This window comes from Zophobas morio, unplaced genomic scaffold (genome assembly GCF_036711695.1).
Source record: "Zophobas morio isolate AGI-343-1 ecotype UQ-CSIRO unplaced genomic scaffold, CSIRO_AGI_Zmor_V1 ptg000031l, whole genome shotgun sequence".
In the NCBI taxonomy this organism is placed as follows: Eukaryota; Metazoa; Arthropoda; class Insecta; order Coleoptera; family Tenebrionidae; genus Zophobas; species Zophobas morio.
In genome coordinates, this window is record NW_026972136.1 from 6,855,499 (window position 1) to 6,907,900 (window position 52,402).

General features: G+C 31.8%; 5 protein-coding genes and 1 long non-coding RNA gene across 6 annotated transcripts; all 6 read right to left on the reverse strand.

Annotated features, from left to right (window-relative positions):
- Positions 1–262: 262 nt before the first annotated feature.
- Positions 263–816, reverse strand: LOC135139683 (uncharacterized). The gene is made up of 3 exons (XR_010282185.1): positions 772–816; positions 639–722; positions 263–590 (listed from the first exon to the last, which is right to left on the reverse strand). It is a non-coding gene; the product is annotated as an uncharacterized LOC135139683 (long non-coding RNA).
- Positions 817–2,219: 1,403 nt separating this feature from the next.
- Positions 2,220–4,133, reverse strand: LOC135139434 (uncharacterized). Its single transcript, XM_064069665.1, has 2 exons — positions 3,926–4,133; positions 2,220–3,877 (listed from the first exon to the last, which is right to left on the reverse strand). The coding sequence occupies exons 1-2, from the start codon at positions 4,071–4,073 to the stop codon at positions 2,772–2,774; spliced, it is 1,254 nt and encodes a 417-aa protein (XP_063925735.1). The 5' UTR covers positions 4,074–4,133; the 3' UTR covers positions 2,220–2,771.
- Positions 4,134–25,740: 21,607 nt separating this feature from the next.
- On the reverse strand, positions 25,741–27,038 carry LOC135139643 (uncharacterized). Its single transcript, XM_064069943.1, has 3 exons — positions 26,996–27,038; positions 26,899–26,946; positions 25,741–26,846 (listed from the first exon to the last, which is right to left on the reverse strand). The coding sequence occupies exons 1-3, from the start codon at positions 27,036–27,038 to the stop codon at positions 25,741–25,743; spliced, it is 1,197 nt and encodes a 398-aa protein (XP_063926013.1).
- A 3,808-nt stretch (positions 27,039–30,846) lies between these two features.
- Positions 30,847–32,332, reverse strand: LOC135139525 (uncharacterized). The gene is made up of 3 exons (XM_064069797.1): positions 32,273–32,332; positions 32,176–32,223; positions 30,847–32,123 (listed from the first exon to the last, which is right to left on the reverse strand). The coding sequence occupies exons 1-3, from the start codon at positions 32,313–32,315 to the stop codon at positions 30,991–30,993; spliced, it is 1,224 nt and encodes a 407-aa protein (XP_063925867.1). The 5' UTR covers positions 32,316–32,332; the 3' UTR covers positions 30,847–30,990.
- A 2,072-nt stretch (positions 32,333–34,404) lies between these two features.
- LOC135139644 (uncharacterized) lies at positions 34,405–35,691 on the reverse strand. The gene is made up of 2 exons (XM_064069944.1): positions 35,582–35,691; positions 34,405–35,531 (listed from the first exon to the last, which is right to left on the reverse strand). Exons 1-2 carry the CDS (start codon positions 35,688–35,690, stop codon positions 34,405–34,407), a joined length of 1,236 nt encoding a protein of 411 aa, XP_063926014.1. The 5' UTR covers position 35,691.
- A 6,057-nt stretch (positions 35,692–41,748) lies between these two features.
- LOC135139282 (uncharacterized) lies at positions 41,749–43,380 on the reverse strand. The gene is made up of 3 exons (XM_064069464.1): positions 43,116–43,380; positions 42,994–43,059; positions 41,749–42,931 (listed from the first exon to the last, which is right to left on the reverse strand). Exons 1-3 carry the CDS (start codon positions 43,168–43,170, stop codon positions 41,823–41,825), a joined length of 1,230 nt encoding a protein of 409 aa, XP_063925534.1. The 5' UTR covers positions 43,171–43,380; the 3' UTR covers positions 41,749–41,822.
- Between the last annotated feature and the right edge of the window lie 9,022 nt (positions 43,381–52,402).

Sequence of the window (52,402 nt, forward strand, 5' to 3'; positions counted from 1 at the left end):
CCATAAACATTCTATATTTTTGGAATCAGCAAATCGAGATCTACATCCCTGAATTTTTGCAGAATTTTTAGACAATTTTTTTTAGTGCAATTTTTCCAATACCCCCTTCTTCAAATTTCGACCAAATTTTGACATTTTCGAAACTTAACTAAATGCATTTTCTTGTAGATTTCGAGTTCTAGAACTCACTTCCGGCCTCGTTTCTTTGATAACTGCAACCATTTTCCCAGAATCTACACTCAAGGGAGTCAAAATCCCCGATATCTTCTCGGCTAATTCGTCCGAAATGAGTTGTGGATCAAACTGAATTCCCTTTTTTTTACCAATAGAAATAATTTCTTGTGGTGGAACTGGGTCTTTGAAATACTCTTCGTAACTTTGTTTCTTCACGTTCCAAGTTTTATCAGTAACTTCCGCTGGGATGTAAAATCCAATTCCTCTTTCATAAAAAAACCCGAAAGCATCTCCTGTTAGACCATCGTATAAAACGCTGACGTTGTTGCGGTAGTCTAAAAGGGCGACTTTTTCTTGTGTTTTGTGACGAGGAAAGTAGTAGCCGTGTTTGGCGTTAATTTGGTATAATAAGTAATCTGTTGAAAGTGTGCCATTAATTTATTATTTCGTTGTTGCATTTGTACCTGAATGCTGTTTTTCCTCCTCGCAGCTTTCGCTACTTCCATACTCCTCCCGTGAATCATCGGTTTCATCAAGTTGTCTTCTTCCTAAAACAAACAAATTGTTTCATTTGTGTAAAATAATAACTGTGCAAACCTTGTGTTAGCGAAGTTACAATAAGTAGAACGATCGGAGAAATAATCGCTCTTGTGTGAATAGTTACAAAATTTATATATTTTTATATTTTATTTATGTTCTGAAATATTCATTATTTATGTTCTACTATTTTTTATTATTATTTTTGGCCGATTGTTGCCAAATTTTGTATTTATGTTAGGAATATCATGTAGATGGTAGAACGCCAACCAAAATTTTTGTAATCATCCCCACCACTAATGCGATGACGTCACTTCAAAATTGTACATAGTTAATGGGTTTTAAATTGTATAAAGTAACACATGTATTTTATGACTCCGAACTGAGTTTTTACCCGAAACGTCCAGATTTTTGGAAAAAAAAATCAAAATTATGAAACAACATTTTGCAATTTAATTTTGAATCTGCTAAACCTAATGCTTTGAAATCTTGCAGATGTTTTAAGGTTATAACGAGCATAATACATTTTTACTCAAAATATATTTGGTTATCCCCTCCAAAAAATTGATGACGTCAGCTCAAAAGTTTGTCGAATAAATCCTATCTAAAAATACAAAATATGTATGATGAGTCTGTACTAGTAATTTATCATTCCATTCATATCTTTTAAATTTGCATATACAGGGTGACTCGAAAAAATTAATGAATGCATAAATTTATTTTATTGATTTACTCAGGAACTACAAAACCGACTGCTTTGAAATCTACTGCGAAAAAAAGACATAATAGGAATGCAGTCGTCACGTTTCCGACAGCGAGGGAAGTACTGTCTAAACTCTTTAGACCAATTTTTTCATCTCCTTTTTATTTTGTTTCCTTTTCTATGTTTATCTTGGTTTCCTCCATTTTCTTGCTATAAACGATTATTATTTGCCATCAATTGTTATTCAGCTGCATTACTTTCTTCATTAGTCCATTTTTATTTCCAATTTTTTCATTTCTTTTCGAATTTCCATTACTATTTTTCTTTTCCTTTGTCGCTCCTTGACATTCCCACACAAATAATAAATATGTAAAATTGGTTAGACAGAACAACATTTTTCATATCTCTTTGTTACTATGTTCAAATTTTGTCGTTTGTGTCTTTAAATTTTTATATTATTTTTTTGTGGTGTTCAACTTTGATTATGCTAGTCTTCTCATCCAAACACTCTTAAGATTCTTTATTTAACTAGTAGTACAACATGAAGCGGCACACCTGTCAGACTAAAACAAAATGCACAACAGAATCTGACAATTCAACTAGGATAAAAGACGCCGATGCAATTTTGCAATGCCTGAGAAAAAAGGGAATTGTATATTCGCATTACTACTTAGTTAGATAAGAAATGAGTGTTTGAATGAGAAAACTGTCAGTAAGTATTATAATGCTTAAAACAAAATTAGTGTTTCGCAAATAGAGATTCAGGATTTATTTATGAAACAACATAAAATAATAACATCGATAAACAATAAGATAGCGAAAACATAACAATAATCCCATAAGTATTGAGTTTTCACGGCTAAATTGGTTATGGTAGATCTCCCCTTTACAAACCCATGCTGGCGTGTGGAAATCATTCCTGATATGTGAAGGTAGATGAAACAAAACATGATAATATGTGTCTGTTTTTATCAACACGTTGACTATGTTAACAATGGCCCGAATCATCTAAAATTGAGGTACAATTATTTTGAATCAACTAAGTAAGTAAGTTTTTAGCGATCGATTTATATTTTAATATGAACTACAGATTCTACAGTTTTGGTTTCCTTACCTATTCTAGGTTTACACCATATTCATATTTTTGACTTTCCTAGTAATAGTATATTTTACAGCAATAACAATGTAATGAAGCTTGTTGTTAACATATAATTAGGAAACAAGTTTAATAGATGGAATATAACTTTATTAGAACGTGTTGGAAGAAAGTAAAATATGTGTTTCCCCGGTGGTGCATCACAAGTTACAATTAGTGCTATAGGAGAACAAATTCTCAAACAAAAAAATTAAAATGAGTCTACTGTTTATCCTCTATCTTATCTAAAATCTTGTCTGCGTATTTTGCTTTTCCAGGAAGTTGAAGCTGGACAATTTCTTTGACAACAGCAGACATGTTAACGCCTTTTTGACACCACTTTCCGGCTATTATATCGTCAAGACGCTTTACTAAATCATTGAAAGGGTCCTCAAGTTTTAACTCTTTAATCGTTTTCCGCAGAAATTGAATAGAAGACAGCCACTTCTCTTCTAAACCATCACTATTTCCTCTCGGATTGGTACAATACCTTACTAAAAGAATACGTAAATTTTCTTTGGAGTTTTCGCCGTAATTGTACAGAGTGATTTCGGTCAAAATGTAGATAAGTCCGTCATAACCATGATCAATTTCACCCCCTAGTTTATTAATAAGAATAAAAAACTGAGGTTCACCATTCATCTGTTCCCCAGACACTTTCTTCAAGTCAAATTTCGGAGCCAGTATTTCTAGAAGATAACACAGAACGTAAATCCCACCCTTTTTGTTCAAAATTACAGCAAGATCTAAATGAATCTTTTTTTTGTTTAAAGCGTCTATACCACCAAAAGGTGTAAAATATTCGGCTAACCCCTGATGCATTCCTACCAACCACTTGAAATCGCCTTGAATTTCTGTCAAAACGTTACCCATGACACCTTCAAAATCCGCTAAATACGTCTTATGCCGATCAGACGTTATTTTAGAGACGTGTAAAGCAGTGGCAAAAGCTTCACACTCAGAAGAATAGTCTGTACTCAAGGGTGTCAAAATCTCTGATAACTTCTCGGCTGTATCGTCCGAAATGAGCTGTGGATCAAACTGGATTCCTTTTCTTTCACCAATAGAAAGAATCTCTTGTGGAGGAAATGGGTCTTTGAAATATTCCTCGTAACTTTGTCTCTTCACGTTCCAAGTTTTATCAGTAACTCCTGATGGGATGTAAATTCCAAGTCCTCTTTCATAGAAAAAACCAAAAGCATCTCCTGTTAGACCATCGTAGAAAACGCTAATGTTGTTGCGGTAGTCCAAAAGGGCTACTTTTTCTTGCGTTTTGTGACGAGGGAAGTAATAGCCATGTTGAGCGTTAACTTGGAATAACAAACGATCTGTTGAAACTGTGTAATTGATTGATTATTTCGTTGTAATATTTTTACCTGAGTCCTGTTTGTGGTGCTTGAAGCTTTCACTGCTTTCAGATTTATGGGGTGAATTTCTAGACTCATTTTTTTCTTCTGAGCTGTACAAACCTTGTGTCAGTGAAGTTACAATTAGTATACGGAATACGATGTCCAAGAATTTCATTTTTGTTCACAGTTGAACTGAAAATTTTGTATTTGAGCAAGTTTTTCATACGTTGCGCCTTAGTAATAAAACAACGTTTTAACCATTGCATTTTGATTGTGGTACACTTTCCAGTGTGATATAAATATTCAAGGGACCACAAAGCGATAACGTAACGATAATTTCCAGATAACGGAAAATTTAAAAGTCAGAGTGGTTATTGTGAAATATTTTTTAATTTGGTGTAGTAGATTTAAGACGCACTTTTTTTCACTTCTCCAAAAATAAAGCATCAGGAGCCCCTGAGATTCATTTAAATTCCTGCAAAAACAAAACATGCGGATTGCGGAGGCTTCAAGATTCTTTAAAACACCGTGCGCTCTAAAAATTGTTGTTTTTTATTTTTTTTTGAAAAATGAAACATTGGGTGTTCAAAAAATTCTTGAAGAAATTAAAAAAAATAAACCACTAGGGCCCTCTAAGATTCTTTAAAATTCTTTCAAATATAAAGCATCAGGTGATCCCTCAAGATTATTTAAATTCCTCCTCCTAAAAAGAACACACCAGAACCTATAGAACTAGAAACTTGATTAAATTCAGCATATTTGATCTTAATATCAAAGATGACGTAGGTCGGTTTGATAGTTCTAATTTCAGTGCTAAATATTCAAAATTATATATATATATTTAATTGTTAAATATAACAGGTGATCAAAAAGTTTTCAGATTAGAGTTGGCCGTGGAAAGTTTAATCATAAACAGTCAAAGTTAAATAACTACTAAGAATTAAGAATACATTCGAATGCATTATGTTATGAAAACGCACTTGTTTATATCGACTCTAAAGCAAACGTATTATATTTAAATTTAATTCAGTATGCTTCTAGCGAGCGCAACGGTGACGTCAAACTAAAAATGTTAAACCGTTTGGCTCATAAATTTAAATTTTATTACGCAGTTGTATTTTTTATGTCATAGATATAAGGCAAGCGTCACTTGTTTAAGTTTGACGAGTTTTGTTTTCGACTTTCAAATTTTTGTGTTGACGTTATTTGTAAAGTTGTTTACGTTTTTCGTCTTAAATATGTATTTTATTTAAATTTGCTTTATCTAAACACACGAAAAATGTGGGCCGAAATTATGATTTTATTAATATTTATTCTTGTTTTTCAACAAAAAAGCATCGACGTCATTTCTTGGATATATTTTTGTTGCAACATAAAATGACACTTAAAAATTGGCGAAAAGACAAAAATCTAACACCTTATGATACAAAAATATCGTAAATCGAATCTAGTCTTTCGTCTTTAACATTTTTAGAACCTTATCCGCCAATTCTGTTTTTCCAGGAAGTCAAATTTGAACAATTTCTTCAATTTTTTAGGAGACAAACCAATAAATTTTGCTTAATGATTTACCATGATTACGTTAACCTTAAAATATTTAAAAGATTTCGGAGCAATCGGTTTTGCAATTTCAAAGTTAAATTGCAAAATATTGTTATTCAGTTTTGAATTTTTTTCAAAAATTCTGGATGTTTAAGGTGAAAATTCGACCCAAATTCACACACCACACCAGTATCTTATTTTATAAAATTAAAAAAACTGTATATTCTAAATTTTGGAGATGACGTTATCCCATTGGTGGTGGGGATGATTAACGAAATTTTAGTCAGCGTTTAAGCATCTACATGATATTCTTAATATACATACGAAATGTGAGAACAATCGGTCCAGTAGTTTCGGAAATTACTTGTCAAATAAAGAGAGACAGACAGACGGAAACAGGAGACCAATTTTTTCGTACTCTAGACGTCATGACACGTCGAGAAAATATGAAATTGGCAATTTAACGCTCGGGACGTAAAAAGAAAGGATAAATTAGAAACAATTAGTAGAGCTTGCATAGGGTACAGTACTGACGTCCAATTAAAAATGAAAGTTGTGTTATTTCACTTGTAAGATATTATAAAATTAACCTAAAATTTTTACGACTTATTTTTACGTTACATATATAAATAATTAATATGTAAAGTTGGTTAGACCGAGACATGACGATATTTTTTATGTCTCTTTGTTACCATTTTCGAAACATTAATATCCTTTTGTTCGACTTTCAAATTTGTACTTTGGCGCATTTTGTGAATTGATTTGAGTTTTATTTTTAAATTTTTATATTATTTAAATCTGCTTTGCTTAAACACAAGGGAACTAAGAAAAATATTTGTTCAAGGTGCATGAGAAGACTAGAACAATCAGTCAATTTGACCTGTTTAATAGTGCGTCGTCTTCTCATCCAAATACTCTTTCCTTTATCTAAGTAGGTAGACGTTTAAACAAATATTGTTGCGAATGTTAAAATAAAATATGCTTCTGTGATCTAAATAGAACTGGTTATTTAGGCCTAAATGGCTTTCCTCAACATCAACCAACAAAATTAATGTTTCGCAAATAGAGATTCAGGATTTATTTTTGAAACAACATAAAATAATAACATCGATAATATTCAATAAGATAGCGAAAACATAACAACAATAATCCCATTTTTCATATGATATATAATTAGTACTAGTGACCAAATATCTTCTGTAATAACATTGTTAAAGACGAATCTATTCTTTCTTTTACAGCTTTTCCAGAATCTTGTCCGCTGCGTCTGCTTTTGCAGGCAGTTGGATTTGAAGAATGTCTTTAACAACTGCAGACATATTAATACCCTTTTGATGCCACTTTCCATCCAATATACTGTCAACAGCCTTAGTCACACGTTCAAACGATTCTTCAAGTTTTAACTTTTTAAGTGTTTTGCGTAGAGTTCCTAGAGCTGACAACCACTGCTCTTCCACTTTGTCATGGCTTCCTCTCGGATTCGTACAATACTTTACTAGAACAGCACGTAAGTTTTCCTTTGAACTTGCACCATAATGGTATTTGGTGATTTCCGTCAAAAGGAAGATAAATCCGTCTGCACCATAATCGACTTCACCCCCCAATTTAGTAAGAAGACTAGCAAACTCGAGATCATTGTTCATCTGCTTCCCAGATATTTTCCCCAAATCAAACTTCGGCGCCAGAGCTTCTAGAAGATAACACAGCACGTAAATTCCACAAACCTCGTTCAAAATTTTGGCGAAGTCGATGTGGACGTGTTTTTTGTTTAGAGCTTCTACACCACCAAATGGGGCAAAGAATTCTCCTAACCCTTGATATATCCCGATCAACCATTTGAAGTCGCCGTGATTTACTGTATTAACGTCACCCACCACACCCTCAAACCCTGCTAAAGAAGTCTTAAACTTGTCGGATGTTATTTTTGAGATGTATAGAGCTGTAGCTAGAGCTTCACACTGCGAAGAATAATCTGCACTCAGAGGGCTTAAAATTCCTGACAACTTTTGAGCCATTTCGTCCGAAATGAGTAGTGGATCGAACTGAATTCCTTTTTGTTCTCCAATTAAAATAATGTCTTTTGGTGGAACTGGTTTTCGGAAATAGTCTTCGTAGCTTTGTTTCTTAACGTTCCAAGTTCCCCGGCTGGAATGTAAAACCCTATTCCCGTTTCATAGGTAAATGCGAAAGTATCTCCTGATAAGCCATCGTAGAAAACGCTAATATTGTTGCGATGGTCTAAAAGAGCCACTTTTTCTTGTGTTTTGTGATGAGGGTAGTAATAGCCGAGTTTTGCATTAACCCGGAAGTCCAAAAGATCATTTGAAGCTGTGTTATTTATATTTAGTAATAATTTATCAATTGGTTTTTATATTTTTACCTGATTTTTTTTCATTACTCTGGGAGCTTTCGCTCCTGTCAGATACATCTTTAGAATTTTTTGAGTGATCTTTTTCCCCTGGACGGTGATTTCCCTTTGTTTTTCCTAAAACGAAAAAAAAAATTTTTGTTATTTTTTACCAATTTTATCTTTTATTATCTAAGTGTATGGTACAAACCTTGTGTTAGCGTAGTTATGATTACAATACAAAACACAGCAGCAGTTAGTAGCTTCATTTTTGCTTCAACGTGGACTGAAAATTTTGTTTGCTACGATGTTATTTAATATGTCACATTTGGACTATAAAAACACATTTTAACATTACATGAATTGCTGAATAATAATTTGTATTATAGCACGGTTACGTTACGTATAACTTTTTATTCCTACATAAATATTCAAAATATTCAAAATTATCTTAATATATGCAATTTTTTAAATATTTTTTCCGATGACAAATAATTTTCCGTTCTTAGTAGTAGTCGTAGTAGTTTAGAAATATATGTGCAGGTCGACGAATGTCTAACCTAAAAAATTGTCAAAGATTATTTAGGCAGAACTTCCTTAAGTAAAATTAAAAGAAATATATAATTTTGCGAAATGTTATTTGTTATAACCTCAATACATTAAAACATATATACAAATAACACCAGTAAGAGTGTAGGAAGCTAAATGATCCTATAAATGTGTTTTGGCAACCTATGCATATTTTTGCGTTTGTCTACGATATCCTACCCTTTTTTTAATCACACTTAATATTATATATTGTGATACTACGCCACTGTCTATGATTCGAACGCGTTATGTTACGAAAACACACTTGTTTATATCGATTCTAAAGTAAACGTATGGTGACGTCAAACTAAAATTATTGACCGTTTGACTCATAAAAAATATCAACACAAATTTTAAATTTTATTACGTAGTTGTATTTTTTATGTCATAGATATAAGGCAAGCGTCACTTGTTTAAGTTTGACGAGTTTTGTCTTCGTCTTAAATGTGTATATTATTTAAATTTGCGTTAAGGTGGATTTATGAAATTGCTGCTGACGTTGCTGTTCGCCGTTGACGTTGCCTTTGATTTTGGATTTTCAACCAATCAAATTGCGCTGACAACGAATGAAAAAATTTATTCTGATTGAGATCGAGACGGATGGGTGGGGCATTGCTTTTGGTTTTCTTTTTTAATTAATACCTTTAGTTTTCTTTGTATAACACGATTACTTAAGAACATATTTTACATGGTAATTCCTCGTAGAAAAATAAGGATTTTACAACCCCTCGGCTCAACACGAAGAAAAAAAATCATCAGAATTGAGATAGGGCGGGTAGGCGGGGCTTATATTTTGCCTTTTTTTTAATATACATAGCCATCTTTTCACAACAAGAAACTTAAAACATGGTTAAATTGGTACATTTTTGCAAGGAAATATATATTTTGCAATTATGGGGCGGAGCCTAATTACAAAATCAATATTTCTTTATACTAATTTTCCACATTAAACATGTTTTAAGTTCCTTGTTGCGAAAAGAAGTCTACACATATTAAAACAAAAAGGCAAAATGCAAGCCCGCCCACCCACCCTATCTCGATTGTGATGATTTTTTTTATTCGCAGAGAACCAAGGAGGCGAAACTTAACTGCAAAATACTTATTTCTTTACAAAAAATTAAAAACATGTTTTTGAGTATCGTGTTGTTCACAGAATACTATGTATATTAAGAAAAAAGGCAAAACATAAAACCCCGCCCACCCACCCCATGTAAATAGTGATGATTTTTTTTAATTATTAGAACTTTAAAGCACGTTAAAAATGGTAAATTTTTGTAAAGAAATATGAATTTTGCAATTACGCTCCGCCCTTTTTTCTTAACATACTTACATAGTATGTTTTGAATAACACATGTCTTACATGATAATTTCTGGTAGAGAAATGATAAGGATTTTTCAATTAAATTCCGCTCCTTTGGCTCTTGACGAATAAAAAAGATCATAAGAATTGAGATAGGGCGGGTGGGCGGTGTTAATATTTTGCCTTTTTTCTTAACATACGTAGTCGTCTTTTCAGAACAAGAACCTTCAAACATGGTTGGAATGATAAATTCTTGTAGGGAAATATGCATCTTGTAATTAAGCTCCACCTCTCGATCTGACAACGAATGGAAAATTCATCACAATTGAGAATTGAGATCGGGGCGAGTATGGGTGGGGTTTAGTCTTTGGCTTTTTTTTTTCTTAATATTCGTAGTATTTTTAAATAACACGATAATCAGAAACATTTGCAGTTAAGCTCCGCCCCCTTGCCTCACGATGAAAAAAAAAATCATTACAATTGAGACAGGGCGGGTGGGCGGGGCTACATTTTGCATATTTTTTTAATATGTGTAGACTTATTTCGACAATAAAAACTTAAAACATGCTTTAAAAGCAACTTCAGCGGGGACAGCAACTGCAATGGGAACTTCAACGTCAACAACAAGTTTATAAATACCACTTTATCTAAACACACGAACGTTAAGAAAAATGTCAAAGGTATGATTTTACAAAATTTTATTATTGATGTAAATAAAAATGAAAGTCGTTTCTTCGATATATTTTTGTAGCAACACAAAATAAAGACAGTTAAAAATTGTCGAAAAGACAAAAATCCAACGGCTTTTATATCTATCTCTTTGTTACTATTTTCAAATTTTGTGGTTTTGTTCGACTTTCAAATTTCTACATTTACGCACTTTATGAACAGATTTACGTTTTGTCTTTAAATTTTTATATTATTTTTTTGTGGCTTTCAACTTTGATTATGCTAGTGTTCTCATCCAAACACTCTTTTCTTTTTTTAATTAGTAGTATTATATTATTTAGTTGCATAAGAAATGAGTGTTTGAATGAGAAGACGAGCTACAATTGACTGTCAATAAGCATTATAACGCTTAAAACAAAATTAGTGTTTTGCAAATAGAAATTCAGGATTTATTTTTGAAACAACATAAAATAATAACATCGATAAACAATAAGATAGCGAAAACATAACAACAATAATCCCTATAAAATGTCTTACTATATGCATGATAATTTCTTGTAGTATATAATACATAATTAGTAGTAGTGACCAAATATCTTCTAAATTGTTAAAGCTTCTCCAGAATCTTGTCCGCTGCTTCTGCTTTTGCAGGAAGTTTCCGTCTAATATACTATCAACAGCCTTAGTCACTCGTTCAAACGATTCTTCAAGTTTTAACTTTTTAAGTGTTTTGCGCAGAGTTGACAACCACTGCTCTTCCACTTTGTCATGGTTTCCTCTCGGATTCGTACAATACTTTACTAAAACAGCACGTAAGTTTTCTTTTGAACTTGCACCGTAATGGTACTAAACTTGGTGATTTCCGTCAAAAGGAAGATAAATCCGTCTGCACCATAATCGACTTCACCCCCCAATTTGGTAAGAAGACTAGCAAACTCGAGATCATTGTTCATCTGCTTCCCAGATATTTTCCCCAAATCAAACTTCGGCGCCAGAGTTTCTAGAAGATAACATAGCACGTAAATTCCGCAAACCTCGTTCAAAATTTTTGCAAAGTCGATGTGGACGTGTTTTTTGTTTAGAGCCTCCACACCACCAAATGGGGCAAAAAATTCTCCTAACCCTTGATATATCCCGATCAATCATTTGAAGTCGCCGTGATTTACTGTATTAACGTCACCCACCACACCCTCAAACCCTGCTAAAGAAGTCTTAAACTTGTCGGATGTTATTTTTGAGATGTATAGGGCAGTAGCTAGAGCTTCACACTGCGAAGAATAATCTGCACTCAGAGGGCTTAAAATTCCTGACAACTTTTGAGCCATTTCGTCCGAAATGAGTAGTGGATCGAACTGAATTCCTTTTTGTTCGCCAATTAAAATAATGTCTTTTGGTGGAACTGGTTTTCGGAAATAGTCTTCGTAACTTTGTTTCTTAACGTTCCAAGTTTTATCGGAAACCCCTGCTGGAATGTAAAACCCTATTCCCGTTTCATAGGTAAATGCGAAAGTATCTCCTGATAGGCCATCGTTGAAAACGCTAATATTGTTGCGATGGTCTAAAAGAGCCACTTTTTCTTGTGTTTTGTGATGAGGGTAGTAATAGCCGAGTTTTGCATTAACTCGGAAGTCCAAAAGATCATTTGAAGCTGTGTTATTTATATTTAGTAATAATTTATCAATTGGTTTTTATATTTTTACCTGATTTTTTTTCATCACTGTGGGAGCTTTCGCTCCTGTCAGATACATCTTTAGAATTTTTTGAGTGATCTTTTTCCCCTGGACGGTGATTTCCCTTTGTTTTTCCTAAAACGAAAAAAAAAATTTAGTTATTTTTTACCAATTTTATCTTTTATTATGTAAGTATATAGTACAAACTTGCTAGCGTAGTTATGATTAGAATACAAAATACAGCAGCAGTTAGTAGCTTCATTTTTGCTTCAACGTGGACTGAAAATTTTGTTTGCTACGATGTTATTTATATGTCACATTTGGACTATAAAAACACATTTTAACATTACATGAATTGCTGAATAATAATTTGTATTATAGCACGGTTACGTTACGTATAACTTTTTATTCCTACATAAATATTCAAAATATTCAAAATTATCTTAATATATGCAATTTTTTAAATATTTTTTCCGATGACAAATAATTTTCCGTTCTTAGTAGTAGTCGTAGTAGTTTAGAAATATATGTGCAGGTCGACGAATGTCTAACCTAAAAAATTGTCAAAGATTATTTAGGCAGAACTTCCTTAAGTAAAATTAAAAAAAATATATAATTTTGCGAAATGTTATTTGTTGTAACCTCAATACATTAAAACATATATACAAATAACACCAGTAAGAGTGTAGGAAGCTAAATGATTCTATAAATGTGTTTTGGCAACCTATGCATATTTTTGCGTTTGTCTACGATATCCTACCCTTTTTTTAATCACACGTAATATTATATATTGTGATACTACGCCACTGTCTATGATTCGAACGCGTTATGTTACGAAAACACACTTGTTTATATCGATTCTAAAGCAAACGTATGGTGACGTCAAACTAAAATTATTGACCGTTTGACTCATAAAAAAATATCAACACAAATTTTAAATTTTATTACATAGTTATATTTTTTATGTCATAGATATAAGGCAAGCGTCACTTGTTTAAGTTTGACGAGTTTTGTCTTCGTCTTAAATGTGTATATTATTAAATTTGCGTTAAGGTGGATTTATGAAGTTGCTGCTGACGTTGCTGTTCGTCGTTGACGTTGCCTTTGATGTTGGATTTTCAACCAATCAAAGTGCGCTGACAACGAATGAAAAAATTTATTCTGATTGAGATCGAGACGGATGGGTGGGGCATTGCTTTTGGTTTTCTTTTTTAATTAATACCTTTAGTTGGTGTTCTTTGTATAACACGATTACTTAAGAACATATTTCACATGGTAATTCCTCGTAGAAAAATAAGGATTTTACAACCCCTCGGCTCAACACGAATAAAAAAAATAATGAGAATTGAGATAGGGCGGGTGGGCGGTATTTTTATTTTGCCTTTTTTTTAATATACATAGCCATCTTTTCACAACAAGAAACTTAAAACATAGTCAAAATGGTACATTTTTGCAAGGAAATATATATTTTGCAATTATGGGGCGGAGCCTAATTACAGAATCGATTTTTCTTTATTCTAATTTTCCACATTAAACATGTTTTAAGTTTCTTGTTGTGAAAAGAAGTCTACGCATATTAAAACAAAAAGACAAAATTAAGAAATACACGATACTCAAAAATTTTGCAGTTAAGCTCCACCCCCTTGGCTCACGATGAATAAAAAATATCATCATAATTGAGAGAGGGTGGGTGGGCGGGGTTTATATTTTGCTTTATTCTTTTAAATGTGTATACTTATTTCGACAATAAGAAACTTCAAACATGCTCTAAAAGCAACCTCAGCGGGGACAGCAACTACAACAGGTACTTCAACGTCAACAGCAAGTTCATAAATCCCATTTATGTAAACAAACGAACGTTAAGATAAATGTTGGTCAAAGCTATGATTTTTAGTCCATTGAAATTACATGAGCTTTGCATTTTTTAGAGGACGCAATTTTATTTTTGGGACATGTGTGGGGGGTCAATAGAAGCTTAACCTCAAGTTTGTGGGGTCGCCACCCTTGTCCCCCGGCCGCCATCTTGGAAAAAGGGGTGAAAACACTTTTTTCGAGATATCTCGGAAACTATGCGTCTTACAAAAAAATTGTTAAGTCATAATTTGTAGCAAATTGTTTTGCCTACAAATATGTTTATATAACTTTTTGCCCTAAATTAAAAATTAAACAAGTTATAAAAGCAATAGGAGTCGTGTTGCTAGACATTTCGTTATTTAGTGATAAGAAGTTCATTGCTTAGTATTTACAGCCTCTTTCATCACGTTGAAGTCATCCAGATAAATGTCATTTGTATGGGATTATATTTTTAACAATGAAATTAGATTTCTTGATTCTGTTAATATCGTATGCATTTGCTTCAAATTAAAAACGTGCTAAGAAAAACAAAGTAAATAACATACAAATTTATCATTCTGTACATCTTTCGTAGAACTAATGAAGGAATGAAAAAATGAAGAAACGAAAGAATGCACGAGTAAAGGAATAAACGAGAAAACGAATAAAGGAATCGATAAGGAAACGGTAAAACAAATAAAGAACTGAACGAAGAATGATCAAAGAGTAAACGAATCAAGAGAAAAGAGAATGAGTAGAAGAACGAATGACGGAACTAACGAACCACGAAACAACTGAACGAATGAAAGAATGAATAAATAAAGGGTCGAAGGAATAAGCGAACGGAAGAACAAAAGGTGAAGCGATTGAAAGAATTAATGGTGGTACAACTAAAGGAATGAACCAGGAAAAAAGAAACTAGGTACTGAACGAATGAAGAATAAACTAAGAGTGAACGAAAATGAGTGAAAAATAAACGAAAATAAACTAATATAAGAATGAACAAATGAAAGAGCCAAAAATGCACGAATAAAGGAATGAATGAATCAAGGAATCAACGAGAAAAACAAGAAAACACTAATAATGATAAAAGAATGAATGAAGCATAAAAAAAGTTTACAAACAAGAAGAATGAATGAACGAATAGAAGAACGAATGACGAAACGAATGAACGAATGAAGCAATGAGCAAATAAAAGGCCGAAGGAATAAGCGAATGAAGGAATGAACAAAGAAAAGAAGAAACAAATAAAGAACCGATCGAATGAATCAAAAATGAACAAAAGTTGGACGAAATATGAATCGAATGAACGAATGAGGGAATCAACAAATTAAGGGACGAAAAAATAAGCGAATGAACGAATAGAAAAGAATGGAGGAAGAAATGATAGAACAAACAAGAAAAAGTAGCAACAAATGATGAACTGATCGAATGAATGAAGAATAACGAAGAATACATAAACGGAAAAAGAACGAATAAGAACGTATGAACGAAGTGAGGAACGAATTAACGAAAAATATGCGAAGAATGAGCGAAGACAACGCAGAATGAACATAGAATACACGAAAATTTGACGGAGAATTAATAAATGACCGAAGGACGAAACTAACGAAATATGAAACGAATGAACAAACGAAGAAATCAACAAATCAAGGGACGAAGGAATAAGCAAATGAAGGAATGAACGAGGAAAAGAAGAAACCAAGAATTGAATGTATGAAGAATAAACTAAGAATGAACGAAAATGAGCGAAAAATAAACGAAAATGAACTAATGAGAGAATGAACAAATGAAGGAACCAAAGAATCAAGGAATCAATTAGGAAACGATGAAACACCTAAAGAAATGAAAGATGAATTTAACAAAAATTTTGTAAGAATATATTTACAAGTTAAACATTTCGTTTCGACCGGATTCTCATGAGCATTTACCAACCCGGTCAACTTTGGAGCGCTGTAGCAGCGTTTTAAATGTATGAAATTAAAAAAAATTATAGGGAAAAATTTTCCTCAAAAGATCATCTACAAGATTGGCCTGAGGTATTTTTTTTGTAAAATGTATAAAAAAAAAGTTATAAGCAAAAAAGAAAATTTTTATAAAAATTTTCTTACTTTTTTGCGTATAACTTCTTTAATTTTTAATTTAGGGCAAAAAGTGTTTTCACCCCTTTTTCCAAGATGGCGGCCGGGGGACAAGGGTGGCGACCACACAAACTTGAGGTTAAGCTTCTATTGACCCCTCACACATGTCCCAAAAATAAAATTGCGTCATCTAAAAAATGCAATATTCGGTCCTTAAATTGTAACATTTCAATGGACTATTTATGAAAATTTATTATTGATGAAAATATAAAATCGAAGTCGTTTCTTGGATATATTTTTGTAGCAACATAAAATAAAGACAGTTAAAAATTGGCGAAAAGACAAAAATCCAACTCCTTATAATATAAACATATCATAAATCGAATTTATTCTTTGTTCTCTAACATTTTGAGAATCTTATCTGCCGATTGTGCTTTTCCAGGAAGTTGAATTTGAACAATTTCTTTGAAAATTGCAGACATATTAACACAATTTTGATACCACTTTCCTTCTATTATATTATCAAGAAGCTTTGATAGATCTTTAAAAGACTCTTCAAGTTTTAACTTTTTAATCGTTTTTCGTAGAAATCGAATCGACGACAACCACTTCTGTTCCAAATTATCGCTATTTCCTCTCGGGTTGGTACAATAACGTACTAAAACAACACGTAAATTTTCCTTTGAGTTCTCGCCATAGTTGTACAGAGTGATCTGGGTCAAAATGTAGATAAGTCCATCTGAACCATAATCCAATTCACCCCCCAATTTATTAATAAGAATAAAAAACTGGGGTTCCGAATTCATCTGTTTCCCAGATATTTTCCCCAAGTCGAATTTCGGCGCCAAAGCTTCTAAAAGATAACACAGAACGTAAATTGCATCCTCCTTCTTCAAAATCGTTGCCAAATCTAAATGAACATGTTTCTTGTTTAAAACTTCTATTCCACCAAACGAATCAAAGAAGTTTCCTAACCCTAAATGTATACCTATCAAAAATTTTAAGTTTCCCCGACTTTCTGCCAAAACGTCACCCATCACTCCCTCGAAACCTGCCAAAGAAGTCTTGCAATTATCAGACGCTATCTGCGAAATGTGTAAAACAATAGCCACAGCTTCACACTGAGAAGAATACTCCACACTCAAAGGCGTCAAAATTGTCGACAACGTTTCGGCCATTTCGTCCGAAATGAGTTCCGGATCAAACTGGATTCCCTTTTTTTCACCAACAGAAATGAGTTCTTGTGGTGGAAATGGGTTTTTGAAATACTCTTCGTGGCTTTGTGTTTTCACGTTCCAGGTTTTGTCAGACACTCCACCTGGTATGTAAAATCCAAGTCCTTTTTCATAGAAAAATGCGAAAGCATCTCCTGTTAGACCGTCGTAGAAAACGCTGATGTTGTGACGGTGGTCCAAAATGCCGCCTTTTTGTTGCTTTTTGTTAATGGGGATGTAGTAACCGTGTTTGGCGTTAACTTGGAATAACAAGCGATCTGTCGAAATTGTGCTCTGGGGGCTTTCACTGTTTTCGGATACATGTTTAGAATTTTTGGAATCGTGTTTTTTCCAAGACTTTCTTTTCTCTGAAATTGAAATAATTAAAATGTTTCAGTGATTATTTACAATACTTATTTATATTTCACAAACCTGACGCTAATGTAGTTATGATTAAAATACAACATACAGCAACAGTTAGTAGTTTCATTTCTGATGAAATGTGAAGTGAATAATTTTGTTTGTTGGTGTGTTATTTATACCTACATTTCACTGTACATTACTGTATTGTAAAATTTAAAACTTGTTTTGTTTTTGATCATTTTGATATTCAGAAATTTTATGCTTGCACAAAATAATCTTAATGAATGCATTTTTTATGTTTTTTGCATTGACACGAATTATAACGTATCGTATAAGTGACTCACTTCAAATGAAATGCTGACAAAGTGCTGAAAAAAGCAAATTTTAGAAATTTTAAACAATAGGTGTGCGAATTTCCAAGATTATAGGTCGATGACTGGCCTGGAAAAGTTACATTTTTGTATTCTGTGAACTATGCCAAGAAAATATTAAATATGACGTTATTAAACTACCTGAAATAAACGAAAAATAAGCACAGATAGAAGGATATAGATATAAAAAGATATAGACGGATAGAGAAGTATATAGAAGCACAACGTCTTGACCCAGTAAAAAATCTTTATATAATTACAATATAACACAACGAAAATATTAAATTAGAAATTTTGAAAATGATGCTCGATTAGAGTTAAGTAAAAATATTGCGTTTGTAATAACACCTAATTCAATAGAATTTACATAGGACTTAATGTTGGCGTCAAATTACAAATGGTAAACTCATACGTCAAAACAAATATAATTAAAACAAAATGAATTTTTACGATAGTTGCTATTATAATTTAAATGTCACAGATATAAGGTGAGCGTCATTGTTGTTATATGTTTTCTCAGCTTTGACGACTTCCGATTTAGACTTTCAAATTTCTGGATTTAAGCAGTTTGTAAATACATAGATTTACGTCTTTTTTTGTTGACTTGACGTTTCATGACCCTTAGAGTGCGGAAAAATAGGTCTGTCGTTTCCGTGTGCATGTCTGCCGTCTGCCATCTGTCCGCATCGTATATTAGCTGCAGCTGACCAAAACTTCTCTGATCTTCCCCACCAGTAATGATATGATTAGAGAGCGGATTTATAAGCACAAAAAAATTAAGAATAAGCGCTTAAATAAGCACAACATTTTCAATAAAAAAGTTTTATTTTAAGCAAAAAAGCATTAAAAACATAATCATATTACAAATCAAAGAAAACTTCTTAGAACTTTGGATAAAATATTATTACAATAATCCTAGATTTTATATTTCACACACTTATTTCAGTTATCTTTAAAACAATTTATGATTGGAATATGTTCCAAGTTGTCCACTGTAAATATTTTTCGCCGATCATTTAAAATGTGTTTAAAATTGGAGAATGTGCGTTCAACATCCACACTCGTTGGCGCAAATTTGAATTTTGCAACTAATGTTGAACCTAACTCCAAATTTTCCACCTTCTGGCCTTGTAAAATACGTGCAACGTCGGAAAGAACACCGAAACCTGCATTTTTATTTAACACTTTGTCAAGTTTTTGAGATACTCTAGTACTAATATCACCCCTTACTGCGTTTGCTTGTTTAAATTCTTTCACTAAGTTTGTGGCATCTACCAACAACATGTTGGGTTTTTCTAACTTTTCTATTACCCCGCATACGAATTGATAATTGCTTCTTTGAAAAGCTAGATCTTTTCGCAAATCTTTGTTTTCCAAAATATTTATGCAATCTTTAATCGATTGAGAAGAATCTTCGCTAAACTCCGTAACTACTTCCTCAAATTCTTTGATATATTTGTCATAATAAAATGTGGCCTGTAACCATGTTCCCCACCTCGTTATAATCGGCTCTGGGGGCAATGGTATGTTTGGAAATTTTTCCTTAAAATGTTGCACTCTTAGTGGGGCTTTTACAAAAATCTTTTTACCATTTGCCACTAATTTATTAACAGTAGGAAACTGCAAACGCATTCCTTCAGCCACTCTGTTTAAACCGTGGGCAATGCAAGTAGAGTGAATTAAATTGGGGTACAATATTTTTAGATTATTCCCTGCTTTCAACATATAACGAGGTGCATCCGAGATCATCAATAAAATTTTATTCGCCGGTACGGCATTTGGCAAAAATAGTGATGTAAGACTGTCATTTACAAATCTGGTAATCGTATTGCCATTTGTTTTATCTAACATTTTCAAACTTACTACATACCCTCGACTAGAGAAATTTTCATTTAAGATTCTAACAATTAAAATTGCCACGTATCTTCCACAACTATCGGTTGTTTCATCGACAGCGAACCATAAATAATTATCTCCAATGCGATGTTTAATTTCGTTGTAAACTTGCTGAAACACTGGGCCTACATAATTTTTTCGGAGAGTACTTTCAACCGGAATATGTCGATTGCAGTGTTTTTCAAGGAATTCTTGAAGAGGGCCTTTCTCCAATTTTTTTAAAGGTATATTGGACTGGATGATCATTTTACATGAATCGAAATTAAACTGAAACTGCTCATCTTTTGTGGAAGTCGATGCAACAGATTCATGTATGGTCTGCTGTTTAATTTTAGAAACTTCAAACATTTTCTTCCTTTCTACATGAAGAGTCGTTCTGACATATTGCGTCACATTATATTTTTTATCACTGAATCTAAAACAACGTACATATACAGGATTAACAAAGGAAAATAGATAAAAAAAAAGTTAGTGGGCTTACGGTTTTCACACAAGCTCTGCAGAATATATTGTTTTTTTCTAATTTTAATTCTGGAAAATCCCATATCCACTCATCCGGCGTCGATTTTACTTTCGGCATTCTTTTAAAACATTAGTAATATTACCAAAAAGAACTCAACATGTAACAAGGGAGAACCACGTATAACACTGTACTACGACAGATGCGATAGACTGATGGTTGTGAAATAAACGGTTCATTTATTTAAAAGTTTCCATTAGACAAATTTTAAGGTAGATAGTTGGGTACAATAATCCTTTTTTATAGAAAATCTTCAACGGTCTTGCCGCAAAATGCCGAAAAAGACGATCTGGTTAAAAGCTTTAATTCATTATCAACGGAAGTAAGGATTTAAAGTCATAAAATCTATGGAGTATTTTTGCAATCCTATAATAAAATTTTATTACCCAAACGACCGGAACCTATTCACAGAAAGGGTCTTGAGTAAGTGTACTTCAATGGTCAAGTCCAGGTAAAATGCATACTTTACGATACGGCTAACTAACAAGTATTTGTCATCCCGACAAGGCCGGCATTTGAACAAAATATGCATTAAAACTCATATTCGTCGAAAAAAGCATTAAATAAGCATATAAGTTTTAATATGCATAAAATTGAAAAACAAGCAAATAAGCATAAAAAAAATGTGTCAACTGATTCCAAATTGTATCATAGTTACAGATATATAAAAGTTTTGAAGTGCTTACATTTTTCACAAAAAGCATTAAACCTAGAAATCCGCTCTCTAGATATAAATAGCATACTCCTCCATTCATAGTTTATGAATCCACCTTGAATTATTATTTCAAACTTAGTAAACAGAACTTCTGGCATTGCACAATAAATTGTTTTATAAAATTTGACTAAATTAATTGGTGATCTGAACTTCTGGGGTAAAACCAAGAAATGAGCCGTGTGCATAATAATGAAAATAATACATACCGCAATGCTGACGTCAGAGTTGAAATACTAACTTGTCTTATCTCATGCAACAAATACACTATCAAAAGAAATTTCCAATTTTACGACAAATAATGAACAATTTATATACAAAACAAATATGTACATTTAGTGGCAGACAGTTTTAAATTTGTATATCGTAAACGTGACTTTTAAATAATTTTGTAATTTTGACGGTGTAATTTTGACGACTTTGTTTTTAACGACTATGTCTTTATGTTATAAGGTGATTTACGTCTTACTCCTTAAATTTGTATATTGCTATGATTTCAAAAAAAAAGAAGAAACAATTGTTAAAAAAATTAGTAATGTAGGAATATATTATTCTACAACATTTAAATTATCTCAATACTGAATATATGGTCTCAATGATTTTTTATTTCTTGTAGTCATTAAAGTAGCAGTTTATTAAATTTTACGTTATGTTTTGTATTGCCTTTTATCCTGAAATATTACGTTTGTAATGTATGACTTTATTTATAAACACACCCTGTCAAATTTCAAATATTCGTAAATTATAATGTTTAAATGTTTTTAAATTTTCACTACAATGTACATTATCTGTTACCTTGAGAAATTCTTTCCTTTTTTAGTCAAAATCAGAAGTTAATTATATGTAAATTGTTGTTTGTTTGCAAACATTCCAAAAAAAAAAGAATTTTTTTATTTGCTCTGAATAACACACGTGTAAATCATTATTTCAAAATATATTTCCAGTTATCGGTTAGTGTAGAGAGTAATTTATGCAACAATGTTTTGAGCAAATCATCAAGTAATTATTAGTGTTCTCTACTGATTTTGTTATTTATGACTGGAGAGCTGATTTCTAGGTTTAATGCTTTTTGTGAAAATTGTAAGCACTTCAAAACTTTTTTTATCTTTAACTATGATACAATCTGGAGTCATTTGACACATTTTTTTATGCTTATTTGCTTTTTTTTCAATTTTATGCATATTAAAACTTATATGCTTATTTAATGCTTTTTTCGACGAATATGAGTTTTAATGCATATTTTGTTCAAATGCCGGCCTTGTCGGGATGACAAATACTTGTTAGTTAGCCGTATCGTAAAGTATGCATTTTACCTGGACTTGACCATTGAAGTACACTTACTCAAGACCCTTTCTGTGAATAGGTTCCGGTCGTTTGGGTAATAAAATTTTATTATAGGATTGGAAAAATTCTCCATAGATTTTATGAATTTAAATCCTTACTTCCGTTGATAATGAATTAAAGCTTTTAACCAGATGTTCTTTTTCGGCATTTTGCGGCAAGACCGTTGAAGATTTTCTAGAAAAAAGGATTATTGTACCCAACTACCTACCTTAAAATTTTTCTAATGGAAACTTTTAAGTAAATGAACCGTTTATTTTACAACCATCAGTCTATCGCATCTGTCGTAGTACAGTGTTATACGTGGTTCTCCCTTGTTACATGTTGAGTTCTTTTTGGTAATATTATATTATATTATACTAATATTATAAAAGAATTTTCTAGAATTAAAATTAGAAAACAACAAAATATTCTGCAGAGCTTGTGTGAAAACCGTAAGCCCACTAATTTTTTTTTATCTATTTTCCTTTGTTAGAGAGTTTTAGATTCAAAGTGATAAAAAATATAACGTGACGCAACATGTCAGAACGACTCTTCATGTAGAAAGGAAGAAAATGCTTGAAGTTTCTAAAATTAAACAGAAGACCATACATGAATCTGTTGCATCTACTTCCACAAAGGATGAGCAGTTTCAGTTTAAAAAAAAAAAATCGATTTATGTAAAATGATGATCCAGTCCAATATACCTTTAAAAAAATTGGAGAAAGGCCCTGTTCAAGAATTCCTTGAAAAACACTGCAATCGACATATTCCGGTTGAAAGTACTCTCCGAAAAAATTATGTAGGCCCAGTGTTTCAGCAAGTTTACAACGAAATTAAACATCGCATTGGAGATAATTATTTATGGTTCGCTGTCGATGAAACAACCGATAGTTGTGGAAGATACGTGGCAAGTTTAATTGTTGGAATCTTACATGAAAATTTCCCTAGTCGAGGGTATGTAGTAAGTTTGAAAATGTTAGATAAAACAAATGGCAATACGATTACCAGATTTGTAAATGACAGTCTTACGTCACTATTTTTGCCAAATGCCGTACCGGCGAATAAAATTTTATTGATGATCTCGGATGCAGCTCGTTATATGTTGAAAGCAGGGAATAATCTAAAAATATTGTACCCCAATTTAATTCACTCTACTTGCATTGCCCACGGTTTAAACAGAGTGGCTGAAGGAATACGTTTGCAGTTTCCTACTGTTAATAAATTAGTGGCAAATGGTAAAAAGATTTTTGTTAAAGCCCCACTAAGTGTGGAACATTTTTAGGAAAAATTTCCAAACATACCATTGCCCCCAGAGCCGATTATAACGAGGTAGGGAACATGGTTACAGGCCACATTTTATTATGACAAATATATCAAAGAATTTGAGGAAGTAGTTCGGGAGTTTAGCGACGATTCTTCTCAATCGATTAAAGATTGCATAAATATTTTGGAAACAAAGATTTGCGACAAGATCTAGCTTTTCTAAGAAGCAATTATCAATTCGCATGTGAGGTAATAGAAAAGTTAGAAAAACCCAACGTGTTGTTGGTAGATGCCATAAACTTAGTGAAAGAATTTAAACAAGCAAACGCAGTAAGGGGTGATATTGGTACTAGAGGATCTCAAAAACTTGACGAAGTGTTAAATAAAAATGCAGGTTTCGGTGTTCTTTCCGACGTTGCTCGTGTTTTACAAGGCCAGAGGGTGGAAAATTTGGAGTTAGATTCAACATTAGTTGCAAAATTCAAATTTGCGCCAACAACGAGTGTGGATGTTGAACGCACATTCTCCAATTTTAAACAAATTTTCAAATGATCGGTGAAAAAATTTTACAGTGGACAACTTGGAACATATTACAATCATAAATTTAAAAAAAAACTGAAATACGTGTGTAAAATATAAAGTCTAGGATTATTGTAATAATATTTTATCCAAAGTTCTAAGAAGTGTTCTTTGATTTGTAATATGATTATGTTTTTAATGCTTTTTTGCTTAAAATAAAACTTTTTTAATGAAAGTGTTATGCTTATTTAATGCTTTTTTGCTTAAAATAAAACTTTTTTATTGAAAATGTTGTGTTTATTTAAGCGCTTGTTCTTAATTTTTTTGTGCTTATAAATCCGCTCTCTATTTATGACAACGATTTCGATTTTATACAAGTTATCTGGAAGAATGAATGCTACTGTGTCGATTATTATATTAGAAACTGGTAGATTTGGAAGTATTTAATTGTTAATATTTCTAGTCCATGGTAGATTACTACAAATTGATTGAAACATTTTTAATTTATATTTCGCGTTATGTTAATGTATATGTGTCCTTTTGTGTAGAGAGTGGGAAAAATTAAAAAGATGACATTCAGGGTGACTATGTTTTATTCAGACTATTAGTACCTTATATTTGGAATACTACTCTAATAAGCATAACAACCTCATCATCTATTACATAAGGATAAATTTTAACTGTTATTTAATTATTTCCAGTCTTATTTTCAAGCTTTTCCATAACTCTTTTCGCAGAATCTTCATTTCCAGGAAGCTTCGTCTCCAGGATTAATTTAAACACTTCCGACATATTAACACCTTCGCAGACCCAATTCTCACCCAAAATATCCTTCAAAACCTGAGACAATTTTTTAAAGGATTTCTGTAACTTGAGATTCTCGATGGTTTTTTGAAGCAACTCAACAGACTCGTGCCATTGTTCTTTTAAATTACGACAACCCCCTCTACAGTTAGTAAAATACTTTCTTAAAACTTGCTCCAAATTGTGTTTGGAATTTTTACCGCTGGCGTATTTTTCAATCTCAGAAACGACACAAACAAACCCGTCGAAACCGTAATCCACCTTACCACCGAACTCGCAAACCAGTACAAAAAAACCATCTTCTGAGTTCATCTCATCTCCTAAAATTTTTCCTAAATCAAAGTGTGTTGCCAGCTTTTACAAAACATAACCCAGGAGATGGATTCCCGAGTCTGTGTTCAAAATTTTTGACAAATTTAGTCGGACGTATTGCTTGTTTAAGCAATCTATGCCTCCAAACAGTGCAAAAAAGTTTCCCATCCCTTGATATCTGTCTATGAGAACTTTGAAATCACCACCGGTTCTTGTACTAACGTCACCTATCACCCCTCGAATTCCGCGAAGAGAAGTTTTCAACTTGTTGGTTGTTACTTTTGAAACGTACACTGCGTTTAATAAAGCTTGACACTCATTTCTTTTCAAAGTGGGCCACTGACCGCATTAAACCATTTAATTTTTAATAAAATAATTTCTTCATTGTTCTGCTTGCCACCTATGTACTTAATAATAAAAAAATCATTTTATTCCTATTTTTATATTTATTGGAATACGTGGTGTACAGCAATAAATACTTCTATATGACTGATGCGTTGTTAGTTCTAGGCACCTCAACAGATTTTCTTCTTCAGGTCATTTACAATTTTGATTACCGAACATTCACTGCCAGGAATCTCAACATTTATAACCTCTTCAACAATTTCAGACATGTTGATACCTTTCTGGACCCAATTTCCACCCACTATGTCTTGAAGAAGCTCCATCAAACCTCCAAAAGCTCGATCCAGTTCAAGGCCTTTAATCGTCTCTTGCAGTTCTTGGATAAAAGTATGCCACTTTTGACCCAAATTGGAAGTCACTGCTCTTGCATCACCAACGTAGGTTTTTAAATTTGCAGCAACATTTTCAATAGAATTTTCTCCGTAATTATACTTCACTATTTCCAAAATTACGCAAACAAACCCATCGAAACCATAGCTGATTCCACCCCCCAGTTTGCAAATTAGCACGAAAAAATCCGGTTGTGAATTTAGGTGTTTTCCCAGTTTCGTCCCTAAATCAAAATGTGGTGCCAACGTTTCTACGAAATAACACAAAACGTGAATCCCTGATTGTTGATTCAACACTTTGGCAAGATCTAGATGCACGTGTTTTTGATTTAGAGCATCTATGCCTCCAAACATGCTAAAATAGTCCGCTATTCCTTCAGCCATTCCGATCAACCATCTAAAGTCACCTCGATTTCGTCCATTTATGTCCCCAACCACAGTCTCAAGACCAGATAAAGAAGTCTTCAGTCTGTCAGACGTTGTTTTCGAAATGAATAGTATTGTAGCCAAAGCCTGGCACTGAGAGGAGTAATCCGGACTAAGAGGAGTCAAAATTTGAGACAGTTTTAGAGCGATGGTTTCTGAAATTTCATCAGGATAAAGTTGGTATCCGTGCTTTTCACCAGTTTTGAATAGCCGTGGTGGCGCTACTGGATTTTCAAAATATTCTTCATATTTTTGACGCTTGATGTCCCAGGTTTGGTCGGAAGTTCCTCCGGGTATGAACACACCGTGGCCTTGTTCGTAATAGAAGGCAAATGCGTCCCCAGTTAAGCCGTCATAGAAGACACTAATGTTGTGGTGATAGTCCAAAAGACCGGCTTTTGATTGGGCTTTGTTATAGGGGATGTAGTATTTCAATCTGGCGTTGATTTGGAACATATTGTCTGGTAACTTCAAGTTATCAGGTATTGGTACTAACATTAACGTTTTAATTACCTGTGGCGTCTAGTTGATTTTTTCTTTCGGATGTTGTAAAAGTGTCTTCTATGAATAGAAAATTGTAAATTTTCAGATAAGTGAAGTTAACACATACCTGCAGTCACCGTGACGAGTACAAAAACTGCGAATAATTTCATTTTGTTAAGTAAAGCGCTTTCTGAAGTCGTTAAGGTTTATATAGAAACCCAGAACTATAAATTTTTACAACTTTTGCATATGTATTGGATTCTCATTAAATTTATGTGTTGCTTAAAATATAATGCTTAAAACACTCTTTACAATGGATTATATAAACGTGAAATACACTTTAAAAAAAAAGTAGTCAAAATTTAATGAGGTCGACACCAAAAAATAAAAAAAAATTTTTAATGTTTTTAAATACGTTCGCCTTGAGAAGTTCCTTCCCCCTTTATCAAGAAACTATTTGTGGATCGTTGTTTTGGTTGAAAAAATTTCTCCAAAGAATTCATACCTCCGTTTGAATTTTCCCACTTTCTGTCTTGAAAAACAAACATGTAAGTAATTGCTTGAAACGTATTTCTTTTATCGGCTAGTGAAATTGTTTTCGATTTTTCTTTTAGAATTTTTTTCCAGTTTTTCCAAGCTGAAGTATGCGAATTTTCAACCGACGCTAACACGTGGTGTAAATTTGTTTTATTGTTTGTAAATTCACAGTTCATGTTAGAAGTTTAATCGTTAACTGATTCGAACGCAATTTAACAGTCATAAGATTTGTTCATCCTTTATCAAATTATAAATAAGTTTCTGGATGCTTATACTTAAGTGTTACATTATAACACTTTTTAATTCTTCACACAAGATTTCTAATAGTTCAGTCACAGCAGTTAAAATTAACCTAACGTTGTCCCACTCTGGGAAAAGGACCGTGAAAGTGCGGTAGAATTCATAATATCGTGCACTGAGGTAAGGGCATTAAAAAATTTATTCCCTTAGGCAGTTATTATCATCATGTCACCGAGAGATTTTTCTTGCAAACGTGGAACGCTATATCACCGAGACATGTTTTCTTGCTGGTTTCAAGCTAATATGGACGATAACAGGATTCTTGATTTGCCGTTCTTTTCTGATGAAACCTGGTTTTATCTGTCAGGCTACGTCAACTCATATAACTTCAGAATTTAGAATACAGAAAATCCTCACGCTTTTGAGGATTAGAGCATAAGGATGTCCTACGTATTATGCTCATTGCGAAGGAATAGAAGCATAGAGCATTAAACATAAATTCCTATGAATTAATGCTTATGACATCCTTATGTTTTATGCCCATTGTGAATGAGCACTAAACGAACTCCTCCGAAACGGGTTGACCGATTTGTATGAAATTTTTTATGCATATTTGATAGGTCTGAGAATAGGTTGTAAACTACTCGTATTTTTTATATCCCTAAGTGATAAGGGTGGCCCACCCTAAAAGGTTTTTGTTTATTTTTTTGGGCAAAATTTTTTATTTTTATTTTTTTAAGATTTGACATCAGAAAATACATATAACCCTAAATTTTCACTTTCTACCACCAACCCTCATTTTTTAATCTTCTATACCCATAATAAAAAGCAATTGCTGTTCCTGTTAGTCTCGCTAAAACTCAAAAACTTCTAAAAATTTTGTATGGGAATCGCCACTTCGAATTAATTTCAATAGTTGGCGTTCCTGACGGACCTGTCGTCTAACCGACGTGTCATACAAAACTATTTCTTCATTGCGATTGTGAAATAGTATATTACATTTCAAATCGTTCTTTGTTTTTTCGTAAAAAAATGTCGTTTATTTTAAGAAAAGTTTTGGTTAAAGTGAATTTAGCTATACATTGCGAAAGTTTCTTATTAATTTTGATCTGCCATTCTATTTACCTATATTCACTTTGTTGGTTTCTACAAAACCTCAAACTTTACCGTTATTCGAGGATTTAATTTGAAGTTTTCAATTTTTTAAAATTCTCAAGACAAAATTTACAGATTTGATTGACTTTGAAAATAATTCTGTGTCGTTTTATGAAGTTCATTACAATGTCGAGAAGACGGCAAGCTGACATACGTCCACGAAGTCAATCAAATGTGCGACGAAGTACCTTAGGTGCAAACCGCAACGATTTATTTCACGGGTAATTCACTTATCTTAGATTTACTTGCAAAATGGTGTGCCAAATATAAATTAATTCCTAATTATGGTAAATGTTGTTTTGTTACCTTCACTAAAACTTTATATTTTATGGACACTCATTATTCAATTGATGATCATTTAATTGAGAAAAAGGATGTAATGAAGGATCTTGGAGTGATCTTATCTTAAATTTTCGGTACCACCTTAATAGTGTATGTTCTTCTGCATCTAGGTCCTTAGGCTTTGTAATGCATGTAAGTTGTAATTTTGCCAAAATTAATATGATGAAACAACTACTTATTAGAATATTCCAGATATTAGAATACAACGTTGTACTCAATTTGCCGCTAAATTTGTTCATTATAAAATTGATTGTCCACTTCTTTTAGGTAGAATTTACATTTAATGTTCCCAAAATTTCATCTAGATATGCCCCCAGCTTTTACCTGCCTACAATGAGAACTCTGATGTCTTACGGGTCACCGATTTATGTAATATGCAAAGCCGCCAATGTATTTTTTGAAAACATTTTTGATTTGTAAATTGTTGTTTATAATTTGGAGTAATAATAATTGCTGATGTTAAGTTATTGATTTGCATGTATATATTTTGTACTTTTTGTGTAACTGTTTTGTCCTGTCATTAGAGTTCGCTCTGTTGGACAAATAAAGGGATTATTATTATTATTTAAAAAAATCAGTTAGTACCTGTCGTGATATGCGAATTTCGAAGTTTATCGGTCGATGACTGGCCTAGGAAATATTAAATTTGAGGTTCTTAAACTGACTGCAATAAACCAAAAATACGCACAGAGAAAATTTCCGGTAAGATAGACGTCTCTCCGGACCGATATAGGAGGATATAGAAGGATCTAAATGTATATGGAAGGACACAGAAGGGTGTAGACGGATATAGAAAGAAACAGACGGATACAGAAGTATATAAATAGAAGCACAAATTCCTGACCTTGTAAAAAATCTTTATACGTATAATTATGTAGTTTTTCTATATTTAGAACGGCCGAAGCTGGAAGCTTCATTTTTATATTCTATGAACTTTGAAACATAAAGAAAATATTAAATTAGAAATTTTGAAAATGACGCTCGTTTAGAAATCATCGATTAGAACGTAAACATATTGCATTTGTAATAACACTTAGTTCACTGGATTTACATAGGACTTAATGTTGGCGTAAAATTAAAAATGGTAAACTCATACGTCAAAACAAATAGAGTATAATAAAACAATGCGAAGTTGGCTTGACACCCAGAAGAGTAATCCCGGCTAAGAGGGGACAAAATTTGTGAAAGTTGATGCGCAAGCTCTTCTGAAAATAGAAGTAGATCAAATGGAGTTCCGACTTTCTCACCAGCCAGCCACAATTTTTTTTTAATCGGGACTGAGTGCTTCTTGGAATTTTTCTCTTAAAAAGAAATGTCTCATAAATTTAAAAACAAATTTGGCGTACAATATAAATTTGTATTTCTATTTTCCTACATTGTGTAAAAGTAGTGAATGATAAAAGGCCACATGTTATCACTATGAACATCCGCATTTTGAAATGTGAGTCCATTGTAGTGCAGTTATGTTATATACCTCACCCGTGGCTTAAAATTTGTAATTTAATGTTTTGTTTTGAAAAGAAATTTTCGTGTGATATATTTAATTATGTATTTTTGTTTTTTTGGTGCTCATTTTATTGCTATTATTGTAAAAATTTAAATTCTTTTCAAATAGGGCCACTGACCGCATTTAATTTTTAATTAATTATGCATTTTTTTTATTTTGTTCTAAAAAATGTTATTAGTACAGGACATTGTGCCGCATAGTTTTGTTAAAGCTATTACTACAGCAGGTGACTTTGCCGCTTCTTGATACTGGTCTCTTCAAACCAGTTTTTAAAGGTTTCAAAAATAATGCCTTCATTGTTTGTATTTGTTGTAACACGCGGTGAACAGCATGAACTACTTCTATATGACTGATGCGTTGTTAGTTCTAGGTCCAGATTTCTTCTTCAGGTCATTTATAATTTTGATTACCGAACATTCACTGCCAGGAATCTCGACATTTATAACCTCTTCAACAATTTCAGACATGTTGATACCTTTCTGGACCCAATTTCCACCCACTATGTCTTGAAGAACCTCCATCAAACCTCCAAAAGCTCGATCCAGTTCAAGTCCTTTAATCGTCTCTTGCAGTTCTTGGATAAAAGTATGCCACTTTTGACCCAAATTGGAAGTCACTGATCTTGCATCACCAACGTAGGTTTTTAAATTTGCAGCAACATTTTCAATAGAATTTTCTCCATAATTATACTTCACTATTTCCAAAATCACGCAAACAAACCCATCGAAACCGTAACTGATTCCACCACCCAGTTTGCAAATTAGCACGAAAAAATCCGGTTGTGAATTTAGATGTTTTCCCAGTTTCGTCCCTAAATCAAAATGTGGTGCCAACGTTTCTAGGAAATAACACAAAACGTGAATCCCTGATTGTTGCTTCAAGACTTTGGCAAGATCTAGATGCAAGTGTTTTTGATTTAAAGCATCTATGCCTCCAAATATGCTAAAATAGTCCGCTATTCCTTCAGCCATTCCAACCAACCATCTAAGGTCACCTCGATTTCGTCCATTTATGTCCCCAACCGCCCTCTCCGCTCCAGACAACGAAGTCTTCAGTCTGTCAGACGTTGTTTTCGAAATGAATAGTATTGTAGCCAAAGCCTGGCACTGAGAGGAGTAATCCGGACTAAGATGAGTCAAAATTTGAGACAGTTTTAGAGCGATGGTTTCTGAAATTTCATCAGGATGAAGTTGGTATCCGTGCTTTTCGCCAGTTTTAAATAGTTGTGGTGGCGCTACTGGATTTTCAAAATATTCTTCATATTTTTGACGCTTGATGTCCCATGTTTGGTCGGAAGTTCCTCCGGGTATGAACACACCGTGGCCTTCTTCGTAATAGAAGGCAAATGCGTCTCCTGTTAAGCCGTCATAGAAGACACTAATGTTGTGGTGATAGTCCAAAAGACCGGCTTTTGATTGGGCTTTGTTATAGGGGATGTAGTATTTCAATTTGGCGTTGATTTGGAACAGATTATCTGGTAACTTCAACTTATCAAGTATTGGTACTAAGAATAATGTTTTAATTACCTGTGGCGTCTAGTTGATTTTTTCTTTCGGATGTTGTAGAAGTGTCTTCTATGAATAGAAAATTTTAAATTTTTAGAAAAGTAAGGTTAATACGTACCTGCAGTCACCGTGACAAGTACAAAAACTGCCAAAAATTTCATTTTTTTAAGTAAAGCGTTTGCTGAAGTCGTTAAGATTTATATAGAAATCCAGAATTATAAATATTTACATGTTTTGCATATGTATAGGATTTTCTTGGAAAATCGTGTATAAGACGTCTCATTAAATTTATGTGTTGTTTAAATATAGATGACAATAAAAAAAAACTAGCAAAACTTAAAGAGGTCGACCGCAAAAACTAAAAAGTTAACAACGTAGAAGTGATATGGTCAACGTGACTAACTTACCAAATTTATATCTTTTACTGGAAAACACAGATTAAAATTTTAAAATGTTTTTAAATGTTTAGTATTATGTTCGCCTTGAGAGATTCCTTGCCCATTTATCAAGAAGCTATTTGTGGACCGTTGTTTTTGTTGTAAAAATTTCTCTAAAGAATTCATAGCTCTATTTGAATGTTTCCACTTTCTGTCCTGAAAAACAAACATGCAAATAGTTGCTTGAAATAGATTTGTTTTTATTTGCTAGTGAAATTGTTTTCGATTTTTCTTTTTACAAATTTGTGTAAAGATTGGCTTTGTTGCAGATGTGTATGTCTTCTGATTACCGAAACACCCAATGACAGGAGATATTAGACTGCTAGGTGTATTGTTGGTTGCTTTTTGATTTTTTAACCGGAGAGAAATTACTATGAATACAGTTAAAGACTAAAAATCAAAAATCAGAGTATCGTAAAATAGAATAATAATATAATAATTTCGGAGATTATCTGTCTAATAAAAATCTTCACGGACAGACGACAGACAGACAGACGGAAACATTTTCACTACTTATTTCCAGAATTATACTTTACAAGAAAACTAAAAGCATCGCCAGTCAGACCATCGCTTTCCATATGTCTGATAGTTCTTTCTACTTTTTAACATTTTATGTTTTTCATATTGATATTGTGTTTTATGTGGAATAAAAGTGGCATTGTGACTCAGAATATTTGTAATTTAAATTTATTTCTAGACTGACGATAGCGTTCTATGCAGTAATACAACTTTTGTTTTGCGAGCTTGAACTTGAAAAGTTTTGTAATAATTACAGTTATTGTGTAAAATGTCTAATTCAAGTTATTTCGAAGTTTTACAGCTTGTAGAATACGAACATGTCGATCTCCTGTTTCCGCCTGGAAATCGTCTAACAGGTATCTTATTATTAGGACAGATAATAATTAGTGAAACTGATTATTATAAAATTTTAGGTGTACTTCAAAGGTACGATACACATATATTGATAGTGAGTCATTATTTGTTGTTGAATAATGGAATATGTAACGTATTATGTCAAATAATATGTAATGTAATATCTAAAATAATAACTACTGTACTGTGCAACATAATATGTGGTGCAATATGTATTGTGTTATGTAACGTAATAGGTGGTGTAATATGTGATGTAATATGTAGTGTAATATGTAGTGCATTATGTAGCGTAATATGTAGTGTAATATGTCAAGTAATATGTAATATAATATGTAGAGTAATATGTAAATTAATATGTAATGCAATAATAATGTTAATACGTGTTTTGGTAAACAAATAAAATTTAACATATCTAATTAAGCACAATAATACTTATTTATTTATTCCTTCCTGAAATTTATATCACATAATTTCGGAACGACTGTTTATTAAACAATATCCGTTGAAATTCAGTGTTATTTGCATTTTACAAATATATTTTTAGTTTTGGAATTACACAGAATGGTTAAATAATGTAATGAAACTTCTCTATTGATTTAGATGATCTAAAGAAAAATATCATCACAAAATCGGATATTTCTAACAGTGGGACCACAAACTTAAACATATTTTTTCGAATTTTTGTGGATTTTTGACAACTTTTTCCTCGATTTTTAAAATTCTCGCCTTATGAAAATTTCAACGTTTTTTCGACCATCTTTACCAGATTTACTAGTATCAGTCGGAAGAAGTTTATAGACACAGTACAGTATTATAGAGTTTAAAGTAGGCAACACACAATACATATTGTTTGACACAACACAAATATTAGGCACTGTATACATATTATAGATAAATGTATAATGACAAAATAAAATTGTATACAAGGCCTTCTGGGACATCAGACATGCAGATCTTTCTTCTTCCCTTCTTGCAGTAATTTTAAAACTTCAGGAACTGAATCTACGTTACTTGGATCCATTTTCATAACAATCTCGACAATTTTGCTCATATTAACGCCCTTATAAACCCACTTATTGTCAGTTATATTTCCTAAAAGTCCAGTTAAATCTTTCAAAGCTTCATCTAACTTCAACTTCTTTATAGTTGCTAAAAATTTCTTAACCGAACCGTTCCATTTTTCCTGGATACCCTTACTACTAGTTTTCGGATTTTTGCAATAGTCGGTTAACGCAATTTCCACATTCTGGATAGAACTTTTATCTTCATATAACCTGATTATTTCGGCAAGCACATGGATATACCCGTCGAAACCATAGCCCATCTCCCCACTGAACTTATCATTTAAAGTGAAAAATCTTTCTGGAGAGTTCAAAGCTTTCCCTAATATTTTTCCAATATCGAAGTGCGGATGTAATTGTTCTAACAGATAAATCATCACGTCTATTCCTCCATCTTGCGTCAGAATTTTCCCCAAATCTAGCTTAACCCTTTTTTGAGCCAGCAGACCCATCCCTCCTGCGATTTCAGCAAAGAAATCCCCAATGCCTTGGTACATACCCACCAACCACTTAAAGTCGCCTCGAAATGGTGAATTAACATCACCCATCACCTCAGGCCACCCTACCATCGACGTCTTGAAATGGTCGGAAGTTATTTTAGAAATGTGTAGCATCGTGGCCAGACTTTGGCACCGTGAGGAGTATTCAGAGCTCAGAGGTTCAAAAATTTGAACCAGCTCTTCAGAAATAGCGTCGGTGATGGTGACAGAGTCGAAGCTAATTCCGTGGGTTTCTCCATAGTGGTACAGATCTTTCAAAGTACGCAAGTTTCCAAAATAATCGTCGAAACTTTTTTTAGAGCTGTACCAAGTTAAGTCGGATGTTCCGGGAGGAATGTACACTGAAATACCCGTTTCGTAGTTGAAGAAGATGGCAGCTCCGGTGTTTCCGTTGTACATGGCACTGATGTTGTAAGTGTAGTCCAAAACGGGAGCGGTTTTTGCTTTTTGGTTAACAGCGACTTGGATTTTTGTTTTGGGGTTGTAGGTGATGACGAGGCGTTCGTCTAAAAATGACCACATTTTGAGTTGGTTGATCATTTTTAAGTACAACTACCTGTGTTAGTGATTTCTTTGAACGGTTTTTCGCCATTTTTTGAATCACTTGAGGAAATTGTGTGCAAAAGAACTGCACAAAGTACCACCAGTACGAGGTATTGCTGCATTTTACACTGCAAGTTAGAAAATGTTGTAACTTTAAATCTAAATTGACATGTAAAGTACTTTCTAGTACCTTAGCTTATCTCAAATTTTGAATATTTTTGGCATTTGTTAAAACGAAGAACGATAAAATACGTCTTATTTGTCCTTCGACATTTTTTATTACTTAGGACGTCAAAAAAATCACTATACTCAAAAAATGCACTTTTCGTAGTCTAAAATTTATTTATGGATAATTTTTTGCAATTTATTTAAAATTTAACTTTTATAACATAATGGGTTTTTTACAAAATGCCCAAATATGTACGAGATTAATTAAATTGAGTGCATAGGCAACCCACATTACAGAATAATTTATTTAATGGTTTCTAATTGTATAAATGTGTTAATTGAAAAAATTAATACAATAAATATTTGTAGTAATTCATCTACCTTAATAAACCCAACTTATTAATGTAAACAAAAAATATTATGGAAACAATAAAACATCACTAAAAATAAAAAATATTATAGCACAGCAATCTTTACGTACCTACTTTGCCACTAACACCAAAAATGATTTCTTTTAAACATATTTCAAAAGTTTAAAATTTTATAGTTAACTTTTGAATAAAATTTTAAAAAATTCATACTTAAATTTAATATACTGCCTACAAAAAAATGTTAACGACGTTGTAACTTATATAATACAATGATATCATTTTTATATATCTGTTTTAAGAATATCTTTTTGATGTTACGAACATTCAGTGTCTATATCTATGTAAATACGCTAATATCGCATACGCTGACTCGACAACTTAACATTATTTAGGTAAATCAGGCAAATAAATCGTTTAAAAGGCGCTGTAAAGACAGCTATAATTCTTTGTTTTATCTTTGTAGATAACTACAGTGTTCACATTTTAATAAAAAATCGCTCTCTCCAATATGTGTTCAATGTCATTATTGTAATTTTGTGTTATATTTATATTTTTATAGCGATGTTTAACACTAATAGATATTTAATATATTTGCATAATTTATTACTATTAATGATAAAAGGCGCAACTGTACTAATTTAAGCGACAATAGTTTTCAACATCATATTATGTTACTTAATTAAAAATTTAAAAAGCATAATTAACATTCTACACCATAAATCTTTTTTTTAGTTTTAAAATTACGCTGATATTATATAAAAATATCGCGTTGCAAAATTTTTATTTAATCTGCAAGTTTAAAGAATATATTGATTTATTAATCGATATTATTTTTTTTTATTCTATAGTTTCTCTAAATTTTTCAAACAGATGTCAGCATCGAGAATAAATAATAATGTAAGTATATTCTTCATTAATTATTATTAAATAATTGTAAACTGATTGTTAATACTGTGTTTAATATTTTGATAGAGATTTATTTACGCTGCAATGCTTCGTTTAAGGTGTCGCAAAAAAATCTCTGATAAGAAGTGTGGCGAGATTTTTTGTGGGTTCCTATAACGCAAATGAGTCAAATGCGTTTCAGCACGGAACCACAGTTTTTGTCTTTCATGAATGCTTGTTCATTTAGGGAGTTAACTTATTAAAACAATTTGTTAATGTTATTAAAAATCATTTCTTTTCTGCTAAAGTTAAGTGTGAGTGTACAGAGTGTTCTGTGTACAGGCTAGGCCTGAAAGGACAGGAATTCGAGGTTTAAAAGTAAGTGTTGCTATCAGTCTTCATTTATTGGTTTATTATTCGTTTTAGTGTACCCATATTTGTTAAATTCTTTTATATAAGTACAGTGGGATTTATAATGTTGAAGTTGAAGTTCCCGTTGCAGTGACTGTTCCCACTTACGTTGCCGCTGATAGTAATTTTGATGTTCAACTTTTGCCGTATTTAAAGGGGTTGAAGAAATGTGGCGGATCTATAAGTTGATTATTACAAAATTACCATTTTAGACAAGTTTTAAGTTTCTTGTTGCCAAAATAAGTCTACACATATTAAGAAAAAGAGGCAAAATGTATCCCCGCCCACCCGCCCCATCTCAATTGTGATGATTTTTTTTTATTCGTCGTGAACCAAGCTTATCTGCAAAATCCTTATTTCTCTACGGGAATTAAAAACATGTTTTTGAGTATAGTATTGTTCAAAGAATATTACTTATGTATATTAAGAAAAAATTAAAGGCATATATTAAGCCCCACCCATACCTGCCCTGATCTAAATATGTAGTAATAAAGTTTTCATTCGTTGCAAGACCTAGGGGCGGAGCCTAATTGCAAAATCCATATTTCCCTACAAAAATTTACCATTTTAAACGTGTCTTTTTAAGTTTCTAAGAACAAAAAAAAATCATCAAAATTGAGATGGGGTGAGTGGGCGGGGTTTATATTTTGCCTCTTTTTCTTAACATACTTAGTATTTTTTGAACAACACGATACTCGAAAACATGAGTTTAATTTCTTGTAAAGAGATAAGTATCTTGCATTTAAGCCCCGCCTTGGTTCACGGTGAATAAAAAAAAAAACACAATTGAGACAGGGTGGGTGGGCGGTCTTACATTTTGCCTTTTTGTTTTAATATGTGTAGACTTTTTTTCACAACATGAAACTTAAAACATGTTTAAAATAGAAAATTTGTATACGGAAATATTGATTTTGTTATTAGGCTCCGCCCGATAATTGCAAAATCCTTATTTCCTTCCAAAAACGTACCATTTTATCCATGTTTTAAGTTTCTTGTTGTGAAAAGATAGCTATGTATGTTAAGACAAAAGGCAAAATATAAAGCTTTCATTCGTGGGCCAACCTAGGAGCGGAGCCTAATTGTAAAATCCATATTTCCTTGTGCTTTAAATTTCTGATAATAAAAAAAATCCTCACAATTTAGATGGGGTGGGACAAAAAAGAGATAAAGATCATCAGGGAATTTGTTAAACTGCGTTATGCTAATTTTTGTTTTTCTTTAAGTACATATTTCTGTTTTCTGTTTCTTTTGGTGTTTTTATATTCAGGAAGTTAAAATTCTCGTCGAGTTAATAACAACATTAGTATACCCCAAGCAGCAGACTGTCGTTTAATTCACGTCAATTTTTGGTCATAACTCGTCGGCGACGTCATTCGCCCAAAAAATCACGTGATAATGACGAGATTTTTATGACTTACTTCTGACGTCAATTAATGACGTCAAAAGGCCGTCCTTTCCTCGTCATTTTTTATAGATTATATGATCACTTAGATGTGGGTCGTCGTATTCTTTAAAAAGTGTTCTTCATAATGCTTAATTATATTTAGAGCAAAAAATACAACGACTTTATTAGAAATACAACAAAGACAAGTTTTTTTATTGTAATAATTTCTAATAAAATAATTATTTCTGAAAACTTGTTTACTTTGGAAGTGTCATTTTGTAAGTACCTGCTTGGCAAATTATAAATAGAACATCCGGGGTTGAGCGTATAATAGTGAAAAGACCGTACGACACAAAGTCATAAAAATTCTTTGTGGTTTTGAAGAATTCCTTCGTCGAATTTTGATTTTATAAAGACGTTTATAAAGTGATGATGGTTACCAAAAAATTAGAGAGTGATTTAATATTTAGTTTTATTAAATTTATTTCAGCGTTTTATTTATTGCATAGTTTTTTCTAAAAATTAAAATATAAAAAACGTCTTAAAATGGACAGTAAATGCGGTCTCTAAGACGTCAGTACATCACGTCAATAGTTCGTGACAAAATGACGACTCTAAGACGTGAGTACATCACGTCAATAGTTCGTTAGAAAATGACGTCATCTGGACGAGACATTTGACTGTCATTGGTACGTCAATATCACGTGAAATCTTTGGTCACTATGACCTAATTGATGACCATTTATTCACGTGAAAAAGACATCATGTTGCCTGGGACTGTACAACTAGTACAAATTACGGCTTATTACTTAGATTATACTACGAGAGTGTCGTAACAGTCGTTTTACATATGTTCTACAGACAAATCTTTCTACGACCGTATCTTTTTAGAAATTCTGTTGATGTTATACATATTTCTGTAAAGACAGTTGTTACTGGTTTGTGTTTATTCTTTTGTATGTATGCAAAACCAAGGAAAAAGATAGATTTGATTGCTAAGTTCCTATTTTCGTCTAACTAGGAACTGCACAAATAAAACTACATTAATTAAAAATTTCTTGAATGTAATATTTTTCATGTTTCTCGACATTTATGACGTTCTAGAATATGAAAAAATAGGCTTTCCGTTTACTTCTGTCTGTCAGTTGTGTCGATTTTTATTAGACAGTTAAACTCAAAAAATTACGGGGACAATTGTCAAATTATACGTACGTTAGGAATACTGTGTTGATGGTAAAGCGCTACCTAAATTTATCTAATCATCCCCACCAACAATGTGGTGACGTCACCTAAAGAATTTTGCTTGATAAATGCCACTGAAATTTTATAAAATAACATACTCCAACAGCCTTGAGTTTTTACAATGCTCATCCGAATTTTCAGTTGAAACGTTTAAATGGTAACTTTTCTATCAAAATGTATCTGTTTATGCACCCCAAAAAATTGATGACGTCATCTAATAATTTCAACTAAAAATCAAGAACTGCAAAACTGAATACTTTGAAATCTTGCAGACGTTTTAAAGTTATTGTAAGCATCGTAAATTGTTAATCAAAATATGTCTATTTATTCCCCCCAAAAATTGATGACGTTATCTCAAAATTTTGCCGAATAAATTCTACCCAAAATGTGCAAAATTTTTAGATTTGTTTAAACACATGGCTACAAAAAATTAATAAATGAGTCAATTTATTAAATTGATTAAATCGGGAACGGTTCACTCCATTTTACACTAAATAAAATAAGGCAGTGAAATGGTGAAGGAAGGTGGGCGTGGTTAAAATAGCTTTTTTCTAGTTTTATGAGCAAGCAGTAGCCCCGCCCACCCACCCGCTGTTCGTTCCAGTGACTACTCTTATTATTGTTCAGTCCTAACATAGCAAATTTTAGCCCCGCCCACCCGCCCTTTTTTTTCTTAGAAGTTATGTCACTTCCCAAAATCAATCTTAACAGTACTAGCCCCGCCCACTCGCCCTCTGTTTTCTTAGAAGGCATGTCGTTTGCCACAATCAGTCTTATCTTAGCAAGTACTAGCACCTCCTTATCAATCAAATCAATCTTATCTTAGCAGATACCCGCCCACACACGCTGTTCTCTATTATAACGATTTTGTCTCTCTTCAGTTGAGATCCAGGTACCTTTCGGTCGGACTAGACAAAATGAATCACTGAAATGGAGGAAGGGTGGGTGGGCGGGGTAAATTATATGTATATTCTTTTGTTAAGTGAAATTCGAAACTAATAGAACGTAGGCTGTTAAAAAAAACATTATCGTCATTTTTTTGTTATACTATTACTGTTACTAATTATTGATATATAACATTATTTTTTTTATTTATTTACAGAAATATTCAATATTTTTAAATTGATTAGTTAACAAAACTGATAGAGTTAGAATAAAATTCAATAAATATACTTTTAATCTAAAATTTAATATGATCCGTCTAATGGCATCGTTTCAAATTGTTGCTAGGTGAATTTACAACCATTTCTGAATGTCAAAAAAATTTTCGAAATCGTTTACATAAATTTTTAACAGGGTGCATCTTACGAATGACTATTTTCATGTTTTTTTGACGCTTCATTTGACAGATAATGTATTGGGCTGATTGTGGTAAAATTTAATATGAATGTTAGGAATATTATATCCCCACCAACGATGGGATGACGTCATCTCAAACATTTACGATAGAAAATGTTATTAAATTTAGATATTTAAGCACTTGTGGTTTATGAATCCGAGTTGAGTTTTTACCCTAAACGTCCGTGTTTTTAACGTCATCTTACAATTTTAAATGTCGACATAACCTTCAACCAATTTTCATTAAAGTAATGTTTGTGGTTTTGTGTACTTTAATAGACATTTATACCATATTTATAGAACTCAGTACAAACACTTATACACTAAGAATACGGAATTGGTTAAATATTTTGGACATTGCTTGAAAACATCAACTATCAATCAGAATTACAATGTTTTATTGAAATTTGGTGAAAATTACACAAACCCTTCTTTTTTAATACAAACACCAATCATTAAGAAGTTGTTCCAAGTAAATTCAAAATTTCCCCAACCAGTTCTTTATTACAAGGAAATTCAAGCTTCATAATTACTTTGGAAATTTTCCCCAAATCTACTTTCTTATAAATCCATCTACCCTCACGTATCTCCGTCAAAACCTTACTCAACCCTTTAAAATCCTTCTTCACTTTCAAATCGTCAAGAGTTTTCAAAAAATCGTCAATACTCCCTTTCCAAGTCTCTTTCACAATCGCTCTATTCGTTTTCGGACTACTGCAATATTCGTTCAACAGAGTCTCCACATTTTGTATGGAGTTATGACCAATCTTAAACCTCACAATCTCACTCAATATGTGGACAAATCCGTCGAAACCGTAACCAAGCATACCCCCTAACATATCAACAAGAGGGAAGAAAGTTTCCACAGAATTCAAATCCTTCCCTAAGAGTTTCCCTACGTCGAACTTTTCGTGCAACACCTTCAGGAAGTAAATCATGACATGAATGCCAGTTTTCTCAGTGAGTGCCTTCCCCAAGTCGAGCTTGACTTTCTTTTTGGCCAAAATGGTCATCCCTCCGTCGATTTTTCCGAAAAACTCCCCCAAACCTTGATAAAAACCGAACAGCCATTTTAAGTCGCCCCTAAACTCGGCGTTTACGCTCCCCATGACTTGTGGGTATCCAACCATGGAAGTTTTGAAGTAGTTTGATGTTATTCGGGAAATGTGTAGTACTACAGATAGAGCTTCACATCGTTCTTTGTATTCTTGGCTGACTGATTCTAAAATGGCCCCCATTTCTTCGGAGATGTCTTCCGGGACGTGCATGGGGTCGAAACGCACCCCATGAGTTTCACCATATTTGTAGATCTTGGTTTGAGAAGGTAATTCTGCGAAGAAATCAGTGAAGCTTTGTTCGGAGCTGTCCCATGTCATTTTGGAGGATCCAGGTGGAATGAATACCGATATTCCGGTTTCAAAGTTGAAGGATAATGCAGATCGAGTTCTACCATTGTAGAGAGTGGTAATGTTGTTGGAGTAGTCCAAAACGGGAACTGTGTGAGCTGTCTCGTTCACTATTAGTTGGATTTGAGTTTTAGGGTTATACGTAAGGACAAGACGTTCTATAAAAGACCAAAAAGTTCCTTGCAATTATATATATAAAGCTTCATTATTCTGAGCTTACCTGGTTCTTCATTGCATCCTTTTTCTTTGTTGTTTTCCAGGTGGTGGTCCAAATTTTTTTCGGGGTCTGTAACATAGACATTAGAATCAAAATTACATTAATAAACTAAACGAAAAACTTACGCGTAGCGAAAGCACCACAAACCACAGTACAGAAAAATATTTCTACGTATTTCATCGTTTTGAAGTCAAGAAAGTTCACCAGTTTTTGCTTTTATACCTGGACGGAAGTCACGTGTTGGGTACTTGTTTGTGATTTATTATACTATATCTATATTTGAAGTGCTCACTTAGATTTTTTACGGTGTTTTTATGTTTTTTTTTTCGTGATGCCGAGTTAACCGCGTTAACTAATGATTTTTAAAACCATCCTGTTTATGTTTTACTCACATTATCTGTTTTTAAAAATCTAATGTGACGAAGTTTGCTTGTTTTGAAAATAAAGTTATCTTGTGGTATGGAATGCAGCTTAGGGGAAAGCCGCTTCGTTATTTTTTAACACCTTAGTGATAATAACATAAAGATTTTTCTGAAAGTTTATATTATGGTGATTGTCCACAAAATGGCCTGACCATGTGGTGAAATAAAGAATGCGTTAAAAATTACAATTATAGACATCTACGATTTTTAATCTTAATCAAATATAATTTTTTGTTAAGTTTGAGCACCTTGTATCAATACGTACCCGTCTTTCCCCTAGTATGACTATTTAAAATTAGCGATGGCTATTTTTAGAATGTTGTGTACATTGTCTGAATAAGTTTATCAAAATCAAAGATATTTGTGAACTTTTATTTTTGTTTACCATTTTAAAATATGTGCACTTTTCACTGCACACTGAAAGATTATTTATGAACCGATATTTTACTTACACGTCTGCAGACTGAAAATTTCCTAAAATATTGTCATAAATATGTCGTTTTTTTTTCAAATTATACAATAGAAAATGTTATTTAAATTTTATCCTCCACTTGTGGTTTACGAATCTTGTACAAAAATTTTGCAATTTTGATTACTTTATATTTCGATATTCCAATTCTGGCTTTTCAAATTCCAGATTCCTCAATTTCTCGATTTTTTTAAATTATCGCTTTCTCGATTATTTATTTTTCGATTTTTTAATTGTCCGAAAATTCAGTTTTACGAGTCTTTCAATTTTCGATTTTTCAGTTTTTCAATGTTTCAATTTTTTAATTTCTGGCGTTTCCAAATTTTCGATTTCTCGATTAATAGATTTTTCGACTTTTCCAGTGATTGATTTTTTTTCATTTTGGACATTTTAGTTCTTTCGATTTTTCAACTTCTCGGTTTCAGATTTTTCGTTTTATTAATGACTCGATTATTAAAGTTTTCGATTTTCCGATCTTTCAATTTTTCGTTTCTTCAATTTTTCAATTTTTCAATTTTTCTGCTTTTTCACTTTTCAATCATCCAGTTTTTCCGTTTATCAATTTTTCTTCGGCTTTTTAGTTTACAGTTTTCGGATTTATCATTTATAAATTTTTGGATATTTCAGTTCTGGGATACTTTTTCGATTCTCATATTTTTCTATTTTTCTATTATTCGATTTGTCAATTTTTTAATGTTTTATTTTTTGTTGTTTAGATTTCTCAATCTTCCAATTTTTCGACATTTTATTTTTTCGATTTTCTTAAATTTAGATTTTCCGATTTCTCGATTTTTCAGTTTTTCATTTTTTCGATTTTTAAATTATTGAAATTTTAAATTTTTCAGGTTTCTGATTTTTCATTTTTGATTTTTAAAATTTCAGTTTTGGGATTTTTCAACATATCGATTGTTAAGTTTTTCGGTTTTTCGATTTTTCGATTTTTCAATTTTTCGATGTTTTGGATTTTAGATTTCTAGATTTCTCGAGATTTCGATTTTTCAGTGTTTCAGTTTTTCTATTCAATTTTGCGAATTTTTAAATTTTAAATCTTTCGATTTTTCGACTTCTTCGTTTCAGATTTTTCGGTTTTTGAATTATTCCATTTTTGAAATTTTTGATTTTTTGACTTTCCATTTTTCGGATTTCTTAATTTTTCGATTTTTGGATTTATTGCGATTTCGATGTTTTTCCATTTTTCGATTTTTCTTTTTTTATTGTTTTTGGATTTATCAATTTTTTATTTTAAATTTTCTGATTTTTCAATTTTTAATTTTTCGATTTTCCGCTTTTATCGTATTTCGACTTTTCGATTTATAGGTTTTTCTATTCTCCGATTTTTGGGCTTTTCGATTCATCCATCTTTCAATTTTTCGATGTTTCAACTTTTCAATTTTTCGATTTTCCAATTTTTCAATTTTTTATTCCCAAATTTTGCAAATTTTTAAATTTTAATCTTCCGATTTTTCGATTTCTCGGTTTCAGAATTTTCGGTTCTTCATTTATTCGATTTTTACATTTTTGATTTTTCGATTTTTAGTTTTTCAATTTTTCGATATTTTAATTTTTCCATTTTTTCAGTTCCAGTATTTATCGAGCTTTCGATGTTTCGATTTTTCGACGATTTAATTTTTCAATTTTTCAACTTTTTGATTATTCAATTTATAGATTTTTAAATTTTTTTTTATGCTGTTTTAATTTCTGGAGCTTTTGGTTTTTCGACTTCAGGACTTTTGGATTTCTCGATTTTTCGATCTTTTGATATTTCTCTTTCTCGACGTTTTGAATTGTTCGATGTTTCAATTTCCGATTTATAGGTTTTTCGATTTTTTGAGTTTTCGGCTTTTCGATTTATAGATCTCCCAACTTTTCGATTTTTCAATTTTTCGTTAAACAGTTTCAATTTTATATTCTTTAATTTTGCAAATTTTTAAATTTCAATCTACCGATTTTACGAGTTCCCGGTTTCAGATTTTTGATTTTTCAAATATTGGATTTTTGAAATTTTTGATTTTTCGATTACTCAGGTTTTAAATTTTTGAATATTTTAATTTTTACATTTTTCAATTTTTCGATTTCAGGATTTATCGAGATTTCGATATTTCGATTTTTCGACGATTCAGTTCTCCGATTTTCCAATTTTTCAACTTTTTGATTACTTGACTTATAGATTTTTTTAATTTTTCGATTTATCGAATTTTCAATTTTTAATTTTTTGATTTTCCGAATTTTGGATTTTTGGGTTTTTCGATTTCAGGACTTTTCGATTTCTCGATCTTTTGACATCCCGATTTCTCGATTTTCCAGTTTTTCAATTCTTCAACGATGCATCAGTTTTTCATCGGCTTTTTAGTTTTTCTCGATTTTTCGACTTCTCCATTTGTCAATTTTTTAATGTTTTGATTTTAGATTTTTCGATTTCTGGATTTCTCGATTTTCCGATTTCTCGATTTACCGATTTTTCGATTTTTCAATGTTTCGAATTTTCTATTTTTTCAATTTCGAAATTCTAGTTCTTTTGATTTTTCAACTCCTCTGTTTCAGATTTTTCGTTTTATCACTGATTCGATTCTTGAAATTTTCGATTTTCAGATTTTAAAATTTTTCGATTTGTAATTTATCAGTTTTTCGATTCTTCAATTTCTCGATTTTTCAATTTTTCGATTTTTGGCGTTATCGACTCCTCGATTAATAGATTTTTCGACTTTTCGGTTCTTTATTTTTTTGACTTTTCGACTTCTAAATTTTTCGAATTTTTGATTTTCACTTTTCTCGATTTCTTGAATTTTCGTTGTTCCGATTGCTCGACGTCTCGATTTCCCGATTTTCCAGTTTTGCAATTCTTCAATTTTTAAATTTTTCGATTTTTCACTTTCCAATCATCCAGTTTTTAGATTTATCAATTTTTCTTCGGCTTTTTAGTTTTTCAATTTTTCGATTTATCGATTTGTACAATTTTCGATATTTCAGACTATTTTTCGATTCTTATATTTTTCAATTTTTCAATTTTTAGATTTGTCAATTATTTAATGTTATATTTTTTGTTGTTTAGATTTCTCAATCTTCCAATTTTTGACATTTTAATTTTTCAATATTTTTAATTTTAGATTTTTTGATTTCTCGATTTTCCGCTTTCTCGATTTCCCGATTTCTGGATCTCGATTTCTCGATGTCTCGCTTTGTCAATTTCTCCATTATTAGATTTTTCTGTTCCTCAATTTTTTTCAAATTTTTAAATTCTAGTTCTTTTGATTTTTCGACTTCGGTTTCAGATTTTTTGGTTTTTCGTGTTTCAATTTATCAATTTTTTTGTTTTAAATTTTCCGATTTTTTAGTTTTTAATTTTTTGATTCATCGATTTTATTCTATTTCAATTGTTGAATTTTCATGGTTTTTCGACTTCAGGACATTTCTATTCCTCGATTTCTCAATCTTTTGACGTTTCAATTTCTCAATGTTCAAATTTTTCGATGTTTCAATTTCTAATTTCTAGGTTCTTCGATATGTCGATTTTTCAGTTTTCCAATTTTTCAATTTTTCAATTTTTAAATTACTGAATTTTTAGATTTTTCAGATTTTTTCAATTTTTCAATTTTTAGATTTTTCAATTTATCGATTTTTCTATATTTCAGTTTTGGGATTTATCAACATATCGATTCTTAAGTTTTTAGATTTTTCAATATTTCGATTTTCGATTTATTGATGTCTCGATTTCTCGATCTGTCAATTTTTCGATTCTCCTATTTTTCCATTTTTCAATTTTTTTACTTTAATAATAATTTTTGAATTATTCGATTTTTGAAATTTTGGATTTTTCGACTTTCCAATTATCCGATTTTTCAATGTTTCGATTTTTGGAAATATTGAGATTTCGATGTTTCTATTTTTCAATTTGTCTTTTTTTATTGTTTTTGGATATCATTTCGATTTCTCGACTTTTCGGTTTTTTTCGACTTCAGGAATTTTCGATTTTTCAAATATTAGATTTTTGAAATTTCTCGGGTTTTAAATTTTTGAATATTTTAATTTTTACATTTTTCAATTTTTCAATTTCAGGATTTATCTTATATTATTCAGTTCTCCGATTTTTCGATTTTTCAACTTTTTAATTATTCGATTTATATTTTTTTTAATTTTTCAATTTTCCAATTTTTAATTTTTGGATTTTTCAATTTTATCCTATTCCGATTTCTGGATTTTTTGGCTTTTCAACTTCAGAACTTTTTTCTTTTTCTCAATCTTTTGACGTCTGATTTCTCAATGTTTCAGTTTTTCGATTTTTCGACTTTTCGGCTTTTCGATTTATGAATGTCCCAACCTTTTGATGTTACGACTTTTCAATTTATCGATTTCTCAATTTTTCGAGATTATTTCAATTTTGGGATTTTTCAATTTTTTGATTTTTCAGTTTTTCGATTGTTCAAATTTTTTATTTTTCAGTTTTTCGTTTTTCCGATTTTTTACTGTTTCAATTTAGTTATTTTTTTTAACTTTTAATACTTCAATTTTTCAATATTCCGAGATCTTGGTTTTCCTATTTTTAAAATTTTCTCGATTTTCCAAGTCTTCAATTTATCAATTTTTCAACATTTCAATTTTTCGATTTTGGGAATTTTTCAATTTTAAATTTCTTTGATTTTTTTTTGATGTATCGATTGCTCGATCTTTCAATCTGTCGATTTCTCGATCTTTTGATATTTCGATTTTCGATATTTTGACTTTCGACATTTTGACTTTTCGGTTTTTCCATTTATAAGTCTCCCAATTTTTCGATGTTACGACTTTTCAATTTTCCTATTTTTAAATTGCAATCTTTCGATTTTTCGACTTCTTCGTTTCAGATTTTTCGGTTTTTCAAATATGTATGTATATATTTGATTTTTGAAATTTTTGATTTTTCGATTTTTCAAGTTTTAAATTTTTCGATATTTTAATTTGTCGATTATTCAATTTTTCGATTTCACGTTTTATCCAGATTTCGATGTTTCGATTTTTCGACGATTCAGTTCCCCGATTTTTCGATTTGTCAACTTTTTGATTATTTGATGTACCTATAGATTTTTTTTAATTTTCCGGTTTTTCAATTTTTAATTTTTTGATTTTTCAATTTTATGCTGTTCTGATTTTTGGATTTTTGGTTTGTCGACTTCAGGACTTTTCGATTTCTCGATTTCTTTGATATTTTGACGTTTCGATGTCTCGATGTTTCAGTTTTCGAATGTTCTCCTCGATTTATAGGTGTCCCAATTTTCCGAGTTAGGAGTTTTCAATTTTTTTAATTTTTCAGTTTTTCGTTTTTACGATTTCTTGGTGTTCCAATCTAGTTAATTTTTTTAATTTTTAACACTTCAGTTGTTCAATTTCCCTACATCTGGGTTTTTCTATTTTTAAAATTTTTCAATTTTTCGATTTATCAATTTTTCAACATTTCAATTTTTAGAATTTTTCAATTTTTCGATTTTTTGAATTTTAGATTTTTCGATTTTTTTGATGTTTCGATTGCTCGATCTTTTGATTTTTCGACTTTTCGTAATTTGATATTTCGATTTTAAAAATTTTTCGGTAAGTATTTCAGTTTAAATTTTTTTTTTTTTGAGATTTTTCTGTTCTTTAATTTTGCAAATTTTTAAGTATTAATCTTCCGATTTTTGGACTATTCATTAATTTTTCGATTTTTCAATTTTTCGAGATGTGTTTAGCAAACTGACTGACAAACAAAAATCACTAGTGACTAGTGGCTTTATAGGGACGTCAATTACCTAATGACAATTACCAACAGTCATTTATTGTTCATATATTTGTAAATAAAGCAGCATTCATCACCCCATACATTTCAAATAAATATATCACCTATCTATTGGCACAGTGAAGATCCACCAACAATACAATTTAAGTAAAAATATTTGCAACAACAATAAAACTTATAAATTAAATGAAAATGACAAACTTTACACTTTGTGAATTTTAACCCTCACGATTATCCCGTCCTAAAGACAACTCTCCATTTGGGGCATACATTCTCCGCAGACCATCAATAAAATTTCTTAGTTGTGTAAAACCCGTCCCCAAATTCCTCGTTGCGTTGTACAGAGCATCAACTGATTGATTCCATTCAACAGGATCACACCAAATATTCTCCGAACGATCATTACCTGGACAGATCTGAGTCTCAAAAGGCAACTCTTCCAACATTGTCACTAGACGACCAGTGACACCACTACACACGTTGCCACCCAATTGGCCAACCAACCGCAAACAGTTTTCTGGACAATTCAACGACTCGCTCAGTAAATTATCCAAATTGAAGCAATTTTGAAGAGCTTGAAGCAAAAAAGATAAACCATCTAAGCCATTTCTGGAGTTGAAGACAGGGAAGGGGTTAAACACGAATCTTGCGTTCAGAAGCGTTGGAAGACCTCCTCTCATGTCGTTGAAGAAGTTGGATAAACCTTGTAGGACCTCGCTTGTCCAGAAGATATCGCTGGAGACTGGAATAACACTTGATTCCATCATGGACAACATGCTTAATAAAGGTTCGTCGAAACGTTCTGTCAAGTTACTGGAAATGCTCGTGAAGGAGGCGAAAGGATCATTTTGAATTTGTTGGATCGATCTGGGGCTCCAGCTGGCCACAGCGTTAGAAATTTCGTCTAACATTTCTCTAGTGAGGTTAGACATGGTGAAGATTGTGCCATTCTTTTTCCCAGAATTAAAAAGTTGCGTTAAATTTAGATTGGTGAAGTAGTGGGGCCATGATTCACGGGTGCTGTACCAAGTGTAGTTTGATGATCTCCCAGGGATGTAGACACCAGAATTGTTCCAAAAGTGGTATATAATAGCACTTCCATTTCTTCCATTGAAGATCGAAGATAAATATGAAGTTGGTGACCAGGCGCCAGCTCTGAACTCGGTATTATTGATGAATGATATTAAGTTTCCTAGTCCATCGCAGAGAAATGTGTTTCCTGTGTGGAGTATGTCATTCTAGAAAAATTGAAGTGGTTTTACTTACGTAAATCTGGAGGACAATTTATGGAAGCTGGTTCTACAAAATATATTTTTAAAAAATCTAGGGATTAATCGTCTTATTATTCAAAATACCTGTAGAAGTTAACACATACATCCAGATGACGATACCAACAACTGCTTTCTTCATCTTGAAGTGAAGTTGAACTGGTAGTTTTCACTTTATATAGGAAAACTGTTTATCAGTACGATTTGTCAAAATAAGTAGACTGCAATTTGTGTATATTATTACCTTACGCTTCCTCCATTGCAGATAGAATGTAAAATATTACAGTTGATAAAAAACAGAGGTCCCACGGAATACACTGTATGAACTTATGAATAGAGACACTTTTAAATCATTTACGATGTTATGAAAATATTAATAATAGCATTATATGTATTGCGGAAGAAAATATTAAAAGAAGGTTGTGCCATTCAAAATGACATCAATAAGGAAATACAGTAAACTAATAAATAATGTTGCGTTTTGTATATTTTCCATTATCAAGTAAAGTGCAATTTTTTTTACAGGTATATCCGAAATTTGGCTTTACGACAGTTTGTAAATTGTCTGTATTTATCATTTCAAAATTTGGGTTTAGAGTTTTACAAGGGTTTCAATTTTTTTTTTGAAAACTTAAGATATCAATTAAAAAAATTATATCTTTAGCATGACCAAAAGTGCAAATACTTTCATACAGATTATTTTGCAACAGCTTAAAAAGGTACACAATTTAGCATTTTAATGTACCTATTTATATATTTGGCATGCAAATTTTTATACACTGAAATACACGCTTTTTTGAAATGTAAAACATTTTTTGCGATTTTTGTTTTCTGATAACCTGTATAAAGTGGCATTGTTTATACTCCCGCAACTTTAGTAACTCGAATTTTTCAATTTTTCAATTCTCCTCCAACTTTGGAATTTTTGAATTTTTATATATTGCAATTTTTGGATTTCAATTTGAATCTTTCCATTTTTCGACTTGCAATTTTTCGTTTCGGCTTTTTATTTTCTTTATTTTGTCAATTTTTCGACTTGCAATTTTACAATTTTTCATTTTTGTTTCTTCCATTTTGTAATATACAGCTCTTCGAGTTTTCGTTTTTTTTAAATATTATAGTTCTGGATTTGCAATTTCAGGAGTTTCCAGTTTTTAATTTTCAATTTTTCATTTTTCAAATTTTCGACTTACAATTTTTCGTTTCGGCATTTTATTTTCTTTATTTTTCAATTTTTCTGTTTTTCAGTGTTTTGATTTTGTACTTTTTTATAATGAGAAAATTTTCAATTTTTGGATATTTTTATTTTTCGTTTTTTGGTATTTCGATTTTTTAACTTTTAGATTTTCTTAATTTTTCGTTTCCCCAATATTTAGATTTTGTAATTTTTCGATTTGAGTTTCTCGAGTTTTCAATTTGTAATTTTTCAATTTTTCATTTCTTCAATTTTTCGATTTGCAACTTTACAATTTGTCATTTTTGCGGTATACAATTCTTCGAGTTTTCATTT

Coding starts and splice junctions, on each gene's coding strand:
- LOC135139282 (XM_064069464.1), bottom strand. CDS start 43,170: ATGAAATACGTAGAAATATTTTTCTGTACTGTGGTTTGTGGTGCTTTC. Junction 43,060..43,115: donor TTGTGGTGCTTTCGCTACGC/GTAAGTTTTTCG, acceptor TCTATGTTACAG/ACCCCGAAAAAAATTTGGAC. Junction 42,932..42,993: donor AGGATGCAATGAAGAACCAG/GTAAGCTCAGAA, acceptor GGTCTTTTATAG/AACGTCTTGTCCTTACGTAT.
- LOC135139434 (XM_064069665.1), bottom strand. CDS start 4,073: ATGAAATTCTTGGACATCGTATTCCGTATACTAATTGTAACTTCACTG. Junction 3,878..3,925: donor GCACCACAAACAGGACTCAG/GTAAAAATATTA, acceptor CAGTTTCAACAG/ATCGTTTGTTATTCCAAGTT.
- LOC135139644 (XM_064069944.1), bottom strand. CDS start 35,690: ATGCAGCAATACCTCGTACTGGTGGTACTTTGTGCAGTTCTTTTGCAC. Junction 35,532..35,581: donor CAAAGAAATCACTAACACAG/GTAGTTGTACTT, acceptor GGTCATTTTTAG/ACGAACGCCTCGTCATCACC.
- LOC135139525 (XM_064069797.1), bottom strand. CDS start 32,315: ATGAAATTTTTGGCAGTTTTTGTACTTGTCACGGTGACTGCAG. Junction 32,224..32,272: donor ACTTGTCACGGTGACTGCAG/GTACGTATTAAC, acceptor TTCTATTCATAG/AAGACACTTCTACAACATCC. Junction 32,124..32,175: donor AAATCAACTAGACGCCACAG/GTAATTAAAACA, acceptor TGAAGTTACCAG/ATAATCTGTTCCAAATCAAC.
- LOC135139643 (XM_064069943.1), bottom strand. CDS start 27,038: ATGAAATTATTCGCAGTTTTTGTACTCGTCACGGTGACTGCAG. Junction 26,947..26,995: donor ACTCGTCACGGTGACTGCAG/GTATGTGTTAAC, acceptor TTCTATTCATAG/AAGACACTTTTACAACATCC. Junction 26,847..26,898: donor AAATCAACTAGACGCCACAG/GTAATTAAAACG, acceptor TGAAGTTACCAG/ACAATATGTTCCAAATCAAC.